Consider the following 72,089-nt stretch of genomic DNA (forward strand, 5'->3'; position numbering starts at 1 on the left):
AGAATTCAGCTGAAACTCCTGGGCACAAACACAATAGGTTCTAAACTGTTCTACATTTATTCTTTCCTACCACCCCCAAAATTCAGTTTCCACACAGCAACAGAACAATGATATTAAAATTCAGATCCAATTATGGTTGCCCCTTGGTTAAAACCCTTCACTGGTTTCACATCGTCCTTCATATAAATGCCACGTTGTGTATTAGAGACGCCAGAATCTGGTTGCACCTGCTTCATCTTCCACCCTCCCCTCTCCCTGGTTCCACCTTCCCAAATGTGTCACGCTCCTTCCTCCGTTGGGGATTTTGCACATGCTAGCTCTTCTTCCTGGGTTTTGTTTCTTTTTCCCTCTCTCCTACTCTCCACTCCCTCCTCACCTGACTGGCACCTTCCCCTCTGCATTCGTTTGCTAGGGCTGCCATGACAAGGTACCACAATGGGAGTGGATAAAAACACAGTTCTGGAATGTGAAAGTCCAAGATCAAGATGTCACGCTCCTTTTGAAGGTGATTTGCTGGCAGTTTTTGGCACTCCTTGGCTTGTGGAAATACCAGCCTCATCTCTGCCTCCTGTTCTCATGTCCTTCTCCCTGTGTGTGTGTGTCTGTCTCTAAATTTCCCCTTTTTATAAAGATACCAGTCATATTATAGCAGGGGCCCATCCTACTCTACTCTAACCTCATCTTAACTAATTGTATCAGCAACAACACTATTTCCAAATAAGGTCACATTCTGAGGTCTAGGGGTTAGGACTTTGACAAATGAATGCTGGGGAGAAGAGGATGGAATTGAAACCATAACAACAGTCTTCCGGTCTGAGATAAAATGTCACTTACAGAGACAGTTTTCCCCTACTTCCCAGACCAAGTGCCACCCCTCCCTCCCCCATCATTATACCTGTGCGTTGCCTTTGTGGCACTTCTCAGAGCTCAAATCAATTATTTGTTTTATGTTTGTCTTCCACCACCAGATTAGGTTTCATGGGGAAGTATCTGGAGGAAGTATCTCCAAGTACTGGCACACAGAGGGGCACAGAGTAGGACTTCTAACCATTTTCCACCAATGGACGGACCAGTCACAAACGAGCCACAAAGTGCCGTGTGATGTTTACCAGCTCAGATCCCAGAGGCAGACAAACTAGGTTCAAATCCCAGCTCTGCAACATCTTAGATGCACGATCTCGGGCACGTCACTGACTTTGTCCATGACTCAGTTTTCTCCTCTGAAAAATACCTCCTCCATCAGGTATCAAGTAAGTGAATACACAGGAAAAGTATAGATATCAGTACCTGGTACAGAGCAAAAACCCAATGAGGTTAGTTAGCACTTCAGACAGGGAATGCCGAAATCAGCATCTTCCGTAACAACGCTCCCTTTCAAGACAATTCTCTCATTTCACAAGGTCATCGTCGTCAGTGTCCTTCCATCCCTGCGTTTTGCATTCTGGTGGGTTTGGCCATGCTTCTCATTGGAATGCAATTTCATGCGGTTTGGGACGAGACGTTGTTCCTTGAAACTTCCGCCCCATGGCTCTCTCGAGATTTCTTGGAGATAGAAAAGTAGATTTGGCTCTGTTCAGAACCTGTTTGAACATTCGTTGCACATACTTCAAAACCAAGACCTTTGGACTTCTCACCCATTTACTCTTGGCAAAAGGCAGCTTCCTGCTTCTGAGAAGTTAAGCTTTCAAGCTTAGGGAAAAAGGCTTTTTGGACAACAAACAGCCCTGTAAAAACAATATTTTGATGAGTTAAGTGTAAATGAATCAGAAACACATGGATTAAGCTTCTCTTGATGTACACATGGGTTTAATAATTATTGGGGGTGGGAGAGAAGGGAAATGGGGCTGGAAAAGCCGTGTCTTGGGTTTTATCAAATCTAAAATGTTTGAGAAGTAATTCAAGACATTCCACAGACCCCCAAGTGTAGCCAAATTTTCCGATTCCACTTCCAAGGAGCCACACAGGATCTTTCTAGTAACAACTGAGTGCTCTACAGTGCCAGGTTTTCATGGCTTCTGATTGGCTGGGTATAGAGCTATGATTTATGAGACCATTCAAAGATTTATATATTGCCATTATAACAAATTCCTTTCAAACGGAACAGTACCCAAATGCAGCTTTAAAAATATCTTTCCTGTTAGAAGCCTCCTTTCTATTCACAAAACTCTCCTTCTTTTCCTTTTCCCCAGCCCCTCCTTAAACCACAGATCCCCCCACGAGGTCTCAGACCAATGAAGACTGAGGGAATTAATTTTACCATGACTGAAACGTGTTTCACTTTGGATTGAGTTTTAAATGACTTGGGTCTATATAAACTGAGGGTCACAAGAAGGTTATAGCTAAAGGGCTTATAAGTTAGGTGAAGGGTGGAAGGGGTGGAATTTTATAAATGCTTATTGCTTTCATAAAAAGAAAAGTTAAGTTGTGTTCGTGCCGAACACAGTCAAACACTTAATATATCAGGGCACACTGTTTCCTAGAGGAAATGTTCCATACTGATTTGGTGGGCTTCCGTCTTCCTCCATTTCAATGACATCATCAGTGTTGGGCATCTGGTTAGGATAAGTAACTTCTTCCACATGTCACCATCCATGTGTCCTTCCCTAAAATAAATTTTGAATCACTCCAAGCTCTGAGGTATTCTAAATCACTTGGCTTAACAGGCAGCAGAATAGTGAGGTGAGAGGTAGTGGGAAGAAGAACTTCCTGATTTTCTGATTCATTGTCCCACAGGTCTTGCTTCAAGTGACATACTCACAAGTTCCACCCAGTATGGAGTACAGAGGTTATCAGAAGAAGAAATGACAGAGTTAAGCCCCCATGAGTTTCACAGCAGGCACATGACTGCAAAATTAGAATCAGAGAGTTGACTGTTTTAGCAAACACACAAGTGGTGGCAATGTAACATATGAAAGCCATTGCCCAAATGACCCAAGCCATCTGTATCAGTCAGCTATGCTACAATAATTCTGTATAACAAACAATCCCAAAATTCATTATAAGGACATTCATTTATTATCGTGTTCACAGATCTGTAAGTTGACTATAACCAGCTGAGCTAGGATGAACTTAATGCTCTAGATTCTGACTCTGGGCTCCAGGCTATAAACTGGGTTTAGAGCTGTTTCAAGTGTCTTTCACCCTACCTGTACCAGCAGTCACCTAGATCATGTAGCTTGTTCTACATGTCACATTCTAGAGCCCAGGTCTACAATTCCTTCTCAGATACAAATATTGCTACTACACTACATTGCTTCTTGCTGTCTATATTACTTAAGTACTAAAATGTCTAATAAGTACATATATTCTCAGGTCTAGCTCTTACCATGATGTCATCAGCTCAAGATTGCATGACTTTTATAAAAATAGCAGCAGCTACTTGGACCTGTTCTTCACATGGTGCATCACCAGAGTACAAGAGGTCAAGGTCAACTACACAAGCACGTTCCAAGTCTCTGCTCATGTTGAAGTCTTGCTCACATCATATCTACTAGCACTCCCTTGGGCAAAACAAGTCCCATGGCAAGTATTAGAGTCAAGGGGCAGGAAAGTACCCCCACCCAATCATGAGGCCATGGCAGGGTTGTGGATGTGTAATATGTCTTCAAGGAACTCAAGAATTGAGACCAATTATTCAATCAAATCACCCCAAGTGTTTCTTGACCCTTTCTCTCCATCCATACCATATATCAAACCACCAACTCCTACTAATTCTACCTGCTTATCATATCTAATCCATCCATTTCTCCATCCCCTTACACTATCTTTTCTAAGCCCCCAACATCTCTCATATGGACCACTCCCATAGCACCCTCCCTGGTGGTGCCACTTCAAGCCATTTCCCACATTGTGACCAATGTGGCTTTCCTAAAAGGCATATCTGATAGTGCCTCTGCTCTACCTTTTGATGGGCTTCCCTTCACACTCAGGATAAAGTCCAGAAATCTTAACTTGATCCACAAGGTCTTATGTGAACCAGTCTGTCTACCTCTTTGTTCCTATTTCTTCCCTGTTCTCCCTCACTCTCTGCCTCAGTCACACTGTCTTCCCCAACAAGCCTCCAAAACACATATTCTCATCGTCCAAATGACCTTCTCTATTGATGGTATAGAAGGCTCTTCCTACCCTCTCCTTCCCTGGATAACTTCCTCCTATTTTTCACGTCTCTGCTGAAGAAATGTGTTTACAAAAAAGCCTCCCTTGATGCCATAAACCAAGGTAGATCCTGAATGGTTTTTAAACATGTCTGAAAAATGTCCATGTAGGAGTCTATTTCCCCTACCCTTAGACCTAAGAGGGACTTTGTGACTGTCCCCATGAGTAGAATACAGCAAAAGTGACATTGCATGCCCTCTGAGGCTGGGTTAGGAAACCATATCACTTCCACTGGTTTCCCTTGGGACACTCACCCTTGAAACCCAGTCTCTATGCTGTGAGGAAGCCCAGAACACATGGAGAGGCCCATGTGGAGGTAACTTAGGCCTCCCAGCCAACAGCCCCAGCTGAGCTCCCAGCTGACAGCAAGCACCATCTTGCCAGTCATATGAATAGGCCACTTTGGAAATAGATCCCCCAGCTCTTAGCCAACCCAACCAATGCCACGTGGAGAAGAGACAAGCCTTCCCCAGTGAGCCCAGCCCAAGCTGCAGATTTGTGAGCAATATTACTGCCATTGTTGTTTTAAGATTGTTGTCGTCCTAAGTCACAGTCTGGGGGCAGTTTGTGACTCAGCCTTAGCTAACAAGAACTGTGCCCCATTTATGGCTTTTAAGTCACTGTGATATCCTGTCACTCTAACCCATAAGCTATAAAGGCACAGACCATGTTGCTGCTGTAGCAATCTGTCCCTGTTACATAGCAGGTCCTCAGTACATATTTTTTGACCAATGACAGGGATCTGGGTTTTGGTAGGAAAAGCCAACCTTCTCTGGGAATGCAGGCTCATAAGCAAACACCCCACCTTCCCTTGCCTCTCTTTTCTCATCACACTCACAAATGACACCTCCAAACCTACTTGTATTTTAAGTAAAGTATCTATAAGAGTTCCAGCAGGATACAGTACGCTCAGATTAGAATAATTTGAAAATAGTGTAGTTTTCTGTGGCTGCTGTAACAAATGACCACAAACCCAGTGTCTTAAGAAACACAGAAATTTATACTTTCAGTCCTGGAGACCAGAAGTCTGAAATCAAGATGTCAACAGGGTCACACTGTCTCTGACGGCTCTAAGGGAAGGTCCTTCCTTGCCTCTCCAGCTTCCAACGGTTCCAGGCATTCCTTGACTGTGACTGCATCGCTCCAACCTCTGCCTCTATCTTCAAATGGCCTTTTCTCCTTTTCCTTATTTGTCTTTCCTTTGTCTCGTGTAAGGACACATGTCATAGGATTTGGGGCCCACCCAGGTATTCCAGGATGATCTTATCTCAAGATCCTTCACTACATCTGCAAGGACCCTGTTTCCACATTCATGGTTTCAGGGAGTAAGATGTGGACATGTATGTCTTTTGGGGTTTTTTTTAAATTTTTTTGTCTTTGTTTTGTTTTGTTTTGTTGAGACAGAGTCTCGCACTGTCACCCAGGCTGGAGTGCAGTGGCACAATCTCGGCTCACTGCAACCTCCACCTCCTGGGTTCAAGCAATTCTCCTGCCTCAGCCTCCCGAGTAGCTAGTATTACAGGCTCCCACCACCATGCCTGGCTAATTTTTTTGTATTTTTAGTAGAGACGGGGTTTCACCATGTTGGCCAGACTGGTCTCGAACTCCTGACCTCATGATCTGCCCGCCTCGGCCTCCCAAAGTGCTGGGATTACAGGTGTGAGCCACTGCTCCTGGCCTGACATGTCTTTTTGATACTATCATTCAACCCACTACCTAGGGCTAATTCAAGGGCTATTTTTAAATGCATGGGAAAGGTTGAGGGAGCCATAGTGAGGTACCCAGTCACAGTAGAACTCTTACCATCTCTAGAGCTGAAAGGAGGAGAATTGGGGGTTGTACCAGAACCAGAGAAAGAGAGGTGTGTGGCAACTCTCCAGGAGACAGTGTCCCTCCAAGAAGAGGGCTTCGTGGAGAAAAGTAGTGACTTTGAGTCCAAGGACACAACCAGACCAAGGTAACCCAAGGAGAGAGTCAAGGAAGCAATCTCTCTTCCTCCTGTCTCCCCTCCACCAGGATGCCCTTGGTCAAGCCAAACCTAGAAGCCAGAGGGCAAGGGAGTCCACAGTACCATCTGCATGGGTCAGCTTCCTAGGCAGAGAGTAAAGGAAGATGGAGAGTGGAGCTGGAGGGGCAAGCAGAAAAGATCTGGAACAAACAATGTGCTCAGAAAAGAAAGGATAAGAGGATCCCACATGGACTTGCAGATATAATACAGAAGCTTCCAACCAGAATGGCATGGGCTCCCTATAAAGAGTCAAGAGACCTGGACCCTTGACCCTGCTGTGCCACACAGAAGCTGGACACCTGAAGTAAGTCACTTTTCTTCTCTCAGCCTTCCTTTCCTCTTTTGCAAAAGAGGGAAATCTAATGTGCCCTACTTGCCTCAGATGGCCTGAAGTTCAAACAAGGGAACAGGTGGGAAATTGTATGCTCTTCACAGAGGTATATTTTTATCTCTGCTGCTTTCCAACCCCTGGAAGAGAACAGAGAACCTAACACATAGTAGATGCTAACACGTATTTGTCTAAATAATTATGACACTGAAACCCAATCAATGTCTTCTAGGATCCCATGGGGGGTGGATTCACGGCCCCTTCCACCCAATAATGGGGTGAACTGTACGGACTAAAACCTTCTTGAGGTTATAGCCTCTTATAACCTGCCTTATAAGCATGCTGCCCATTCAGAATTGGTCATTTCATAAATTAAGTGGGTCCTGATGGTGGTAGTGGAGCTGCCAGTGATAGTCAGAAGCATACCATCTACTAAAAAAGGACAGAAACCCAAGTCAAATAGACTTAACCAAAGAGGAGGATGTATTGGTTCATAAAACAAAAAATTCCATGTCAGATCGAGCGAGTTAGAATAAGGACCCATCAGTTCAAACATGGACCCAGTTCCTCTCTCTCCCTCTCCATTCTGTCTTGGAAACTGTTAGACTTGAACAGTGTTTGTACACATTTGGACGTCTGTACAAGGCCCTCTGATGCTCTAGAAACTTCCTTTCCATTAGCAACACAGTGAACACATGGCTTCCCCGCAGCCTGAGGGGGAAAGAGGGTCTCTTCTGGTCGCTTTCTCAGAGGGGAAAAGAGGCCTGTCTGTCAAAAATCCAAACAAATGTCTTCTTGCATTTCACAGGCCTGGATTGGTTCAGTACTCAACCCTGAGCCAATGCTTGTGGTCTGGGCTGGGGGCGTGGTGGAGGGAGATTTGTACATTGGCTTGCACTAGTTGGGTCTTGAAGCTGGGTGTTGGCGCAGTCCCACCCAAACCACATGGCTAAGAGAGATAAACCTGTCCAGAAAAATGCTAGGTAATGCTGCTAGGGAGAACAGATCGAATGCCGGTGAACATACACAGACCACTGCCTCACATTTGAGTTACAATTTCCGAAGCTCCTTTCTCACACATTGTCTCTGTGGACCCTTACAGAAGCTCTCTAAGGGACAGAATGAAGCCTTTTTGGCTCTAATATTTTCCACCACACTTACTAAGTGCATGCACATCTCTTTCCCTAACAGGAGTGATGCCAGGCAAGCCATTTCATTTTACCTCTGCATTCAGGGACATCGTGTTGGTAGCTTGAAGACAGCCATGCTGGGAATAGTTACACCATGGGAACTGCCAAACAGTACACAACAGGTAAGTTTTGTTCAGAAAGCTGATTTGCTGGCCCACTGAAGAGCTTCTGGTTCTGAGATTCTCCACAAAGTTCACCAAGGGGGTCAGAGAAGGATTTGTTTACCAGCCCCAGTCATCCTCCATTCAACCCCACAGTGGTCTTTCGAGAACAAGACTATGACATTTCATGACATTCTTTCATAGCTACCTATTACCTTCAAATTATCTTTCCAGATTCATTCCCTTACCCATCCTTTGAGCACTGGTTGTCAGTCATTTGCTATTCACAAAGCTCCAGCTGTTTTCTCACCTCTGTGACTGTGCACATGCTGTTTCCTCTGCTTGGAACACCCGTGTTTCCATCCTCCACGTGAGGGACCCTTCCTCCTCCACCAAGACTCAATGCAAAGGCTGCAGGCATTCTCCTCCTCCAGATAGAGCTGGCTGATCTGTCTTCTATGGTCCCACCACCTCTCCACCCCAGAACTGCCAAAATCTTGCTAGAATGTAATTACTCATCTACATATCTGTCACCTCCAGATGACTGCCTGCCTGGTTCACTGTTGTATTCTCAATGTCTAGCACAGAGCCCAGCCTACACTAGATAGTTCAAAACTAATTCTCAGATCAACAATGAATAAAACAAAGAAGTATTTAGCACCCACTATATGCCAGATACTGTACTAAGCATTGAAATTTGTGAGAGGGGTCAAGACATGGTCCTTGACCTCAAAGAGCTCAGATTATGCACATAAATAAGCAAGATTAAGACCTATGCTAAAATAAGCAAGATAGAGACCTAAGTTAATCATCATTGCATCCCTTCTACTTAGCACTTAATATGTGCTAAACAACTGTTTGTGGAAAGAACGATGGTTCAAAACCCCCTTGACTTATTCAGGCCAGCAGAGGGGCATTCTTGACTCAGCTGTCATTTGTAATACACCATCATCACCAGACACTATTAAGCATCCGTGTAGTATAAACACAAAGCGAGTTACAGAGACGCAGCCCCTGATGTCTGGGAGTCTGCATTAAACTAATGACATCAGCTCTCGGCAAACAGGAAAGAACAAACAAGCAGAGAAAGAAGTTGTGTGCTCCATGGTGAAATGGGAATGAGCAACCCAAGCTCGTGACGGGATCAGGGCACAGGGACATTGAGTACCAGGGACTCAGGCCAGCCGCCCTTTTTGGGTGGGATAAAGAGCATGCATCACCACTGCATTCCCACTCTAAGGAGAAATGAAATGATGAAGACTTGAATACGAGGCGTGTAAGACTGAGAAATCATAATAGTAGTCATCATTGACATTTTCTTCACTATTGTCTGTGCACCAGGTACCATGCTGGCCACTGTATCTCTAGCAGGTCATTGAATCCTCACAATAGTCCTGAGGTCAATATTCACTTTATACAAATTAAAAACTGAGGTTCAAAAGAGGTAAGTCACTTGCCTAAAATTGCACAGCCAATAATAGGGAAGGCTGGGTTTCCAACTCAGATCTAATTCCTGAGCCTGATTTTTAGCCATAGCATTATACTACCTCAGAGAAGCTAGAAAAAGTGCAGGCAAGTTTTAACCCTCTTTTCCAAGAGGGAAAGAGTTTGGATGAAATATGCATAAGTGTTTGACAGGTGAGCCTCCCTACGGCCAGGATGCAGAACTGCTCCATCACCACAAAGAAATTCCCTCGTGTTACTCCCTGTAAGTCTCACCCTTCCTCAATAGGCAATTTGTTTTATAGCTGAGAAACCCAGCCAAGCAAACTGGGCTAGCACAGATCTCTCTTACATTTTTTGATCTGCTAATTTACTGTTGTGCTTCCTCCACGCAACTGGCTTGTAAATTGCACATCCTCATGAGGGGGTCATCTTAGCATTTCCCTTCCTCTCTCCTCTTCTCAAGCCTAAAATGCCAACATAAAGCCTTCCAACTGGGACAGGAGATAAGAAATGAGGAGGCAGCTGGGAGCATGAAATGGATCAGGGTGCAGAGGTAGGAACAGCCCATGGACATGCCTAGTGGCTGGACCAGTTGTGTGTGGTGGTGAGGCGGGAAAGGGTGAACCTCAATGCCAAGTCAAGTTTCTTCTTTTTTAATTGGAAAATTGCAAACATATATTTGACACAGACTCAAATTCACACATGAAGAGAAGCCAGAGTCGAGAGCTGCAGGCCCCAGGTTCCAAACTGGTCAAAGAAAGCTCACTGTCATTGTAAATCTTCTACAGGAACACTCCTGGTATTGTGTGACCGTTAAAGGCATGGGCTTTGGAATTGGTCGTGTCTGGTATTAACTCTCTGTTTCAGTACTTGGTAGGGATGTTGCGGTGAGTTTGAGTAGTGCCCTGCCCACCCCCCTACCACCAAAAAAAATACATCCACCCAGAACCTCGGAATGTGACCTTATTGAGCCTAAGAGTCTTTGCAGAGATAATAAAGGTAAAGTTCTCTAGATGAGACCATCCAGGATTAAGTTGTGCCCTATATGCAGTGATAGATGTCCTCATAAGAGACAGAAAAAAGAAGACAGACACACAGGGAGGAAGCCCATGTGAAGACAGAGGCAGAGACGAGTGATGGAGTCACAAGCCGAGGAATGCCTGGAGCCGCCAGATGCTGGAAGATGTTAGGAAGGATCCCCGCTAGGGCCTTCGGAGGGAGCACAGCCCCACCAGCACCTCAATTTCAGACATTTCACCTCTAGCACTGTGGGAGAATACATTTCTGTTGTTTTAGGCCACCAAGTTTGGCAGACCTAAAAACTAATAGGAGTGATGCCAGGCAAGCCATTTCATTTTACTTCTGTAAGACTATTTTCCCATCTTTAACATGTCTAAAATGGGTATGTATTAGGCTGTTCTCACATTGCTATAAAGAAATCTCTGAGACTGGATAATTCATGAAGAAAAGAGGTTTACTTGGCTCACCATTCTGCAGGCTGTACAGACAGCATGATGCTTGCATCTTCTCAGCTTCTGGGGAGGTCTCAGGAAGCTTACGGTCATGGCAGAAGGTGAAGGGGGAGCAGGCACCTCGCATAGCCAGAGCAGGAGCATGAGAGAGTGGGAGGAGGTGCCACACCCTTTTAAATAACCAGATCTCTTGAGAACTCACTCAAACATCAAGGGGATGGTGTTAAACCATTCATGAGAAATCCCCCCCCCGCCCCGCCCCCACCACGATCCAATCATCTCCCACCAGGTCTCACCTTCAACACTGGGGATTACAATTGAACATGACAGTTGGGTGGGGACACACATTCAAACCACATCAGGGTGTCAGAATAATATCTGCCTTTCAGAGATGGCAGGAAGATTCAGGGCAGGCCTCTGTAAACAGTTGCTGCTATCATTGTAAATTTTATGAGCCCATCAATTACAGAAGGATGTCCATGAACAGACTCTCCCCATGCCCTGATAACAAATGTCAAGGGTGAGGAGAGAGAACATGGGGTGCAATGTGTCAATCTTGTGGACTGTAGCCCAGGACATCAGAGGTAGTAGGTAGGAAGGGTAAAAATGGTGAAACGCTGAGAGAGGGCAAAAGAAGAGTTCCTTCAAATGCTTCTGAGAGGGCCTGAGACCCAGCTGCACAGGTCTCTGAGCCTCAGTTTGTTTTACTATAAAGTGGGGATAATAAAACCTCCCTCGTCAGGCTGCTCTGAGGATAAAAGGAAATTCCATGTGGAAAGTGCTTACTACAATTTCTGATATTTATTCACTCACTCCATTGATAATTGTAGAACCCTTCTGTATGCTGGGCACCATGCTAGGCACATGGAAAGCACTCAATGAATGGTCCCCACTGTTTTTATTTTTGTTACTGCTTTTTTTTTTTTTTTTTTTGAGACGGAGTCTGGCTTTATCACACAGGCTGAGGTGCAGTGGCGTGATCTTGGCTCACTGCAACCTCCACCTCCTGGGTTCAAGCAATTCTCCTGCCTCAGCCTCCCAAAGTAGCTGGGATTACAGGCACATGCCACCATGCCCAGCTAATTTTTGTATTTTTAGTAGAGACGGGGTTTTGCCACGTTGGCCACGCTGGTCTCGAACTCCTGGCCTCAAGTGATCTTCCTGCCTTGGCCTCCCAAAGTGCTAGGATTACAGGCATGAGCCACCACGACTGGCTTGTTATTAATATTGGGTGGGCTGAGAACATCTCTACTGACTGGGCTTCCCTGACTGTGAAAGAAGGATGAGAAGAGATCATCCTTTCTCCTCCCCATCAATCCCAGTCAGCTCACAGATGTTCTCTTTGGCATGTCCCTTAGGGGCATCCATCCATCATGGAAATATTTTTCGAGACCACAAGGAGGGGAACACTGTGGCCAACATTCCCCACCCCCAGGACCATGGGAATCTGCCCTGAGGACATGGCTCCGTGGCTTCCCAGAAATACAACAGGAGTTGAAGGCCGCATAAATCTAGCAAAGTGACTTCAAGCTATTCAAGCTGCTCAGCTAAGAAATAGGACACAGGGACGTCACAAGTTCCACTGTGCTTCTGGACCCCAATAAGAAAAATCACTCCATTTGTTCTTTCATTTGTTCATTCTTCCAATAAATATTTTTTGAGCTTCCCTCTGTGTCAGAAGCTGTTCTAGGCTCTGAGAATTCAAAGAGGAGAATAAACAGACGGTATCTCTTCCATCATAGCAATAATAGCTCAGTTGATCATACATATAAATATATTATTGCAAACTATAAATAAGTACCCCGAGGAGAAGTTACCCATTGTGATAAGAGTGTTCACAAAAAGATCTAACCATAGAGTTCAGGAGAGGGGACTGGTCAGGGAACACTTCCTTAAACTGAAGGCTGAAATACAATGAGTAGAAGTTTAAAAAGTCAGAGTGGGCGTGGAGAAGGGTGCCAGGCAGTGGGAACAGCTTGTGCAAAGGCCCTGTGGTTGGAGGCTGAATTGCTGGAGGGCAGAAAGGAGAAAGGGCTTGTGGAGAACAAGGAATGAGATAGAACAAAGAGAGCAAGGGTGAGACTTGCAGGCTCTTCTAAACCTTGGAAAAGACCAATCTTTAATCACAGAGCAAACACTTACTGAGCACATCCTTGATGCCAGGTGCTGTGCCAAGTGTTTTGCATGATCGGCCTCTGTCAGTACTTGTCACAGACTTGTGAGGTTGTCACAGTGTACCTCAGCTCAATTTCACAGGTAAGAACCTGGGTCAAGGAGGTTTATTTACTTGCTCAAGCAGCAAAAGAAGTCCTTGCAAATATTTTAGCTCTGGGTTTTGGGGTTTTGTTTTGTTTGTTTGTTTCCTTAAGCAAAAGAAAGATAAGGAGAATTTTTGGAGTTTAGGGGGTTGGAGTAAGGTGGGGAAGGGGTCAGCATACATGACTTGAACACACTCCCCAGGAAAGTCAGATGGAACAGAATAATATTAACACTGCACATTTGAGTAGCACTTTCTCTTCTTTTGATAGTTCCCTCCAACTCTCAAGGTAATTATTATGATTATCTCATTTTCTTAAAGGGGTAAACTGAGGCAATGAAAAGCTGAATGCTGTGCTCTGAAACATAGAACTCATAAATTCTAAGAGCTAAAGCCAGAACATGAACTGCGTTTTATTTGACTCCTAAATCAGGGCTCCTTCTGCTCCCTCCAACTTCTACTCTGGGGCTATCAGCCTTCCTTGCCTTGAGTGTGTCATCCTGGTCACCATCTCATGCTAAGACTCTTCTCATAAACTCACAGGGATTAATCAGAAGAGGGCATTTTCAAGAAGAGCTTTAATAAACTCTAACCTGGTTTCTGTACCCTTAAATAGCAAAGGATAAAACACAATGGTTTAACATAATTCCTAATAAGGAATTTTATTTTTTTAACAGGAACTTTGTTATAGATCAGGATCCGTATTTTATCCTTGTCAGTCACACTTTTCACACCTGTAATCTTAGCCAAGTTTACCTCAACCTGAGTTTCAACTCCCTCGTTTTGTCAAAGGGGGCATTATTGCACACCTACTCACCAAGACAGCTGTGAGACTTACAGAAAACAATCCGTGTGAAGTCCTTGGTGCATAGGAAATGCTATGTAAAGTGAGCCCTTACTACTCCTATCCCAATGATTATTTCTATTATTAGCAATTACTGTTCATACCTTGTTGGGCAGTGACCCCACAGTTAAGAATGATGAATGAGTTGTCCTCAAGAACTTTCCAACTAAAAAGGAGGGCCAAGTATTTTCACAAGACAAGGCATCAGGCCATGTTGGAAAGACCTTTAACAAACAAGCTTTGAAACAACAGATAATAAATGACCTGATGAACTCTTTGTTAATCAGGGGAGACAAATACATATGAACTTAAACCTGTGCAGTTGGCTGCTCACACGTGTTATAAGCTAACAGACAGACCTCTGCTGGGATATTTTGTATGCCCCACCCCCCCACCCAATAACATCCCAAGAATATAATATCCCCTTTGGTTAGCTCAGGTCCCCCAGCCATAAAAAGAAAAAGCGGGTTTGGCCGGGCACGATGGCTCACGCCTGTAATCCCAGCCCTTTGGGAGGCCAAGGTGGGCGGATCACCTGAGGTCAGGAATTCAAGACCAGCCTGGCCAACACAGCGAAACCCTGTCTCTACTAAAAATACAAAAATTAGTCAGGTGTGGTGGCACATGCCTGTAATCCCAGCTACTCCGGAGGCTGAGGCAGGAGAATTGCTTGAACCCAGGAGGCGGAGGTTGCAGTGAGCCGAGATCGCGCCATTGCACTCCAGCCTGGGCAACAAGAGTGAAACTGTGTCTCAAAAAAAAAAAAAAAAAAAAAAGTGGGTTTACAGCTACATTTTATGGAGCACTGTTTTTTCCCATATATTTACATACATTTGCTTACATTATATCCCAATTAAGCATTCTGTCAACCCTCTATGATATTTATTCCTGTTACTTCCATTTTAGAGATGAGAACATTAAAGTTTGTTAAGTCACTTGTCCAAGTGACAGAACCAGGTTTTAAATTCTGGGCTGTTTGATTCAACACTCTTAGACCACTTTGCTCTACAGCCCCAATTATTGGCCTCCAAGCCCTCTCCAGCTCTAAAGATTGCACAGTTCTTGGGTATAAACCCATCCTTTGCACTGCTTCCGGAAAATCCTCTTGTAAACGTTGTTCTTCCATATGTCAGCCTTGGCAGCCCCAGGCAGGGTCAGGGGACAGCCAGGCCAGAGAAGTTGAGTTTCACTAGCCATAAATCCTCTGTCTCCGACATGCCCCTTAACTGCTTATCTTTGGAAAACATGACCCAGCATAAGCCAGGGGAATGGCAGGCCGAGTCATGAAGCCACTGGCCAGGGAACACGAGGTATCCAGGGTTGTGTTCCCAACATCAGACTGTGCAATGTCAGCCATCCAACCCACTCTCCCTCCCCCCACAAAATGTTCTGGCCCAGAGAGATGTCACGGGAACATCACCATAGGTCTCTCATCTAGTCCCCAAGACATTCATTCTTGCCAGATACCCTCCCGGCCATTACCCTGCAGTTGTCCTTCACCCTCTGATGTGTTTCAGATGTGTAAATATGATATGAAAGCTCCGATTTCAAAGCCCCTGTGGACTGAGTCTTGGGCCTCTTGGGCCTTGGGTTCTGCACTAAGTGGCCTTTCCCATGGATGGATGGCTCCATCAGACATCCCTGCAGTGGGCCATCTTTCCAAAGGCCTTCATCTTCCTGACAGAAAGGGTACCAGAGTCCCCTCACCCCAGAGTGAGACAAGGGGAAGAAAGCTGGGGAAAGATTAAACTCTTGCTAACCTAGGGGGTGCACAATCAGAAAGCTCAAATGACCACACATTGGGTTGGAGGTGTAGGGGGAAGGAGAGTACCCAATAAACCTATAATTGTCAGAGACTGTTTCCTAAGAGCAACATTGGGGGCAGGGCTCCTCAAATCTGGCTGCACATCAACATCACATGGAGAGGGTTTTTAAAATACTGCTGCTTGGCCGGGTGCAATGGCTCACACCTGTAATCCCAGCACTTTGGGAGGCCAAGGAGGGTGGATCACAAGGTCAGGAGATCGAGACCATCCTGGCTAACATGGTGAAACCCTGTCTCTACCAAAAATACAAAAAACTAGCCAGGTGTTGTGGCAGGCACCTGTAGCCCAGCTACTCAGGAGGCTGAGGCAGGAGAATGGAGTGAACCCAGGAGGCAGAGGTTGCAGTGAGTCAAGATCGTGCCACTGCACTCCAGCCTGGGTGACAGAGCAAGACTCCATCGCAAAAAAAAAAAAAAAAAAAAAAAAAATACTGCTGCTTGGACCAACCCCTAGAAATTCATATTTGATGAGCCAGAAGTTGGGCTCATTAAATGATGTTGGTAGTTGTTATTGTGTTTGTTCAAGTTCCTTAGGTGATTCCATTAGTTTTCTATTGTAACATAGCAAAGTACCCCACGTTTAGGGGCTTCAAAGAACACATAGTTATTATCTTATAGTTTCTGTGGGTCAGGAGCCCAGGAATGGCTTAGCTGGGGCTTCTGCTTCACGGTCTCATGAGGCTGTAATGAAGATGTTGGCCAGAGGTGGGATCTCATCTGAAAGCCCAACCGTGGATGGATCATCCACTTCCAAGCTTCTCAGGTTGTTGGCAAGAATCAGTTTCCTGCAGGTTGCAGGACTGACAGCCTCAGCTCCTTGCTGGCTGTTGGTTGGAGACTGCCCCCAGTTATTTTCCATGTGAGCCTCCTCATTGTGGCAACCCTCTTCACCAAAACCAGCAAGGGAGAGAGGCAGCTAACAAGACAGAAGCTACAATCTTATGCAACATAATTATAGAAGAGCCATCTCATGCCCTTTGCCATGTGCTATTGGCTAGGGCAAGCCACAGGTCCAGCCAACACTCATGGTATAAATATCCAGTGGTGAGATCATTTCAGGCCATCTTAGGGCCTGTCTACCACAGGGAAACTAAGATGCAGCCAATGTCAAGAACCATTCATTTTGGGCAGTGGTTTTCAAATCTCTCAAATCAGACTGGCACTTCTCATGCTTTAAAAAGCATACAAATCTCCTGGGAATCTTGTTAAAATGCAGATCCTGGCTGGCACCTGAGACTGCATTTCTGACTAAGTCCTAGGTGATGCCAATCCACTGATTCTCAAATGACACTTTGAGTCGTGAGGATCTAGGGACTGTCATGGGGCCAAATCATTTTTTTTAAGGTTCAATTCCCACACTGTTGTCAGTGTCACTAGGGTTAGAGCATCCTCCTCAGATGTTACCAAGTATAAAGCTCTCTTTATCAGAACATTGGATTAACAAGAATCTCATATTTAATAATGCATCACTGAACACATGCACTACTTCTAGTCAAATGGGGTAGTAATAAAACCCTAATAATTTGTTTTTTGAGATATCTGTGTATCAATCAAGTTTATAAAATGTAAATCGGATCAGATTCCTCCTCTATGAAAAACCCACTTACAGCTCTTGTCTTACACAAAGTAGAATCCTTGCCACAGTTTATGTGGTCAGGCTCCTGGGATCTCTCTAACCTCATCTTCCTGTCATTCACTCTGCTTTGGCCACATGGGCCTCCTTGCTGTTCTCTAAATATGCCAAGCATGGCTAATCCCAGGGCCTTTGCACCTGCAGTCTCTTCTGCCTAGAATACCTTTGCTCCAATATTCACATGTATTGCATTCTCATGTCCCACCTGTCTCTGCTCAAATGTCACTTTATCATTTGATTGATACACACGTATCTCAAAAAAATTATTCAGATTGTAACCGAAATGCTGCTACAAAAACATGGTTATTACTATCTACCTATTATTGGCTTCAAATGAGATTAGGTTTACAAATAAAAGAAACAAACAGTGGGTTTCCAGTATGAGCCTTTTCAATCAAAAACTTTTAAGTCTCATACTTTCTTGATTCTAAAAAGTTTCTGAAATCCAATTATGTCTTAAAACTGATGCATACAGCCAGTGTATCGTATTTTTTGTTTCTCTAAAACATCAATAATAACTTGGTGCCAATTATTATTATTGCAGTAATCTCATAACTGGCCCTGCTTCCTCCACCTGTGCCCTCATAGTTTACTCTCCACACAATTACCAGAGTTGTCTTCATGAAATCGAAGTCAGATTAGATTGCTCCTTTATACAAAACCCACCCATTGATCTTGTCTTATACAGAGTAGAATCCTTACTGTGGTTGACATGATCAGGCTCCTGTGACCTCTGTGACCTCATCTTCCACTTCTCTTCCTGTCATTCACTCTGCTTTGGCCATATGGGGCTCCTTGCTGTTCTCTGAATATGCCAAGCATGACCCGCCCCAGGGCCTTTGCACATTCAGTCTCTTCTGCCTAGAACACCTTTGCTCCAATATGCTCATGTACTGCGTCCTCATGTCCCACATGTCTCTGCTCAAATGTCACTTCATCAGGGAGGCCTTCCATAGCTACCTTATTTATAAAAGCACTCCTGATCCTGCTTTAGTTGCCTTTGTAATACTTATCCTTTCTTTCTTGTCTGACTCCCTAAACCAGAAGGTACACTCCCAAAAGGTGGGGCTTTGTCCACCTTATTCACTGCTGTATCTTTGGCACTTAAATAGCATCCAGCCCATAGGTGTCACTTGAATATTTTTTGAAGGAATGATACATTGATGGTGTCCTTGAATTAAGAACCTATGATCTTTTGGGTTTTTTAAAGCCTTTTATAATGTGATTAGGTAAAAATGGCTGTCAACTGAATTTACAAATAAAGGATCTGAGGGTCAGAAAGATCAGGTCATTCACCCAGCTACCAAGCTGGTAAGTGGCAGAGCTGCCATTTGCATCCTTGTGGCTTGAAAGCCCCCAGGCCTTCCCACTACAACATTGAGGGCCAGATGTAAGGTCAGAAGGGACAACTCAGTCACAACTAAAGGGCAGAGTTGTTGTCCAGAGAACCAAGAGGGTTGGGAATCCCTAGGTCCCTGGCTATCTCCTCAGGAGCCTTAGCCACACTTGGCACCTGGAGGTAGGATACCAAATACCCAAACTAGATCTCAGGTGGAAACCAACACTGTTGCCATAGAAGATCCTCCAGGCCACAACCCAGAGAAGGGAGTGAGGAAGTCATTCACCCAGCTCTTCAGAACCTTGGGCAGAGAACTTTCCTCTGGGTGTGTTACCCACCACCATCACGGTCCCAGAATGGAGACAAATAGCTCCTAAGTTGTTTTGTAAAAGTTCATTTAAATTGACCTAGATGAAACCACCTGCCATTTTAATGCCATATAAAATCCAAAACCAAAAAACCATGCCATGCATTGCCTTCCAAAACCTCTTAACAGTTCCTGCCAAGACACACACCAGCAACTGCCAGGATTTATAGGGAGGCTCTACAGACCTGTGTTTAAATCCTGTCGCTGGCACCTACCAGCTGTGTGACCTTAGGCAACATATTTAGCTTCTCTGTGCCTCATACAAAATGAGGATAGTTCTAGTCCCATAGGATTGTTGAGAAGATACAATGAGATGGTCTATGTAAAGTGCTTGGTGCATACTAAGTACTCCATGAATATTAAGGCTTAATTTATTTTAAATCCATGAGGTGTATTATCCTTTACTGAGTTTCATTTGTGAATACTTACGGTGTGCAGGGCTTCCACTGACATTATTTCATTCCATGCTCACAGCCACTCACAGTCCGGCTCCATGAATAGCCTTCTGTCCCAAAACATCTTCTCCATAGGGGAGAAATAGTATCATTCCAGCATGCAATCAACATGAAAAATGCATTTATGAGATATTTTACATTCTGAGTCATTGGTAGGTCTTTGAAATTCGGTGTGTGTTTCACACTTCAGCACATCTCCATGTGGACTCCCCATGCTGCAAGTGCCCAATAGCCACACATGGCTTGCGGCTATTACACTGTACTGGACAGCATGCAGTTTGTCCTGAATGCAAACTTTCGTAAGTGTTGTCTGAGATCCCAATGCTTCTCTCTCCAACAAGTCCTTCCCTCCACCAGGAAAGCTCCTGTCTGTCTGCAATCAGCCAGCTGCTCCCAATAAATCTGGAGAGCCACAGAAGGGCGGAGAGCTCCTCCTCATTCTACTTATGGAGGGCCCAGCCCAGGCACAGTCTCCACCAGGCAGTAAGAGGAGGGAGATGCTTGCATTGCCTTTTTAAGTGTCTGTCCTCTCCTCCTAGCTCAGCACCAAATGAGAAACACAAGCCTATGAAGCCAGCATCTCAGTATAAATACATAACCTTACACAGTGGCGTGGTGGGGATTGCAGCAAACCATGTTGCCCCATCTAAAAAGGCCAACCCCAATCACCTTCTGTTGATTTGGTGCCAATTAGGACCATGCTATTAATGGAGCCGGACTATGAGTGGCTGTGAGCATGGAATGAGATAATGTCGGTGGAAGCCCTGCACACTGTAGGTATTCACAAACGATTCTCAATAAGGATAACACACCCCACGGATTTAAAATAAATTAAGCCTTAATATTTATGGAGTACCTAGTATGCACCAAGCACTTTACATAGACCATCTCATTGCATCCTCTCAACAATCCTATGGGAGTAGAAGTCCAGTGTGGTAGACCAAATCCCACTTTTTCAGGTTAAGAAATTGAGATTGTTATATGAAATTTTCTGATGTTAGTGTTGGCTCAATAGTTTTTTTTTTTTTAAGTAGACTTTATGTTTTTAGAGAAATTTTAGGTTCACAAAACTGGGAAGAAAGTACAGAGATTTCCCATACACCCTCTTCCCCCACACATGCACAGCATCCCTCATTACTAACATCCCTCACCAGACGGTGCAGGTGCTACCATCAATGAACCTGCATTGACAAATCACTACCAAACAAAGTCCACAGTTTGTTTGCATTAGAGTTCACTCTTGGTGTTGTACATTCTATGGGTTTAGACAAATGTGTAACGACATTGATATTGTTTGGCTGTGTCCCCACCCAAATCTCACCTTGAATTGTAATAATCCCCATGTGTCAAGGGCAGGGGCAGGTGGAGATAATTGAGTTATGGGGGCAGATTGCCCCATACTGTTCTCATGGTAGTAAGTCTCACGAGATCTGAAGGTTTTATAAATGGGAGTTCCCCTGCACCACTTCTCCTGCCTGCCGCCATGTAATACATCCCTTTGCTCTTCCTTCATCTTCTGCCATGATTGTGAGGCCTCCCCAGTGATGTGGAACGGTGACTCCATCAAATATCCTTTATAAATTACCCAGTCTTAGGTATGTCTTTATTAGCAGCATGAGAAACTAATATAGGCAGGTATCTCCCATTTTAGTATCATACAGAATAGTTTCACTGCACTAAAAATCCTCTATACACTACCTATTTATCCCTCCCTCCCCAAGCCCCTGGCAACCACTAATCTTTTCACTGCCTCCATCGTTTTGCCTCTTCCAGAATGTCACATAGTGGGAAGAATACAATACGCAGCCTTTCCAGACTGGCTTCTTTCACTTAATAATATGCATTTAAGTTTCCTCCATGTCTTTCATGTCTTGATAGCTCATTTCTTTCTAGTGCTAAATAATATTTTATTGTCTGGATGTACCAGTTTATTTATCCATTCACCTACTGAAGGACATCATGGTTGCTTCTAAGATTTGGCAATTATGAATAAAGCTGCTATAAACATCCGTGTGCAGGTTTTTGTGTGGACATAAGTTCTCAAGTCCTTTGAGTAAATATCAAGAAGCACAATAGCTGGATTGTATGGTCAAAGTATGTTTAGTTTTGTAAGGAACTGCCACACTGTCTTCCAAAGCAGCTGTACCACTTTGCATCCCTGCCAGCAATGCATGAGTGTTCCTGCTGCTCCACATCCTCACCAGCATTTGGTATTGCCAGTACTCTGGATATTGGCCATTCTAATAGGTGTGTAGCGGTATCTCACTGTCTTTCAAATATATTTTGTTAAATACCCAGTGAGCTCCCCTCAAAGGGAAAAAGAAAAGACTTCTACTTTAACCAACACTTCTGTTCTAGGATGGTGAAACTGACAGTGTTGTTTAGAGTAGATCTGCAAAGTAAGGTGCACAAGCTCCAAGGAAGTGCCAAATGATCCACTGGGAAGCAGGAAAATAATAGCACTTGGATTTGGGATTTGTGGTGTTCAAGTTCTGGTTTTGTGTATCCTGTGTATTTATAATGCAGCAGACACCATGGGGCCATATGTCACAAACCTTTGGCTCACCGCAGTTTTGGCTGCAACCACAGTAGATGTTTGCATTAAGCTGGGTTTGCTTTGACAATGCCCCACCCCAGACTCACTCAACTTTCTGCCTTGTGCCCCAGGGCTTTGGCTTTTTGTAGCGCTTGTTCCACCTGTGCAGCCCCAGAAGTGCAGGGACATGGACAGTCCCGGGAGGCAAAGCTCCACTGGTGGGAGGCAGAAGCAGGTAGATAAACACCTTAGCTTCCTCCTGTTCTCTGGACAGAGAATTCCAGGAGACAAAAAATCAAGCCCAGTGTCCACAGTGACAACCCACTCAGTAACCCATTATTATATTGATTTGACTCTGTCCTGTATCTCTTACCCCAACTGCCTCACTCTTGCTACCTGGGACCACCTTCAATAAACTATCTGTACCTAAGCAATTGTCACAGGCCCTGTTATAAGAGGAATGTGAACCAAGACAGCATGCAATAAATTAATAGTCATTCATGGATATAGTTAAACATAAATAGATGTACATGCATTGGCAGTACATGTGCAAAAACAAATTTACTAATGATGGTATAGAATAAAAAATGTGTAGATCATGCCTCTAGCGCATTCCATATGTGGAGATTAGAATGAGTCCCATGCAGGATGTTGTTGTTGTCGTTGTGTGAGTGTTGTGCTATACTTTGTCACAGGAGCATACGAATTGCCCTACCTGTGGCTGAACATTTTTAGAGGACATGGTTTCTGGCATATTTTTTGATAATAGACTATTTTTTAGAGGAGTTTTAGGTTTATAGAAAAATCACACAGAAAGTACAGAGGGTTCCCACATACTCCCCTCCCTATCTCACCTCCCACACCTCCCTGTTATTAATACCTTGCATTACTGTGGGGCATTTGTTGTGATTGATGAACCAATACTGATATATGTCCATAGTTTACTTTAGGGCCCAGTCTTTGTGTTGTACAGTTCCGTGAGCTATGACAAAGTTTTTTTTGCTATTTTCTTGTTGTTCATTTTTTAAGAAACAGGGTCTCACTCTGTTTCTTACTTACTTACTTCTGTCACCTGGGCTGGAGTGCAGAGGCACAATCATAGCTCACTGCAGCCTCGAACTCCTGGATTCAAGTGATCCTCCCATCTCAGCCTCCCAAGTAGCTGAGACTAAAGGCATGCACCGCCACACCAGGCCAATTTTTTATTTTTTGTAGAGATGGGATCTCCCTATGTTGCCCAGGCTAGTCTCAAATTCCTGGCCTCAAGCCATCCTTCCCCCTTGGCCTCCCAAAGTGCCGGGATTATAGGCGCAAGCCACTGCACCCAGCCAGCTTTGACAAATGTGGAATGACAAGTATTCACCATTATGGTATCATACAGGATAATTTCACAGCCCTGAAAATCCCCTGTATTCTCCCTATTTACCCTTCTCTCCCTCCTCCCAACCCTCTGGCAACCACTATTCTTTCCATTGTCTTTATAGTTTTGCCTTTTCCAGAATGTCACATAGTTGGAACCATCCTATACGTAGGCTTTTCATCTTGATCTTTCCCACTTAGAAACATGCATTTAAATTTTCTCCATGGCTTCTCACGGCTTGCCATGTCACTTTTGATTGATAAATAACATTCCACTGTGTGGATGTCCTGCAGTTTGTTTATCCACTTACCTCTTGAAGGACATCTTGGTTACTTTGCCATTTTTCATTTTAGGCTTGTTGTCTTTGTCATCTTGGGTTGCTATAACAAAATACCATAGACTGGGAGGCTTAAACAATAGACACTTATTTCTCATCTCATAGTTCTGGAGGCTGGGAAGTCCAAGATCAAGGTGCCAGTTGATCCAGTTTCTGGTGCAGAATCTTTTCCTGGCTTGTAGACAGCCATCTTCTTGTGTCCTTGCCTGGTAGAGAAAGGAAGCTCCAGTGTCTCTTTCTCTTCTTATAAAGGTACTAATACCCTCATGAAGGCCTATACTCATGACCTCACCTAAGCCTGATTATCTCCCAAATGCCTCATCTCCTAATCCCAGTACAAAGGGGGCTAGGGCTTCAGCATATGAGTTTTGAAGGTATGCAAACATTCAGTCCACAACACTTGTTTTTCCCAAGTCTCCTGGGGGCCAGGCCAGGCTTCCAGCCCATGGGGTCCCCAGCCAGAATCAGCCATACGCTCCCAGGAGGCATTGTACCCTCCCCATCCGGTCCAAGAAGGCCCCTCTGTCACTCATTCCAACAAACTTCCTGGAAGTCCCTCCTATCATTTTCCAGATAGACCCAAGTGTGTCTGAATGACTGTGGCAAAGCATCTCAAGCCCAACTTTAAAATAGCCACCAACACCACCCAGAAAGGGGAATGGGATGGAGAGATGTTCATGTTTCTGAGCTCCTTCTCCAAAAATCATGTTTTTCAAAGGCTATTGGGCTCTGATAAAATATAGAAAGCCATATGAATACACAATTAAAACATCAATAGTCAATTGAGGATCACATAGAGAAAATCATTAAAGAGTGTGACTTTGGTCACACACACCTCACCTACCAACAGGGCAGGCCCCAGCCTGGGTTCCCTCTGCCGTGTTAAACCCAGCTCGACTGCCTCCACCACCAGCATCATCCCAGCTTCCCAATATATAGGGTGACAGCTCCCTGTCTCCAAACCAAAGGGATCATTCAAACTCCAGACCACCATGACACAGTTACAGCTTTTTCTAGGCCCCATCTGGGGTTTCACATAGACCTTAGGAGGTTCTCTGTTGGTGTGTCAACATGTCCTATGACACCCTTGAGGACTTAGAAGGTCATAAAGTGTTAACTCTATAAGGATCTTTCCAGATCCTCTCTACCCAACTCTCTATTTTAGAGGAGAGTCCTCTGAAAGTCACATAGAAGAAATGACATGCAGTCACACAGTAAGTTAATAGCACAGGTTGAGCAAGAATTGATGCCCCAGACTCCTGGACAAGGATGATTTTCCTTCTTAATTTCCCCAACAATTAAGAAATAGAAAAGAACTGCTACCAACGTGCATTCTGAATCTCAGTTGTCAAGCTGTGTCATTGAGAAATCTTTTGGTTTAAGATAACAGGAAGTAAAATTAAACAATAAAGAGAAAAGGGAAGGATTCAGGTGTGGCTTGATCCAGGCACTTAATGCTGTCGTCAGGATTCTTCTCTGACTGCCTTACATAGTGTCGTCTTCATCCTAAAACTGGATATTCCTGAAGTCAACAAGAAAAATCCTAAACCTTACTCAGACTTGACCCTTTTCGTTACACACCCAATCTAATCCAATCGCCAGGAAGAGGGATGGAATTACTGGCCCAGTGTGATTTGGGCCTGTCAGAGTCCAACCCTGGAGCTAAATATGAGCTGTGTCCTTCCACTCTAGCAGCTGCTGCCCAGCAATGAAAAGAGGGAATCAATGCTAAGGGGGCTACCAAAGAGATCACCCTGCCGCCCTTCCCAAAGACTAAAGAATAGCCTGAAGGTCTACAGGCATTGAGCTCTCTGTATCTTCATAAAATATTGACATGTTCCTGTTTTGTCTGACTCCCTAGGGTGAGTTTGCCTAAATCTGTAGGCAGACCCTTCCATGGAAATAAACACCACTAGCTTTCAGAGAATCAGTCTCCCCAAGCTGCTGATAGGCCTGGAATTAATCACAAAATTCCAGTCCCTTATTTTGCTCTTGTGGGCAAATAATGAGAAATGCCATAGACTTTTTGTTGGTAACTCCAACAAAGGGCTCTTTCCACAACCAGCTTCTGATTCATGATTCCACAACTTTCTCAAGTGGAATGCACATTCCACTAAAATTCCAGGATGGCTAGGTGGATCGCCAGGCTCTCTGATCCACCTGAGAAGGTGAAATTAAAAAAAAAAAAAAAAGTGAGTCCCTCTCTCTTCTCTGTCTTGTTGCTCCTATAAAGGATTACTAAAATTTTTAAATAAATGCATCCTTTAAGCAAGTACATGGTTGTTGTGAAAACCTTAAGCAATAATATAGAAGCATAAAGAGTAAAGTAGTTCAAGTCCCCTTTTATCTCCCCTAGTCCCACCTCCTCTCCAGATTTGGACGCTGTCCACATTTTAGTATGTGTTCTTCCAGACATTCTCTTGTGCATTTATCTACAGCTGTATAGACACACATAAATATGCTCTTTTGGGTTTGGAGGTTTTTTTACTCACACAGTATTTTTAATATATATGTGCTTCTAAAAATATTTAAGAATGTGGTGGCTCATGCCTGTAATCCCAGCACTTTGGGAGGCTGAGGTGGGCAGATCACTTGAGGTCAGGAGATCGAGACCAGCCTGGCCAAAATGGTGAAACCCCGTCTCTAATAAAAATACAAAAAAAAAAAAAAAATGGCTGGACGTGGTGGCACATGCCTATAATCCCAGCTACTCGGGAGGCTGAGGCAGGAGAATTACTGGAACCCAGGAGGCAGAGGTTGCAGTGAGCCAAGATGGCGCCACTACACTCCAGCCTGGGGGACAGAGTGAGACTCAGTCTCAAAAAATAAAAAATAAAAAATAAAATTATACCTTGAAGATCTGCCCGCTGGAGATATACCTGTATCAGCCCATACACATCTACCTCATTCCTTTTAACAGTTGTATAGAACTCTCTTGTATGAATGGACGATGGTTCAGTTAATTCCAGTGCTGGGAATTCATATATATTAACTGATTTTAATCTCAGATAGTCTCTGTCTTTCATCCCTCCTTCTTTCCTCATCACTCCCTCTACATCCCACTAGCTTCTTGGCTCTTCCTCAAACACACCAGGCAGGGTCCTGCCTCAGGCCTTTGCGCTGGCGGTTCTCTGCCTGGAATGCCCAGATAGTCACACGTCTCTCTCCCTCACTTCCTAGTCTTTACTGGAGGACATTATGTTAAATGTCAGGACATTATGAAATAAGCCAGACACAGAAAAACAAATATTGCATGTTCTCACTCATATGTGGGAGCCAAAAAAAAAAAATGAAAATTGAACTCATGGCAATAGAGAGTAGAATGATGGTTACCAGAGGCTGGGAAGGGTAGTGGGAGGGGGGTATTAAAAAGAGACGGTTAATGGGTAAAAAATAGATAGAAAGAATAAGATCTAGGCTGGGCGCGGTGGCTCATGCCTGTAATCCCAGTACTTTCGGAGGCCCAGGTAGGTGGATCGTCTGAGGTTATGAGTTCGAGACCAGCCTGGCCAACCTGGGGAAACCCTATCTCTACTAAAAATACAAAAATTGGCTGGACAAAAAAAAAAAAAAAAAATTGGCTGGGTGTGGAGGCACATGCCTGTAATCCCAGCTACTCAGGAGGCTGAGGCAGGAAAATCGCTTGAATCCAGGAGGCAGAGGTTGCAGTGAGCCGAGATCATGCCACTGCACTCCAGCCTGGCGACAGAGTGAGATTCCATCAGAGAGAGAGAGAAAGAGAGCAAGAGAGAAAGAGAGAGAGAGAGAGAGAGATCTGGTATTTAGTAGCATAATATGGTGACTATAGCTAATAATTTATTGGATATTTTTAAATAACTAAAAGAATAGAATGTTCTTAACACAAAGAAACTACTGATCACCACACATTGTATGCCTGTATCAAGACATTACATGTACCCCATAAATATGTACAACTATTATGTATCCATAATTAAAATTTTAAAAAATTAAATATTAAGATCCATAACAATAAAAACAAACAAAAATAACAAAAGCTACTACCTTTCCCTAGCCAGCTATCTAAAATCCCAAACTCTCCACCTAAATCTTCATTCCCCAATTCTGTTTTTTGTTGTTGTTCTTCTTCTTCCTCACCACTTAACACTAGCTCATATATTTTCTGTCACCCCTCAACCAGAATGTTATTGTCCACCAGGACAAGGGTTTTGTCTGTTTTGTTTATTGCTCTGTCCCCATTCTGGATCAGCACCTACACATACGAAGTGCTCAATAAACACCTGTGGAATAACTGAACAAATGATGGTGGTGTGTAATTAGTACTACTCTTAGTCCTGTCTTACTAAAGAGGAAACTGAGGCTCAGAGGGAGGATGAGGATATGTATGGTCATAAGTCTTAACACACCAAATGCAAGTATTTTATCCCTCAAAGCCATCAACTGGGCTGGGCACAGTGGCTCATACCTGTAATCCCAGCACTTTGGGAAGCCAACGCAGGAGGATTGCTTGAGTCCAGGAATTCAAGACCAGCCTGGGCAACATAGCAAGACCCCATTTCTACAAATAAATTTTAAAAATTAGCCAGGCCTGACGGTGAATGTTTGTACTCCCAGCTGCTTGAGGGTGGTAGGATTGCTTGACCGTGTGAGGTCGAGGCTGCAGTGAGCTGTGATAGAGCCACTGCACTCCAGCCTGGGCAGCAGAGCGAGACCCTGTCTCAAAAAAAAAAAAATCAACTGTAGTCTTAGTTGTTGCTTGAATTCTTTTGATTCACTCGTATAATAAATATTGGTTGAGTTTTTACAATGAGTTTGGCTCTCTAGGAGGTTTAGGTGACAACTCAGTTCCTGCCCTCAGAAGTTTAATTTGGTGGATGAATAAGACTAGAAAAATGAGTGACAATTCTGAGGCTATTCAGGGTCAAGTGAGCAGCATTAACAAGGCATAGGGGCTAGGAAGGCTCCCTGGAGGAGGTGGCATTTAAGGTGCAACCTGACTATGCACAAAGCAAAGTGTACTCCAGGAAGAAATTGATGTGCAGAGTCCTGGAGGCTAGGAAGAGAGAGGAATTAAGTACATACAGGCCTGGACTAGAGAAGGAAACTGATTGCATTTACCAAAAGGTCCTTTCCTCTACGATCCTTCTGTGTGTTGCCTGCTTGAAAAACCCAACCATTCCCAGCCACCATTAATAGGGAGAGCTGGGACATTTTGCTAGCGCTTAAACTGTCCCTGACACTTCCAAATGCTGGGGGCTCCTTCTGCTTTAATCCATGGAATTAGCTTCTGGCCTCACTGGCACCGTCCCTTGAATTGCTGGAGGGCAGAGGTCAAGGCATTAAGCAGGGTAGATTAATACCCGGCCCTAAATCCCAGAAGCTGCATTTAAGCGGCAGTCATATTTCACACGGGATCACCCCAGCCATTGATTGGCCTATCTTTTGGAGTGTGTGTGTGTGTGTGTGTGTGTGTGTGTGTGTGTGTGTGTCCCGGGCCATGTTTACGAGCCTTGCTGAGCCCTCCTGGGCAGCGCCCCCCACATGTCGCCCTTTGATCAGGGAAATCCAATACCTGAGGTCTGGGCTTTATGGGCACGTAAGTCTAGATTAAGAGAATTAACCACAGTGGATCACAACTAATAAAATGGTGCCTGGGCCCCACCACAGCGTGGCCCTGGTGGACAGGTAGGGGGCGGAAGGGACGGGGGAGAATGGCTGCCCAGCATCCCGCCCAGGGCCACCACTCCCCTGTCCAGCCCACAGCTGCGCTTGGCAAGGGTGTGTGTGTGGGTGTGTGTGTGTGTGTGTGTGTGTGTGTGTGAATGCGTGCTTTAATCTAAATTCTCTTGTACATTTCTTTTTCCTGTTCTACATTCTTTCTTTTATGTGACAACACAGATTCAACATTTCCTCAAAAAAGAGGGACTCCTAGGCAACCTGTTTGTTTCTTTCTGCATTCAGTCATTCATTCATCAAATATTTACAATGAACAGATGAAGTAGACAGTGTTGTGAGTTAAATATTATCCCCTGAAAAGATATGTTCAAGTCCTAACCCTCAGCACCTATGAATGTGAAATTATTTGGAAATAGTGTCTTTGCAGATATAATCCAGTTAATATAAAGTCATATTGGATTAGGGTGGGCTCTAAGTCCAATGATTGTTGTCCTTAAAAGAAGACAGAGAGAGGCACACAGGGCAGGGACCATGGGAAAACAGAGGCAGAGACTGGAGTGATGCTGTTGCAAGCAAAAAAAAAAAACACCAAGAACTTCCCAAGAAGCTGAGGATGAGGACGAGGCATGGAGCAAATTTTCCCTCTGAGCTCCACAAAACAAACTAATGCTGTTGACATCTTGGTTTTGGACTTCTGGCTTCCTGAACTGTAAGAGAATAAATTTATGTGGTTTTAAGCTACCCAGTTTTTGATATTTAATTACTGCAGCTCTGGGAAACTAATACAGGCACTGCAGATGCAACCGAGAGCAAATCAGACTCTGCTTCAACCTTCAGGAGACTCCAGTCTTCCTGGAAGACAGACAGGGATGAGGCAGGTATAATTCAAAGTGATGAGTTCTGGAAAAGACAGAGCTCAGGGCCATCTGGAGGGCACAGGAGGACGACCTAGCATGGAGGTATCATGGAAGGCTTCCAGGAGGAAGTGAGATTTATGCTGAAGCCTAAAGATGATTGGAGTTGGCTAGGCAAAGGATGGGAGGGAACAGTGCTCAAGGCAGAGGGACTAGCCAAGGAGAGGGTTAAGAGGAGAGAGAAAATGCAGCCTTTGAGGAGATTAGAGAAACTCTAGCTGCTAGGAGTGGAAAAGAGGGATGAAGCTAAGAGAGATTTTCCAACTAGTCCATTTGAGCTGCTATAACAAAATACCTCAGACTGAGTGGCTTATAAAGAAAAAGAATTTATTTATTTTTGAGATTGAGTCTCACTCTGTTGCCCAGGCTGGAGTGCAGTGGCATGATCTCAGCTCACTGCAACCTCTGCCTCCCAGGTTCAGGCAATTCTCCTGCCTCAGCCTCCCAAGTAGGTGGGACCACAGGCATGAGCCATAACGCCTGGCTAATTTTTGTATTTTTAGTAGAGACGGGGTTTTACCATGTTGGCCAGGCTGGTCTTGAACTCTTGACCTCAGCTGATCCACCCACCTTGGCCTCCCAAAGTGCAAGGATTACAGGCATGAGCCGCCATACCTGGCTAAAAGAATTTACTTCTCACAGTTCTGGAGTCTGGGAAGTCCAAGATGAGGGCAGATTTGGTGTCTGGTGAGGACCACTTTCTGGCTTGTGGATGGCGCCTTCTCACTGTGTCCTCACGTGGTGGAAGGAACAAGGCACCTCCTGGGAATCCATTTTTCATAGGCACTTATCCCTTTCAAGAAGGCTCTACCTCCATAACTGAATCACCTCCCAAAAGCTTCACCTCCTAATACCATCACCTTGAGGGTAAGGATTTCAACATAGAAATTAGGGATGGGGCGCAAACATTCAGAGCATAGCAGTGAGGGTGGGTGGGTGCCCAGCTGCGGAGGACCCTGTAAGGAGTCCTCAGGGCTAAGGAGCTTGGGTTTATCCTACGAGTAGAGAGAAGCCACCAAGGAGGTGAGCGATGTAGCCGGGGCTGTGGTTAGAGGTTATTCTGACAGTGGTATTGTGTTAATTGCAGCACTGCTAAGTGAGGCTGGGATGCCTGAGGGTGAAGTCAACACCATGTAGGATTCTGCCTATTAAGGGCTCAGGGCTTCAAAGCCCCATTCCTATCATCCTTCACTCCTAAAATGTGGAAAGTTCTGTAAAAGGACTTCCTGTGCTCCCAAGCTGTGCATATGGCCTATGAGTTATCTCCCAGGCAGCACAGCCACCCAGGCGGAATGATGTCATCTCCACCACCGAGCCCGCGTGCCCGGCGCCGAGTTGGTGTTCAGCAAACACTCCTTGAGTAAATACTCTGTATGTGAGTCCGATGGGAGCATCTTTAGTTAGGACTTACTGGGACGTGATCCGGTTTGGTGATCTGCCCTCAAGCTGGACCAAGGGTGTCTGTAGCTCCACTAAGGCTACTGCCGAGTGTTTGCCAAATTTGCCTGCCTGGTACAAGTGCTGGACCTGCATCAAAGTTCAGTCGCTGCTTCTTAGAACATATTGTAGTCTTGCACACTGGTTTTTTGTTTTTTTGTTTTTTTTTTTTTTAAGACGGAGTCTCACCCTGTCACCCAGACTGGAGTGCGGTGGCATGATCTCGGCTCACTGCAACCTCCACCTCCCAGGGTCCAAATGATTCTCCTGCCTCAGCCTCCCGCGTAGCTGGGATTACAGGCGCCTGCCATCATACCCATACTGAATATGTATGAATCAATGGCTGGGATTTGGCCATCATACCCAGCTAATTTTTATATTTTTAGTAGAGATGGGGTTTCACCATGTTGGCCAGGCTGGTCCCAAACTCCTGACCTCATGATCCACCTGCCTCAGCCTCCCAAAGTGCTGGGATTACAGGCGTGAGCCACCACAACTGGCCTGCACACTCTTTAATGAGCTTGAAGACAAGTTCAAAATGGCATTCTGTCTGTAATAGCAGAGCTGAGACTGGTATGGAGTAATGCAAAGTAGAGTCATGGCCGTAATAGGGCAAGGGCACAAGAGCAAGCATTTATTGAGCACCTACTGTATGCACAGTATATCAAAGTGCTTTGCAGATGCCTTCCTTGTCTAATCCACCCAACAGGCCTGCAATGCAGGTGTTCTCATCATGCCCAATTTACAGAAAAGCAGGGTGGCTGCAAGGAGGCGACATGCTGAAGGTCCAACAGCTTGTGAGCAGTAGAGCTGTGCTGAAAGTTCAGGCTCTTCTTTCTCCCTTCTGAGTTTCAAACCCGAGGGTAGGCAAGGGAGGATCAAGGAGAAGAGATAAATCAGGCAGAGGTTTGGCCTCCATTTACTTTGGGAGGTTAGTGGAGGGAAGGGCGCCTTCACTCCCACATATCACTGGGACATGAGCACCATCCCGCTATCTACCCTGGCAGGGGTACAGGCTCCACACTCAGTGGGAAAACAAATCCCAGCCATTGATTCATACATATTCAGTCCTCTTTAAGGGATAGCCATGTCTGGGTTGGCAAAGCAGGAAACAGATCGACTCTTGAAGCTGAGTCTAATGCTTTAGACAATGACCCCACATTCAAGTGTGATCTACTGACAAAGGTCCTCCCTATACATGGTGAGCCCTTCCCCTTCCCCCTTCTCTCTTCCCACTGCACACACCATGACTGCAGGCTTTATTCAAACAATAAGAAAATTAAAGAGGTGTGACAGGCAGAATAACAACCCTCCAAAGACGTCCACTTCCTAATCCCCAGAACCTGTAAATATGCTGGGTGACAGGGCAAGGGGTTATTAAGGGAGCAGGTGAAACTGAGGTTGCTCATCAGTTGACCTCAACATATGGAGATGACTCTGGATTATCTGGATGGGACCGATGTAATCACAAGAGTCCATGCAGGCTGGGCATGGTGGCTCATGCCTGTAATCCCAGCACTTAGAGAAGGCCAGGTGGGAGGATCGCTTGAGCCCAGGAGTTCCAGACCAGCCTGGGCAAAATAGTGCAACTCTATCTCTTAAAAAATAAAATAAAAAATTAATTAGCCAGGCATGGTGGCACATGCCTGTAGTCCCAGCTACTCCAGACTATAATTGAGAGGATGAGGTGGGAGAATGGCTGAGGTGGGAGGATCACTTGAGCCAGAAAGGTTGAGGCTGCAGTGAGCTACGAAGCAAAATGCTGTCTCAAAAAAAAAAAAGAGTAAAGGGTGAGGCAAGAGAGTCAGTGGCAGAGTGAGATGATATCAGAAAGACTCGACCAGCCATTGCTGGCTTTGAAAATGAAAGAGGCCATGAATCAAGGAATGCGGGTAGCCTCCAGAAGCTGGAAAAGGCAAGGAAATTGATTCTTCCCTAGAGCTTCCAGAAGGAACAGAGCCCTGCTCACACCTTGACTTTAGCCCAGGGAGGCCCATTTCTGACCTGCAGAGCTGCAAGATAATAATATTTGGGGTCATTTTTACAGCAGGAGTAGGAAACGAATACTAGAGGGGAGGCTGGGATAGACATGGAGCCTATGAGTGATGAGTGTGGGCAAAAATGCATGTTGTCGGCCTAGATTTGGGCATGGTTCATTCATTCATTCATCCATTTACCCATCCTCATCAATAATGTCCCGTGTGCCCCTGGCATCATGCTGGGGATAATAATGGTGAACAGAGGACCTTGTGACATTTACATTCTATCCAGGGAAATGGTCGTTGAACAAATAATTGGATAACTAATAATGCAATTATTAGTTGATTGTGTACTAAGTCCATAAACTGAGAAAACATCGTCAAAAATACTGCACTAATCAGTCTGCAACAATGATGCCCATTCATGGGGCTGAGAGTCAGTGAGAATACTATCAAGTACGGGATGCTCACTCATTCATTCAAGCATTTACTGAGCACCTACTGTGTGCCAGGCAAGGTGCTGGGCTCTGGGGATACCTGGATAAACAAGACAGAGTCCCTGGTCTCATAGAGTTTAAAGTCCAGTGGGGGATACACATCAAACAGATATTCACACGGTTAAGTATCTCATTGTAATGTTGATACGTAAAGAAAGGGGACATGACCTAAATTGGGAAAAGCCAGGGAGGGCTTCACAGAGGACGTGGTTGGACTGGGATGGAGGAAGAAGGGGACTGTACCTCAGCATGCACCTGGTGAGTCCACAGAGGGCCAATCACACAAGGCTCTGAAGATTAAAGGAAGGTTTTGGGGCTTTCTTCTCTGAGCAATGGGGATGCACAGAAAGGTTTCAAGCAAGAGGACACGATCAGATGTTCACCCTAAAACGATCGCTTTTCTGCTGGATTGGGAAAAGATGGGCAGGGAGGCCAGCATGGAGGACAGGAGATGAACAGGAGGCTATTGCCCTGGCCCAGGCAGCAGCACTTGGGGCTGGCTGGTGTGAGCAGTGCAGGGGAAGAAGGATGGTTCCAGGATGGGTCGCAAGACTCTGGCTTGGGCAATGTCATGGATTGAATTCTTTTCCTCAAAAAGATGTGTCCAAATCCTAACATCCAGGACCTCTGATTTTGACTTTATTTGGAGAAAAGGTCTTTGCTGATGTAATTGGTCAAGCTAGAATGAAGTCATGATGGGTTAAGGTGAACCCTCACCCAATGACTGTGTTCTTTTAGAAGAGGAGAGGACACAGCGACACACACAGTGGAGAAGAAGTCTATGTGAAGATGAAGGCAGAGATTAGAGAGATGCAATCACAAGTGGAGGGATGCCAAGCATTGCCGGGAGCCACAGAAGCTGCGAGAGGCAAGGAGGCATTCTTCCCTAGGGTTTTTGATGGGGGCACGCCCTGACAACACCTTCATTTTAAACTTCCAGCCTCCAAAACTGTGAGGGTACATTTCTATTGTTTTAAGCCACCCAGTTTGTAGTGATGTGTTACAGCAGCCCAGGTTACCAAGACGGGCAACGACAGCTATCACCCACCTGCCCTGTCAAAGCCACCTCTCCCTGCACTGTTGCAGAAGCCTCCTGCATGGCCTCCCTGTGTCCAGCCTGGTCCCTCCACCATCTATTCTCCACCCAAAGCCAGTGGCATCCCGTGAAACCCGAGATCCCATTCCTCCTCTGCTCAACCTTCCATTTGTTCCCCATCTTTCTCAGGATCAAGGCCCAAGTTCTACCATGACATACAAGGCCCTCCATAAACTCTCTGGCTTCTTTTCCCTATGTTTTCCCTCCCCGAGTGATGCCTTGGAGTCTTTGCACTGGCCACTTCTACTCCCTGGAACCACCTCCGCAGGTATCCTCATGGCTCACTCCCTTCTTCCCACAAGGCCTCAAGTGTCTCTTTATCCAAGACACTTTCCCTGGCCTCCCACCATAAATCAGCAATGCCCATCCCCACAAATGGGTGTGACAGGCAGAATAACCACCCTCCAAAGATGTCCACAACTCAATCCTACTTTATCTTTCTCCATAACTCTCGTTTCCACGGAGCATGTTACCTGTTTACTTGTTCACTTAGTCACTGCCTGTCTCCCTCATTGTCCTATATATCCATTAGAGCAGGGACCACTGGCTTTGTTTGCCACTGCATTCTCAGCACCTGGAACAGGGCCTGGCACATAAGTATTTGTAAAATACATAAATAGCTTATTTACTGAGATGGGGAGCACTGAAAGAGGATCTTTTGGCAGGGGGACTAGTATGAGTTCATTTCAGTTAAATGGCACCATTGACTGAGGCACCAGTTAAGTGCATTCTCATTTTTGGTAATAAAATCCAACTTTTGGCCAGGTGCAGTGGCTCACGCCTATAATTCCAGCACTTTAGGAAGCCGAGGTGGGCAGATCGCCTGAGCCCGGGAGTTTGAGACTAGCCTGGGCATCATGGCAAAACCCCATCTCTACAAGAACATACAAAAAATTCGCTGGCCATGGTGGTGCATGCCTGTAGTCTCAGCTACTTGGGAGGCTGAGGTGGGAGGATTTCTTGGGCCCGGGAGGGCAAGTGTGCAGTGAATTGTAATCATGCCACTGCACTCCAACCTGCACAGAGTGAGACCCTGTCTCAAAAAATAAAAATAAAAAATATAGGTATGAGCTGAGAGGAGAAAACATTTTTAATAATAAATAAAATATAAAATCCAACTCACTGAGGCTACAAGGCCTGCTATGTGTGGCTATGGCTACTTTTTGGTCATCTCCAGCCATGTTCCTCTTCATTCATTTTTCTTGATACAATATGCCCCTTCCCTGTTCTCCAGCAGGCTAACTATATGCTGCCTCAGGGCCTTTGCACTTGCCATTCCTTCCACCTGGCATTCTCCCAGCTCTTTGGATGGCTAAGTCTCTGTGATCACTCAGTCTCTGCTCCATGCTGCTTCTCAGATTGGCCCTATCTGATACTCTCCACCAATACAAACACACACACACACACACACACACAGAGTCTTCTCACATCATCCTGTTTGTTATCTTTACACAATCTCCCTTTATCACAATCTGCACTTGTCCTGCTTGTACATCTGCTGCCACTTGTCTGTCTCTTACCTCTGGCCCAATTAGTTCCTTTAAGGCAGAATCTTGTCTCTCTTATTCCCCATTAAATCCCCAGCACCTGAAACAGAGTCTGCCTGGAGCCAATGTTTAACAAATACAGAAATATTGGTGTTTGAGGAATTACCTGAGAACATCATGTATTTTTTTCCTATTGCACATCACCCAAACCCATAGAATCATAACAATCCTAGAACTAGAAGTGATCTTGTCCAATATCCAAATTTTTCTGACACAAAAAATCAGCATCCAGAGAGGCTAAGTAACTTGTTCAAGACCACACAGGCAGGGCGTGGTGGCTCACGCCTGTAATCCCAGCACTTTGGGAGGCCAAGGCAGGTGGATCACTTGAGGTCAGGAGTTCAAGACCAGTCTGGCCAACATGGCAAAACCCCATCTCTACTAAAAATACAAAAATTAGCCAGGCATGGTGGTGGGTGCCTGTAATCCCAGCTACTTGGGAGGCTAAGGCAGGAGAATTGCTTGAACCTGGGAGGCAGAGGTTGCAGTGAGCCGGGATCGCGCCACTGCACTCCAACCTGGGCGACAGCGAGACTCCGTCTCAAAAATAAATAAATAAATAAATAAATAAATAAATAAATAATAATAATAATAATAATAAATCACACAGCCAGGAAGCAGCAGAGTGGGGACTAGAACCTTGATCTCCTTCCAGCTGAACTCTCTTTCTACCCTCCCAATCAATTATCCCTGTATACACTTAGGGTTCAGTTACTGATTTGTAAGCTTGTCAGTCTGTTAGTAAAGTTGTAGAAGATCCTGAATTTCAACCTTACAGGATAACTTTTCTTAATAACCTGAAGAAGGCCTGTACGACATGGCCTGCTTTTCAATACACAAACCTAACTTGCTTTAGGTCAGGTCAATATAGGCACATGCCATTTGCACACAAGGGAAAAGAAGAAGAATGATTATTTTCTTCTCAAAGCAAATATCCTATACAAAATAAGAGCTGTCAGTTCTCTATGTTCTTTCCAGACTCTGAACTTTTGCTCACTGTTCTTCCCTCTAATTGGAATGCTGTTTCCCCTCCTCATGGCCAAACTCCTGCTTATTCCTCTAAGCTCAGCTTACCAGTCACTTCCTGGGGAGAGACGTTCCTGAGCCTCTTGACCTGGTTCATTTTGTCGATGATACCTTCGCCCCCAGCATTCATTCTTCCTATAGCCCTCAGCTCACTGATAACGGCTGTTCAACGTCTGCCTCTCCTGCAGGATCACATGCTCCAGGGAAGCAGATGCCTTGTCCATCTTACTCTCTCTCATATCCCAAGAACCAGCTCCGTGCCAGGAACACAGTAGCTGCTCAGTCATCACCTGGGAATAACCTAGATTCCTCTTTCTTCTCATATTGCTAAATGTTACCCCAGCATCCGTACTGAAAACTTGGTCTACTCATTGACCCACATCCAGTGCTGTGAACTCTAACACCTCAAAAGCACTCACATCTATCCCCTCTTTTTTATTTATTTATTTATTTATTTACTTATTTATTTTTTGGACAGAATCTCACTCTGTTGCCCAGGCTGGAGTGCAGTGGCACAATCTCAGCTCACTGCAACCTCCGCCTCCCAGGTTCAAGTGATTGCTTCTCCTGCCTCAGCCTCCCAAGTAGCTGGAACTACAGGCCTGTGCCACCACATCTGGCTAATTTTTGTATTTTTAGTAGAGACGGTGTTTCACCATGTTGGCCAGGCTGGTCTCAAACTCCTGACCTCAGGAGATCCACCTGCCTTGGTCTCTCAAAGTGCTGGAATTATAGATGTGAGCCACCACTATCTCCTCTTAACTGTCACTGCCAATATACTGGTTTAAACTCTTATTACATCTTCTCTGGAGTACTACAATGGCCCCTGGGGACTGCTAATTTTATATGTCAACTCGGCTAAGCTGCAGTACCCAGATATTTGGTCTAATACCAGATCAGATGTTGCTGTGAAAGTATTTTCTTAGATGAGATTAACATTTACATTAGTAGACTTACAGTAAAGCAGATTGACCTCTATAATATGGGTGGGCCTTGTCCAATCAGTTGAAGGAATTAAGAGAAAAAAACACTGAAGTTCCCAGAGGAAGAGGGAAATCTGCCTGCAGACTGCATTCAGTCTCAAGCTGCAACATCAACTCCTCTCAGCCTCTAGCCTGCCTACCTTGCAGATTTTCAACTTGCCATCTTCCATAATTGCATAAGCCAATTTCTTAAAACAAATATCAGTTTCTCGCTCTCTCTGGATATATATATATATACACACACACACACACACATATATATACACATATATATACACAACTCACATATATGTGTGTGTATATATATGTATATACACAAACTCAAACTATTTTGTATACATATTATACAATATATATAAATAACCATACTAGTTATATTTATAACTATGTAAATACACATACACACATGCATGCTATTAGTTCAATTTCTCTGGAGAGCCCAGAGTGATATAGCCTTGCAGCCCCAAATCAATCTCCCAGCCTGAAGCTTTGTTCTTCCTGTCTGTTTTTGCTTCCATATCTTTAGTCATGAAGCTTCCTTTGTTTGGAATTATCTCCTTCCCAGAGACTCTCCTCCATCCCCCACTTTCCAGTCCCCTGGATTGTCCCAACCCCACACACAACTGACCATCCAAGATAAACCAGGATCAGACTGGAATACAGGTTGATCTGATCTCAAAGTCCACCCCAAAACCCAAAGAGCAGTCAAAACTACTCTTGCTCAATGGTGCGCACACAGCCTGATTCAAAGGCAGAGTGTTTAGATAAGTGGGCATTTCTACACTTTTTATTGTGGAAATGTCTAACATATATAAAAGTAGGACAAATAGTGTCATAAACCTCTTCTACTCATCTCCCAATTTCAAAAATTATCAGCTCATGGCTATTCTTTCATCTACACTCTCTCTTCCTTTAACTCTTGCATTATTTTGAAGCAAATCCTAAACCTTGTATCAATTATCAATGTATTTATGAATATTTCAGAATGTATCTCTGAAAGATAAAGACTATTTGTTTTAACATAACCACAATAGCATTATCCCACTTGAAAATTTGACAATCACCTCTTTTATTGGTGGCAGCAGTGGGATACAATCATCTTTTTTTTTTTTTTTTTTGAGACACAGTCTTGCCCCGGCTGGAGTGCAGTGGTGTGATCTCAGCTCACTGCAACCTCCACCTCCCAGGGTCAAGTAATCCTCCTACTCCAGCCTCCCAATTAGCAGGGATTATAGGTGCCCACCACCATCTCCAGCTAATTTTTGTATTTTTAGTAGAGACGGGGTTTCACCATGTTGGCCAGGCTGGTCTTGAACTCCTGACCTCAAGTGATCCACCCGCCTCGGCATCCCAAAGTGTTAGGATTATGAGTATGAGCCGCCATGCCTGGCCTACAATCATCTCTTAATATTATCAAATGTCTGGTCCAGTTATCTTATCAATGTCATTAACGCTTTTCAGGTATTTTGTTTGCTTATTTGTTTGTTTAAATCAGTATCCAAATAAGGTCCAAAGATTGTGACAGACTGTTGTGTCTCTTAAGTCTCTATAAAACCATAGGTTCCCCTCTGTCTTAGTTTGGGCTCCACCAAAAGCATATCTGCAGACAAGAATTTGGGTGCAAACAGTTGATTTTGGAAGCAGTCCCAGAAAACATGGTAAGGAAGTAGAGAAAGGACCCAGAGAGAAGGAATATGAGCCGATAAAGTGCACCTTCAGAAACAGTAGCCACTTGGGGCAGATGGTGTGAAATCCTCGGAGACTTAGGACCTTGCAGACAATGTCCAGCATGGGAATCGGAGCCTCTATTTACCAACTCCCATCCCGCCTTGGCAGAAGGTTGCTCCTGGGGCATGAACTCTCAGCACTTACCACCTGCCCTGTGGACAGAGCCAGCACAGTTCAGCAGCCAGAGTGACCCTCAGGCAGACACACAGGAAGCCTTGGTGTGTGCAAAAGCAGTGTGCAGCTGACCTCCAGTACCGACTATGGGGAGGCACCGACAGCATCAACTACCATCTCCATTTTAGATATGCGTTTTCTTTGTTGAAATAAACAGGTCATATTTTAGTTTCCTATTTCTGCTGCAACAAGTGACCACAAGTTTAACGGCTTAAGCAATGCAAATGTATTATCTTACAGCTCTGGAGAGCAGAAATTTGACACAGATGTCAAGGGGCTAAAATCAAGATGTCAGCAGAGCTGTGTTCTTTTCTGGAGGCTACAGAGGAGGATCCATTTTCTTGCTTTTCCAACTTCTAGAGGCCACTTAATTCACGGCCCCCTTCCTCCACCTTCAAAGCCAGCAATGCAGTTGAGTCTTTCTCACATGACATCACTCTGATATTGACTCTACTACCTCCCTCTTTCATCTACAAGCATCCTTGTGACTATGCCGAACTCATCCAGATAATCCAAGAGAAATCTCACCCTTCTCAGGGTCAGCTGATTAGCAATCTTAATTGCACCTACAACCTTAATTCTCCCTTGCCACATAACCTAATATAGTCACAGATTACAGGGATTAGGACATGGACATCTTTGAGGAATCATTATTCTAATCACCAAAGACAGTCTGGAATTTGCTAATGCATCCTCGTGGTGCTATTGTTACATGTTCCTCTGTCCTCTGTAGTTTCTGTACATTGCAGTTGAAATTAGAGACTTAATTGATTCAGGGTCAATTTATTTTTGGCAAGACTGTGTCATAGGTGGTATCGTGAGTGTCCACATTGTAAAAATTACCTTGCAGGATAAGGCACACTTATGCACACTAAGTAGACTGAGAATTTACAGCTGCTTATAATCAATCCTCCTGTTACAATTCACAAGGTGTCAAAAAATATTGGACTAGGAGAAATTTTCAAAGAAAGATATATATTCCTTTTATTCTTTATGCAGAAAAAATCTTTTTTGTTCCCATTTGTAGGCAAAAAAAATCATCATCATCATCAAGAATGAGAAAAGTTTTTGAAAAAACATTTGCATGGTTTAGAGGAAAAAGAACTTTCAAAACAAAGCAAGAAACTTGTATTCCCAGCATTCTCTAATCAGGAGTTCTAAAAGCACATTCTATCTGAAACTCAATTTTTTCAGCACCAGGGGCTCCCAGGTTTTCCATAAGATGCCCGAAACTCATGACCCACTGCAAGAAAGGTACCCAAGTACATACAAAACTGAAACAAAATACAGTTGCATCTCATTTCCTCACCATTTCAGCCACTGGAGAACACCTAGTCTCCAAATTAGGTCAGAAGGATAACAGTTTGCCAAGGGACATGTGAAGAAGAAATCTTTCCGGCCCAGACATAGTGAGGAAGAATAACCACTCGACCCAAGGAATGAACTTAGTTTTGTTTTCTTTTGTTCTTGTCATTCATGTTTTCAATTTTCTAAAATTGCTTACTTCTCTGGGTTTTCAAATGTCAGAGGCAGAAAGTTTCTCACCTTACAGAATCTCCCAGAACTCTGTCATCAAATTACAGAGTGGCCAACAATGACGTTAACATTTATCTATGTCGCACATGAACATCATATTTCATAGTAACTGGTCTTAACAAAAAACAGTATGTGCAACTTTAGACCACAGGACATACACTTGGCCAGGAGAGTGGAAAAAGTAGCAAGCAGGAAGGGAAAAAAAATTATTTTCAAAGAGCTTTTAAAATGGGGAGGAAAAGTCATTGGTGATAAAATATGGCTCTGTGAAATGAAAGCAACATAATTTAAAAGACAGTGTGGATTTACCCATACTCATGGATGGAAGACAAATTAGTTGAAGATGTACTTTGCAAACTCTAACAGAGTAGCTATACAAAGTAACAATAACAACACAATAACTATATAAGAACTTACAGAACTATATCTACTGAATACATAATTTTTTATTATTCATTTTTATTGGATTTTCTGACTAAAAATATTTAACCCATATAGATATGCATAACTTAGAAAATAGAAGCTTTTCAGTCAGGTGTAGTGGCTCACACCTATAATCCCAGCACTTTGGGAGGCTGAGGTGGGTGGATCACCCGAGGTCAGGAGTTCAAGACCAGCCTGATCAACATGGTGAAATCCTGTCTCTACTAAAAATACAAAAAAATTAGCTGGGTGTGGTGGCATGCAGCCTGTAGTCCCAGCTACTTGGGAGGCTGAGGCAGGAGAATCACTTGAACCCGGGAGGCAGTTTGCAATAAGCCAAGATCCCACCACTGTACTCTAGCCTGGGTGACAGAGCAAGACTCTGTCTCCAAAAAAAGAAAAGAAAAAAGAAACTTTTCATAATTCTATCACATAGAAAAACATTGTTAACAATACTGGGTAAGTTATTTCCAATATATAATTATATATGCTCATATACATATATAAATGGTTACACATATATACAACATATATAATAAATTACTTATCACATTTTATATGACAAAAAAATTGTCTTCAAAGATAGGATCATATAAAACATATCTTCAACTTCTTTACCTTATCAATGAAGCATGGATATCTCTGTATATTGACACATCTATCTAATCTGATCTTTTGAATGACTGCATCATAGGCCATGAAGAACAGTGCTCATTAATATAACTTCTCCCTATTAATGGGCTTTTAGGTTATGACCTTTTGAATGATCTTCTAGGGAAGATAAAGGAAAAGTGTATTAAATCCCTTCTCAAGTAAAAGCAACATAAAATACACTTTTTAAAACTCTTTCTTCAGCCTACCACATGGGACTTGGAAAATTTAAATACTGTCCTCTTTTTATTTGAATTCCATTGATGTCAGTTTTGCTTATTTGCACAGATTGGGCTCATTATAATATTTGGTATGACACATTCTTATCTCTGATCTATGCTTTTAATAATTTTATTAGTCATTTTTTAAATATCATTAGCTTATAGAAACTCATCATCAACAACAAAACCTAGGACCCTGTCGACAACTCACATCCAACCCTGTGGTCTCCTAAGCCCATCTTCCTACTCCTCTTACCTCATGTTGCCACCTTCCTGAATCTCAGTCATTAATGCCTTGCTTGCATTTTTATTTTCACTCATACCCTAAATACCGAAACTCACTAGGTTAATTTCTGTTGATGAAAAATATTGTCATCATTGTAGTTGCTTGCATTTTTACACTCTTTTTACATCTGATGTGTATACCTAAAAGTATGTTTTTATTTTAGTTTTTAACTTAAAAAATGAGTATCTACTTGCATGTAACTTCTTGGAATTTTTTTTTCCTCTTACCTAATATGACATTCCCAAGCACCTTCATTTGGGTTCTCCCAAAAGCTGACTTAGGACAAGGATTCAAGTGCAAATTGTTTGGGATGGAGGTAGAGAAATGAGACAGGGAAGGAAAGACAGTCAACAAAAGCACAGCATATGAGAAGCAACAGCTTCATGAATATGGATTTCCTTTTAGGATAATGAAAATGTTTTGGAACTAGAAAGTGGTGGTTGCACAACATTGCCACTGAACTGTTCCTTTTTAAATGATTAATTTGTGTCATGTGTGTTTCATTTTTTTTAATAAAAGTGCAAAGGCATAAGAATTATATAACGGACTTTGGGGACTCGCGGTGGGGAGGTTGGGAGGGGGTGGTACACTGCTCAGGTGACAGGTACACTAAAATCTCAGAAATCACCACTAAAGAACTTATCCACGTAACCAAAAAACCACCTTACCCCAAAAACTATTGAAATGAATTTTTTTAAGTGCATTATCAAACCAACCACCACTGACGGCAACTGGAGCTTAACCTCTCTGGGGAAGCTCAGGGTGTACATATACATACTTCAGAGTTATCTCACCCAGGCAGTGAGGCAGCTGGGGTTCACCAACTCCTGTCATTCAAAGATTGAGAACTCTTCCCAAGGAATGTCAATTCCCGGGGCTTCCAGCCTGCAATGGAGATGGCAAAGTGCACTCCAGCTTGTGGACACTGAAGATATGAGCATGAGGGCTAGAGGCAGGACAGGTGCAAGCACTGCCAGCTGTATCGAAGTTCACCATATTGTTGCCTTTTCCACCCTTTGTTTGTGTTTTAATTTTTGTTTTTTTTATTTTTCTGATTTACTTTTTTTTCTTAACTTTCATTTTAGGTTCAGAGGTACATGTGCAGGTTTGTTATATAGGTAAATTGGGGGTTTGTGTACAGATTATTTTGTCACCCAGGTAATAAGCATAATACCTGATAGGTAGTTTTTTGGTCCTCTCCCTCCACCCTTAATAGGCCTCAGCGTCTATTGTTTCCTTCTTTGTGTGCATGTATACTCAAAGGTTAGTTCCCAACTTATAAGTGAGAGCATACAGTGTTTGGTTTTCTGTTCCTGTATTAGTTTGCTTACGATAATGGTTTCCAGCTCCATCCATGTTGCTGCAAAGAACATGATCTCATTCTATTCTATGGCTGCATAGTATTCCATAGTGTATATGTACATTTTTTAAATCCAGTCTACCACTGATGGGCATTTAGGTTGATTCTGTGTCTTTGCCATTGTGAATAGCGCTGCGATGAACATACACGTGCATGTCTTTATGGTAGAAAGATTTATATTCCTTTGGGTATATACCCAATAGTGGGATTGCTGAGAAATACAAATCAAAACCACAATGAGATACCATCTCACATCAGTCAGAATGGCCATTATTAAAATGTCAAAAAAAAAAAAAAACAGATACTGGCAAGGTTGTGGAGGAAAGGGAACACTCATACACTGCTGATGGGAATGTAAATTAGTTCCGCCACTGTGGAAAGCAGTTTGGTGATGTCTCAAGGAATTTAAAACACCCTTTGTGTTTTTTTGCTGCTGTGTTACATTCCATTATTGGAAAATACCACACTTTTTCATGCACATTCTGTTATTTGATTTGTTTCCAATTGATATTAGAAAATATGGCATTAGGGGGAAAACTGTGTAAATTCAAGGGGTACAAGTGCAATTTTGTTACATGGATATATTGCCTAGGGTGAAGTCTGAGCTTTTAGTGTAACCATCACCAGAATAATGCACATTGTACCCATTAAGTAATTTCTCATCCCCCATCCCCTCCCGCCTCCCACCCTTCCAAATCTCCAGTGTCTGTTATTCCATGCTGTGTGTCCACATGTACACACTATTCAGCTTCCATTTGTAGTTGAGAACATACAGTATTTAACTTTCTGTTTCTGAGTTATTTCACTTAATGGCTTACAGCTCCATCCATGTTGCTGCACAAAACATAATTTCATCCTTTTTCTGGCTGAATAGTATTCCATAGTGTGTATATATATATATATACCACATTTTCTTTATCCATTCATCCATTGATGGACACTTTGGTTGATTCCATAACTTTACTATTTTGAATAGTGCTGCATTAAACCTCATAGTGCATATGTCTTTTTATATAACAATTTCTTTTCCTTTGGGTAGATACCCAGTAGTGGGATTGCCAATCAAATGATCGTTTGATTTTTAGTGCTTTAAGAAATCTCCATACTATCCTCCATAGAATTTGTACTAATTTACATTCCCCCGATGGGTGTATAAAGCATCCCCTTTTCTATGCATCCTCCCCAGCATCTGTTATTTGGTGATTTTTTGTTAATAGACATTCGGGGCCAAGTGCAGTGGCTCAAGCCTGTAATCCCAGCACTTTGGGAGGCCGAGGTGGGAGGATCACTTGAGCCCAGAAGTTTGAGACAAGCCTAGGCAACATAGCAAGACCTCGTCCCTACTAAAAATCAAAAAAATCAAAAAAATTAGCAGGGCGTAGTGGCTCACACCTGTAGTCCTAGCTACTCAGGAGGCTGAAGTGAGAGGATCACTTGAGCCCAAGATATCAAGGCTGCAGTGAGCTATGATCACACCACTGCACTCCAGCCTGGGTGAAGAGCGAGACCCTGTCTCAACAATAATAATTAATAATAGCAATTTGGACTGCTGTAAGATGATATCTCACTGTGATTTTAATTTGCTTTCTCTGATATCAGTAATGTTGAGCATTTTTTTCACATGCTTGTTGGCCTTTTAGGTTATATCCAGAAGAAAAATTACTAGGTCACAGGATTATAATTTTTCCTATTGAGTTTATAAGACTAAACTGTTTTTCCAAAATGGATGCACCAATTTGCATTCGCTCTGCAACTCCACATCCCTTGTAACCCTTAGTTTGTCAGATTTTTTTATTTATTTATTATTTATTTATTTATTTATTTTGAGACGGAGTCTCACTCTGTCACCCAGGCTGGAGAGCAGTAGCGCAGTGGCATGATCTCGGCTCACTGCAACCTCCGCCTCCCAGGCTCAAGCCATTCCCCTGCCTCAGCCTCCTGAGTAGCTGGGATTACAGGCGCCTGCCACCATGCCTGGCTAATTTGTATTTTTAGTAGAGACGGGACTTCACCATATTAGCCAGGATGGTCTCAATCTCCTGACCTCGTGGTCCGCCCACCTCGGCCTCCCAAAGTGCTGGGATTACAAGCATGAGCCACTGCGCCTGGCCTTTTTAAAATTTTTACCAAACAAATTAGTGCAAAATAATATCTCATTCTGGTCTTGCTTTGCCTCATTATTAATGATGTTCCACATCTCCTTATACATTTATTAGTAGTCATATATGTTTCTACATTTGAAATATCTGTTATTCTCATTTGCCCATGTTTCTATTAGGTTGTTGAGCTTTGCTTATTTATTTCTAGAAATTCTTTACATATGGCTCATTAATACTCTCCCTTGTTAGCTGCATGTGTTGTGAATATTTTCTTCTAGTTTGGAATGTCTTCCACCTTTTCACGAGTCTGTTCATAACCAATATTCTTCGTTTTAACAGTCAAATTTATCAAACATATTAGTTTTAAAAATACCATCTCACCACAGAAAGCTAGTCAAATAAACTATGGTACATCTATACAACGAAATAGTTGATAACTATTAAAAATTTTGTTGAAAAATATTTCTTGAAACTGAACATTTTTTTGCAACTTAATGTTAAGCTAAAAAAAGCACACCAAAAAACAGTATGTATATCAAGATCCCACAGTATGAATTTTTTTAAGTTTAATAATATACTATGTTACCAAGTTTCTGGACAAATAAGCAGTCTTATTCACTCTTGGTGAAGGGTGTAAATTTCTACAATCTCTGTAACTTGCAATTTGGCAATGTCTATCAAAAATTTAAATTTATGTATAACTTGACCCAGCAATTCTCCTTGAGGATATTTACTCAACCAATATCCTCATATGTGTGCCAGGATACATACAATTATATTCATTGCAGCACTGGTTAATAGCAAAAGACAAAATTATAAAACAGCCATACAATGGAATACTATGTAGCTGTTAAAAAAAGAACAATGTTGTCTATATGTATTATAATGCAATTATCTCCAAGGCACATTGTTAAGTGAAAAGGGCAAGATAGTATTGTATATCATTTGCATTAAAAATATTTAGTGCTATGTAAATCCTTTGCATGTATTATTTGCATAGAATGTTTCTGAAAGCAAAAAAAGAAAAAAAAAGCTAATTGATTAATTGCTTCCTAGGAAGGGACTTGGTCTACAGGATATCCTCACAACCTCTTTAGGAAGTAAATATTACTATTTTGTTCATTAGACACGAGGAACCTAGAACAAGGGAACTCCAGAAGTCTCAGTGGAACGAAAAGAAAAGAATCCAATGAGATCATCGCTATTAATTCACTCCAAGTTTCTTGACTGTTGTCTCTGTGCCAGGCTCTCTGGAATCGCAATAGCACCTACAGCACAGAGTGGTTTGGTAATTAAATAAGACCCAATAAGCAGGAATTTGCTCCCCACAGATGCTTGATAAATAGGAGCTGGGTTTTATAACAATTTAATTATTAATATATAGTCATTCATTTTGCAGCTTATCTCATTTGGTTTTGCCAACAGCACTGTGTATAAAGTAAGGCAAGAGTGGTTGCTATCATATCCATTTTACAGAAAACTGAGGCTCAAGAAGGTGAAGTTCATAGGGGCTCCTCATGCAACCAATTCTGGAGCACATAGAAGAGGCTTCCTGGAGCTGATGGTGCCCAACCACCAGAGGGCTCAGACAGAATCCTGGCTCTGCCCCTCACTTGCTGTATGGCATCCTGAGCAAGTTACTTAGGTTTTCTGTGCCTCGAGTTTTGGCATCTATAAAATGGAAACAAACGAAAGCACTGCATCTTAAAATGCTGAAGATGAGATGAATGAATATGTATCAATGACTACAACTAGTGATTCCTTTAAAACGTTAAGTCAGATCCTGTCACTCTTCACTTCAGACCTTTCCATTGGCTCCCATCTGCTTTGCAATAAAATCCAAAATCCTCACTGCGAATGGCCCATGGAACTTCACATGGCCTGGCTGTCCAGCAACTTTCTCCCTGTTCTCAGCCTTTGGCTCACTCCTCCTACACCAGCTGGCTTCCTAGCTGCCTGGGGACACACAGAGCTCAGCCCTGCCTCCAGGCCTTAGGACATTTTGTTCCCTCTCTTAGGAACACACTTCCTTGCTCCTCTGTCACCTCTCAAGCCACCCTTCCCTGACCACTTTCCCCATCACCCTCCTTGTCCTGCTGGATTTCTTTCTCATCAGCACTTATGGCTGCCCAACAGACCACACATAGTGTTTATCTGCGTATTCATTTCTTGTCCATCGGCCCTGCTCTGAAATGCAAGCTTGATGAGGGCAGGAATAGGCTGTTTTGTGCATCACTGCATCCCCAAGACTTGGAACAATGTCCGGCACCTTGCTGGCCCTCTATAAATGTTAGGTCTCCCAAAAGGCAGGAGACAGGGTCACTACAGGCAATGAACACAGCATAAGCAAAGGCCTGGTGGTGGGGACAGAGCATAATCCAAACAGGGACCCACACGGAGTTCCTTTGACCTGGTGCTGCCACCCCGGTTAGGGCAAATGGGCTCTGCTTACCACCAAGACACCTTGGACGCATGGATTTCTTAGAAGCCCAGTGAAAATGCTTTGGGCTGACTCCTTCTCCGATACTTCCTCATCCCCTGTTCTGTTTGACCCCTCATCCTTTCCTGGGGTCATTGCTGCCTTCATCTGCAGCCCAAAGATAGGGGTACAGGCAGCCAGGGCTGGGGGCCCCTCAGTCCCAACTAGCAGCTTTGGGGGTCTTTGGAAGGCTGGTATCTAACAGAATGAGGGGAAGACTTTGGGAAGGAAGAAACCTCCCCAGGGAAAAGCTACCTTGTACAGAACTCACAGCTCACAGCCATAAAAAGAATAAAAACTAGAAAAGGCTCCATCTCCTTGGCCCCTTTAAGAAAGACACCTTGGGATTCTGCTGGAGGTCACAGCAGGAAACTGGACATGTACGGAAGGGGCTGCCCGATAAAATAAATAATCATTTATTAAGGTACTTGTCTACACAGCAGGAAATCAGCACAGGGAGTGTGGGTCGGGGAACAGAGCCTCCCTGAAGAAGGCAGCTATCTTTAAAAGGGGGGATCTTGATTTGAAACACTTGTCTCTAGATGGGACCAGTAATCCTCAGCCCTTAGCCTCATTCCAAACCTCCCAGGAAAAGGAATAGCAGTGCACAGCTTTCTAGAACCTTCCAGGGCAGGAAGAAAAACGAAGAATGAAGAGACCTTCTTCAGGCCACCACACTGGCTTCCCCCCAACTTGTGCCCATGAGTTTTGGGCTGGAGCTGAGATGATAGCCTAGCAACATGTTTTATTTCTGCAAAAGGAAGTGATCTTTGAAACGGAGCCACAAGAAGATCTGAAAAGGGATTTCCTGATCACAGCCCTGGGTGAAGCAACTAGGATGGAGCTTCCTCCAAAGCCAGACTGGCTAGGGCACCACTGCTCCCCTTTCTTGAAAGCTTCGTACTTTCTCCTTCCACAGAGGCTGTGCAGGATTTTCTCTCTTTGCCCGGAATGTTCTCTCCCTACCACATGCTCCACCACCTCCACCATCCCTTGCATCCCTTGGCCTGGGCAACTTCTTCTCCATCTTTTAGATTTCAGCTGAACCAGGGAAGCCTTCTCTGATCACTTTTTTTTTTTTTCCTGAGACGGAGTCTCACTCTGTCGCCCAGGCTGGAGTGCAGTGGTGCAATCTCAGCTCACTGCAAGCTCCGCCTCCCGGGTTCACGCCATTCTCCTGCCTCAGCCTCCCGAGTAGCTGGGAATACAGGCACCGCCACCACGCCCGGCTAATTTTTTTGTATTTTTTTAGTAGAGACGGGGTTTCACCGTGTTAGCCAGGATGGTCTCGATCTCCTGACCTCGTGATCCGCCCACCTTGGCCTCCCAAAGTGCTGGGATTACAGGGGTGAGCCACAGCGCCCAGCCTCTGATCACTCATAAGCAACCAGCTGAGCTGCTACATATGGGCTCTCGCATACCCACCACCCCCACAGCGCCAAATTGTGTATTGCTCAGTGCTTATCATGGCTGGCACTGCACACTTTATATGGATGCAATAGTTTATTGCATCTCTTCTCCACTGCTTCACTTGTACCTAACACTATAGCCACAATGCATGACACATGGTAGTCCCTCAATGAAGATGTGTTGAATTAATGAACAAATTGACCTTTGGGAAAAATATATCAGTATACTTCAGTCTCCTAGTTAAGTGTCCAAACACTTGAATGTATGCATGAATGAGGGATGAATAAATGAGCAAGTGAATGAATGAGCAAATGAATAAATGAGCGGGTGAGTGAATGAGTGAGTTATTGAATGAATGAGTGAATGAGTAACATAGTGACTGCATGAGTGAAGGGGGAAGTAAAAGAGCGAATGAATGAGTGAATGACAATGGCTTCCTTGAGGGTGGTCCTATTAGTTAATGCCTTTTTTCTGTCTCTCCTTTTCTCTCTATGCAGAGAAACAGATAGAAGAGGCTGGCATGAATGTGACTCTAACCAAAACATGTGGCAAGGGAAGGAGGGCATTTCCCAAAGGGGCACCTGGTCGTGGGGGGCAGGGGGATGCTTCCAGGCAGAAGCTGACCCCCAAGGGGCAGCTCTGTCCCTGACCCCTTTCACCTTCCCTTGTTCTGATCTTTATGGGGCCGTCTGCCTTTTAGCATCAAAGGAGACAGCAGGTCCGTGACTTGTCCCACAGCAGCTCTATAAAAATGTAATTACCCAATAACCTGCTGTCTGCAAAACAAACCATCTTCCTGTTTCTTCTCCCATAAAAAGCATTTGACAGCCCTGTTCTATCAGCTTATAAAACCTGGAAAGAGTTGGCTTAGCCCCCTCTGAAATGAAAACCCTTAGCGGGGAAGAGTCCCAAGTTGGGAGAAACACACCTCTGACCCTCCAGGCAGTTGCTTCAAAGTCACTGGAGGTTTTCAGAGAAGGCAAAGACAGCAACCTATCTTGGAAAAATGGAGGACTGGATAATGCAAATCACACCTAAAAAGGGCAAAAGCCTTGGAAACTCTAAGAGCCCAGGCCTGCTGTGGGCACAGGCAGCATCATTGTATCTCACCAGAAAGTCATTCCTTCATTTATTCACTCAATAAACATTTATCGGGCACCTGTGACATGCTAGGCATTAGGCTAGGCCCTGAGGGTAAGACTCTAGTGTAATAAGTGCTGGTCCTTTAAGAAACTCACATCTAAAATATACATTTATTTTAAATAATGGAGCACTTTGATCTGAATTTATTGACATGTAAAAAGTGCATATAATCCATGATTACATGGGTGAGGCAGGTTATAAAACAGTAAGTGGTGATGGATACATAACATCAAAAATGTACTTAATGCCACTGAATTGTACACTTAAAATGGTAAGTTTTATGTTACATATATTTTACCAATATCTACATTGGTAGATTTTGATTGATATGGCTACATTGACAGATATGGCTTCATTTTGACTTTTTTTCATTGAAAGGGAAACAGAATGGAACTGGGAGGTGGTGATAAAATTATTCTATATCTTGACTGTGAAGCTATCTAGTGGGTTCATGTGTTCCCCACAAAGATATGTCCAAGTCCTACCCTCTAGTGTCTGTGAATATGACCTGATTTGGAAATAGGGACTTTGCAAGTGTAACTAAGGCAAGGATCAAGATGAGATTATACTGGATCGAAGATGGTCCTAAACCCAGTGAGACTGTCCTTGCAGAGAAAGGAGAGGGGGATTTGACACACATAGGAAAAGAGGTCCTGTGAACAGGAAGGTGGAGATTGGCCTGATGTGGCCACAAACCGGGGAATGCCTGAAGCCATCAGAAGCTGGAAGACACAAGGAACAGCAACTGCGGGAAACTAACCCAGACTGTCTACCAGACAGCATGCTTTCATCACAGAACTGTTCACTAACAAGGGTAGCTTTGCTGTATTCAAATTATACTTTGATTTTTTAAATATCTTTTAAATAGAAACAGAGGGATTGAATAGACATTTCTGGTGTTTCTAATACTTGTTTTACTGTGAATATACATTGTATAAGGAGTTCATGGTCTGACGAGTGAAACAGGTAAGAAAATTGACAATTGTAGGATATGAGAGCTGGAGCATCTAAATCAGACTGGGGAGGGGGTTCCATGAAAGCGTTCCCAGAGAGAGGACAATGATCAGAAGGAAGCTGAGCAAAGAAGTGAGGGTGGAGGAGAGAGGGCATTCCAGGTACAATGGGCATTGAAAGTGCCTGCATCTTACTAACCAAGCGACCGGGTCAGCAAAGTCACACAGCTTCAAGTTCCTCAGCCCTAAAAATGGTGACCATAATCCTTAATATCTCATAAGGTTATGGGATGATTAAGGGAGGCAATATGTATATAAGACTCCACAGAGTCTGATATGGATTAAGTACTGGAAAATGCCAGTTATCCTTACTATCAGTATTAGCATAATCAGCTGCAGCCAGATTGGTGGGTTAGAATCTTGGCCTGGCCACTTGCCGTGTGTCCTCGGATCAGCTATTTAACCTTTCTGTGCCTCAGTTTCCTATTCTGTAAAATAAGGATAAATAATGGTATTTGTGCCTTAGGGTATTGTGAGGATTATACGAGTTAATACCTATAAATCAATTACAACAGCACCTGGCATATGGCAAAGACTATATAAGAATTAGCTATTATATTTTGTCATGACTATAAAGGAAAGGAAACGTCTGGAAACAGTACAAAAGAGAAGTGGAATGGCCAAACGTGCTTGGGGAAAGAGCAGTGTAAGAATCATCTTCATGGAAAAAAAAAAGCAAATAAAGCCTTTGAAAAAAAAAACAAAGGGAAATCACAAATCTGAAAATAAAGTGTCTTATGATGATGGGGTTACATTTTGGACCAAGATATTTTTAGCTAACAAAATCGAGTTAAAATGGATTTTGACAGAGTGAAAAGATGTGGGAAATGCATAAAGGAGTCACGCTTGAAAGGCTGAAGGTAAATCAGCCTCTTTGTTAGAGAAAGTTTCACTGCGTTCAACATTTGGAATTGATGACTTTGGTGGTTTCCTTTGGGGAAGAAAATATCCTGACATTTCCTGGTAAGTCTTCCTTCCTACCTTCTCGCCCTTAATGATATTCTCTATCAGCCTAATGTCCCTGCTTGAGCATTGATGGCTGTGTGGACACAGATAATATCCAGAATATTAGCAGTTTGGAAGGCTCAGAGCAGCATCCGCCACCTTCATAAAGACGCAGGCAACATTACCGCATAAGCACCTCTTAACGTGCAGTCACAAATCACTGCTCAACAAATTCCAGAATTTCAAAGCTGTGGCATAAATTTCCAAGCCAGAAGAACAGCATGCAAGCCTTAAGTGCTGGGTTTCAACCCTCTAGACTCCCTGGAACCACTGTCTGAGGTTCTGGCAGCATCAATATGGCCCTTTCAGCCTTCTAAGGAATATGAATGGTGTGTTAAGCCAATGAGAGACAGCATGTAGTCTTTGAATGGAAGCCACAGTGTGTACACCAAGGCTCTTGGCTCTGCTTTGAAATTTTGAATAGCAAATCCCTGCTCAATCCTCTGCATTATCGTCTTTTAAATGGGTGTAGCAATTTTTATCCTGGCATAGAATAGAAGGTCTTAAACTCCTTGGGGGTAAAGGGGATGGGGTGAGTAAAAAAAAAAACAAACAAACTATGAATATTGGGATTTTATTTTGCCTTTGAGGGAAATCTTTAGAAACATCATTTTACCCATTAGTAATACATTCAGCTCCAAGTAATAAGAATGCCTCACTATATGCCTTAATTTAATAGTCCTTTCTTACATAATAAGAATTCCAGAAGTGGTCAGCTTCATGTTCTGGTTCGGCAGCTCAGCCACATCTTGACCAATATTTTGACAAAACAGTTGCTGCAGTTCTAGCCATCACATCCAAATTCAAGACAGGAAAAAAATGGAAAGGGAAAGTGCTGCATCTGTCCCTTTTTCCAGGACAATAAATTTTTTTTTTCCAGAACATTTTGCAACAGACCTTTTGGACAGAGCTGGGTCATATACCATCTCAGATGCAAGGAAAGCTTGGAAATTAGATAACAGAACTTTGACCGATTATAATCCATAGCCTGGGTCTGGGCTCAGTGCTGCTCTGAACAAAACCTGGATCCTCTTACAAAGGGGAAAGGGCAATGGATATAAGGCAGGCAATGAACAGTCTGCCCAACTCTTCAATCCCAACATGCGCACAACTTCAGTGATCAAAAAAGGTAATCAAAAAAAAAGAAAAAAAGAAAAACAGAAGAAAAGAACCTGAGGCAAAAATAATAACAACACAACACTATTCATTTCTTGAAGGGAAACTGATAAACCTTATATGTGTTGGCCTGATACCAGGATACATTTTTAAAACTTGTGAAAGTGAAAGCAGTATCTGTAGAGATGTTCTGAAATAATTCCAACGGGTGAACAGTCAGATTCCAAGCTTCTCATCTAATTGGCATGAATAAGTCTCACTGAATTACTCTGATGGGAAAGGATATTTTCCCAATTCAAAGCACCCACAGTGAGACATGAGAGCAACTTGGCATAATCTTTCCAGTCAGTGGATATGTACTGGGCAAAGCAGACACGGTTCCTACACTCACAGAGCAAACAGTCTAGCAAGGCAGATGAAGAATCACGTAGACAAACACAATGCTATAAACTAGCACTCTACTAAGTGCTATGAAACTTAACAGGGTGCTCGGAGGCAGAAGAGCCTAACTGAAGCTGGATAGGATCAGGACAATGATTAGAAGCACAAGCTTCAGAACCAGGTCTGGGTCAACTTCCCAATATGCCACCACGCCCAAGACCAGTGAACTTGGACCGTAATAAAAATAAGAACAGACTAAGCACGGATCATGTATTAAACACCACACTCAGCTGTTCAATCACCATGACAAAAGTTTGAGGTTACTTAGTCCCATTTTAACAAGAGGATGATCGGGGATAGAAATTTACCTACCTGAGGTCACAGAATTGGTAACTGGAGTAAGTTGGTATGACCCTGTGTTACTCCTTCTGCGAAAGCTAAAGCCGTGCAAACTCCCTATGTCTCAGGTTCTCACATGTGCAGATATCAGGCTGGTAGATGAAATTAGGTGAAATGATCCATGGGCAGCAGTGAGCACCATGCCTGGCACACAGCAAGTGTGCAATAACCAACAACTATTATTCAAACTCTGAGTTTCTGAGATTCATTTGATCATTTCTTCAAGTCCTCTTGGCCTGGGAAGTCTGAATCCAGCCATGCCAACTGATCGATCTTCACAGGGGCTTTGAGATCTCAGGGGTCAAAGAGACTGGAAAATCCATTTTTTTTCTTTCTATGCAAATCAGGAAACACCTGGGTTAATAGCTAACAAAGATAAATCAGAATAATGAGAGCTTTAGTTCAAAATTTTTAAAAACACAAAACAATTACCAGATCTCTTAAAATGAATAGTAGTCAGGTAAGTTCTCAAAATTAGACCCAAAGACTTTTGCTTGTTTTGAACCATGAAGAAATTTTTCAAGAGATGAAATTGAGGACATATATCTTGAATCATTTGGGGATCGAGGGACTCATTAAGCCATGTCAATAAGAGGAGTTATTTAAGCAAATGGATAAAAGCCATTTATTATTTAGCACTTTATATTTGTAAAGGGCTGATCCATTTTCTCTAGCCCTACCTGCTCCTGACCCCACATTACTTATGAATTTTTTCAGAGCTTCTCACTGATGAACAGGCATCCTTCAGTGCCTGAAATGAACAGGTATTACCATTTTACAGATAAAAAGGGTGAGGCAAAGAACAAAGCCCTCAAATGAGAAGACTGGAGCAAAGCATGGTTTACCCCTGTTTATCAGCTAAGGAAATGAAAGCAGAGACCGATTGGGAGATTAAGCTGAACCTAGGTAAACTTGCCCGAGATCAGCCAAGATGGCAACCCACACATTCTGCTCTCGGGGTCCACAGACTCAGATAGCCCTGCTCAGGAAATCAGAGTTTCATCAAGTTCAGAGGATAATGAATACCAACGACAATACCAGCAATAAGAATTTTTTTTTATTATACTTTAAGTTTTAGAGTACATGTGCACAACGTGCAGGTTTGTTACATACGTATACATGTGCCATGTTGGTGTGCTGCACCCATTAACTCATCGTTTAACATTAGGTGTATCTCCTAATGCTATCCCTCCCCGCTCCCCCCACCCCACAACAGGCCCTGGTGTATGATGTTCCCCTTCCTGTGTCCATGTGTTCTCATTGTTCAATTCCCACCACCTATGAGTGAGAACATGTGGTGTTTGGTTTTTTGTCCTTGCAATAATTTGCTGAGAATGATGGTTTCCAGCTTCATCCATGTCCCTACAAAGGACATGAACTCATCATTTTTTATGGCTGCATAGTATTCCATGGTGTATATGTGCCACATTTTCTTAATCCAGTCTATCATTGTTGGACCAGCAATAAGAATTCTAAAAGCTACTGTTCCTTATTGAGCCCTTACTATGCCAGGCACTGGGCTAAGCCCTTTGTATTCACTGCCTCTTGGATACTCCAACAACCTTATGAGTTAAATACTATATATTATCATAAACCCCAACTTTACAGATGAATAAGATGATGCACGAGATAATATGTAACTTGCTCAGCATTCCATGAAGCAGCAGCTGCAGAATGAGCATTTGAACCCAAGCGCTCTCAAACCTGTGACTACATTTCAGGGGGGTTGAAAGGGTTGCAGGAATTCCAGAAGCTTTTGCCATCCAGCCAAGCCCTTATTAACTTCAGGAAAAAAAAATAACTGTGAGATCTACAGATGTTTTAGGAAGGTGAGCAAAGGAGTCAGGGCTCCAAGTTGTCACCGTGTGTTGGGAGCTTCCTATTTACCACCAATACGCACAGCACACCAAACACTTGCTCTTATTCAGTGCTCCTGGCAGCCCTATGAGGAAGGAGGAGGGTTCCCCATTCCACCGGACAGATGAGGAATTTGAAGGTCAGAAAGGTTGCCTTAACCAGCAGATGGCAGTGCCACATTCAACATCATGCCATCTTGCTTCTGCAAAGAAAATTTAGGTAGCTTTGCAATACCCTTTCAAACCACTCCTGCCATGCAGAGAAATCTGGAGGGAACTCATATCTCTATAAAAATAATGAGTAGGAACTTGGAAAGACTCAAATTTCCCATCAGAGTCCCAAGCCTGTTCCTCTGGCTCCCAGCCTAGCTGCTGCCAGTCTCCCAGGAGTCCTGAAAACCCCGGTGGTTCTGGGACACTGTGTTAGTGTGTGTGTTAGTTCAGGTCCTCTGAGAAACAGATGCCAGGCAGGACCACACTTACAAGGATTGTACAGAGGGAAATGCTTGTGTGAGGGAAAATGAAAAGGGAGCTGGAAGAAGCTGGCAGAGCCGTCAGACTGAGATAGATGCATGTCCAACCTGGAGTGAAGGGGAGGTTGGACAGAGGCCTCCAAGACTGATGTGCAGTCCAGAGATAGATCTGCAAGGCCCTTGGGGAGTCCCAGAGCAAACTCACTGCTGGAGGAGTCCCGTGTCTCCCAGAAACAGGGCCTGCCTTCACATCCCTCCTCACTCAGTCTTTGGCTTGGAGCAGACAGTGGGAGGCCAGGCCTGGCAACAAAAAGCCATGGGTGTCAGAGTAGCAGCTGGTGCCCTTGTAAAAAAAAAAAACCTCCCTGTAGTAGGAGGTTGGTGAGGCACAGACATTTTCAAGGCTCACAGGAACTCAAGGCAGGTGAGTGTCCCCAGGGCTGCTCCAACCCAACCTCCATGCTGGGGTGACACTGTCGTCCAGCTACCTCGGGGACTGGCAAAGTCCCACTGAGGTAGAAGTCAAGACTCAACTCCAGAGGCAGGGCTCAGACACGGAACCAAATTGAGGACTAGCTAAAACAGAGACAGGGTGGAAGCCCTTTTCCATAAGACATGCCCACTAGTGTGCCATGTCAGTTTACCATTGCCATAACAACACTCAGAAGTTACCACCCCTTTCCGTGAAGTAACTGACCTGACAATCCAGAAGTGACCACTCTTTCTAGAAATTTCTGCATAATCTGCCCCTTAATTTGCATATAATATAATTGCATATAATTAAAAACGGGCATAAACATGACTGCAGAACTGCCCCTGAGCTGCTACTGTGGGCATACTGCCTGTGAGGTAGCCCTCTTCTGCAAGGACCTCTGCTGCTGCTGTACACTGCTGCTTCAATAAAAGTTGCTGACACCACGGGCTCATCCTTGAATTCTTTCCTGGGTGAAGCCAAGAACTACCCTGAGCTAAGCCCCAGTTTGGGGGCTTGCCTGCCCTGCATCACCACCTGTGACCTCCCAGCTGCCAGTGGAGGAGGATGAGTGCCTGCATCTGGAAGATGACATGTAGACCACCCCTACAATGGGCAGTTCATGCTGGAAGCAGCTGGACCCAGTCCCTGGTCCTGGAGGTGGGAGGAGGAAAGGGAAGTTAAAGAATAGAGAAAGCCTTGCAGGGTCCTATGTCCAAGGCAACCTGGATACATGAGTCTCCCTGTCAACAGGTTGCTTCTCTCATGCCGAGCATGTCGATGCACATGGTAGAGAGCCAGCCTGCATCTCCATGGAGTTCATCCTGAAGTGAGGTCTGATACTCCAGTGGTTAAGAACTTAGGCACTGAGTCAGACCAACACGGATTTGAATTCTCACCTCCACTACTTACTCCATGGGTGGCCTTGGGGAAGATAAAGTCACCTTGCTGGGCCTTAGTTTATTCATCTGTAAAATGGGTTCAACACCACCTCCCACGGTTGTTGTGGAAAATAAAAGAGAGAAAGTTTGTAAAGTGGTTAGCCCTTCCCCTGCCCCACTGTCCTCATCCAATAAATGCTAGTCTAAGTTCCAGTCTCACATTAAGAAATGAAAAAATAACCACCTTATAGAATTGTAAAAATGGAGGGAGGTAATGTATATTAAACAATTAGCACAGAAACTGGCACATGGACGCTACTATAATCATTTTGGTATCATAAATAATAACCAAGATAATTATCTCCTGACAGAGCTATCGGCTGGGGCCAGATGGACCCTCTAAGTGTGTCAAAGTTCGATCAGGTCAGCATCCCAACTGGAAGCAGATAACAGACTCAAACCGGATAATGTCAAGGAGGCACTGTTTACAAAGCTGTGGGTGGAGTGTGGGGAAAACACTGAGGATAGTGAAGCACCACAGAGCTGCTGCCAGTGTGAACTGTTACCATCCCAAAGGCCTGAGGGGTAAGGGCAGGGAGCAGTTCCCTCCGGAGGAGGCTGTCTGCAGAGAGGCTGCTTACCAGGGACTGTGACCTTAAGCTGAGGGACACAGCAACCCCAACAGCAAGGGAGCTAGGGGGTCCATGCCTAACCCTACTCTCCCGCCAAGGCTCCCATTGGCTAAGGCCACCAGAAAGCCAGGGGCTCAGGGACTGGTCTGTGAAGTGACAGAGGTCAGCACCCCACGGCAGGGAGCTGGATGGAGAAGGGTGGACAGTGAATCTGGAGGGGAAAATGGGAGACACTCAGCTCATTATCGGAATCAGCTGGGTAATGCTGGCTGCTTGGGGACCCCAAAACCTGAAACTCCCATGCCCCCCCACCATTCTCAAGTTTGTGACCAATAGTAGTAATCTAGTGATAGTTTTGGCAATGGCAAATGCTCAGCATGTAAAAGTACAAGGGCTTGCGCAAGAACATACAAGCAACATGCACTGAGCACCTACAACATAACAGTCCCAGTGAACAAGCCACACAAAGTTCCTGCCCTTCCAGATCACAGAGTGGCGTGGAGCACACAGACAAGTAGACAGGCAATGGCAGAGTCATGGGACAGAGAAAGCCCAGAGACAGTTGTGGGGACTCACAGCAAAGAAAACCAGGAACACCTCCTGGAGAAAGGGGAGCCTACACAGGATGGGAAGGAAGAGAGGAGAAGAGGTCAAGTGAAGAGGGTCAAGGTCCTGGGGGCAAGAGGGAGTGGGGCTTAAAGTAGCTTTAAATAGCTCATCTGGCTGGAGTGCAGCATTTGAGGCAAAAGTGGTGAGAGATGAGCCTGGACAGGAAGGCTGGGGCCAGGTCACACAGGGCCTCGGAGAGAGAGAGAGAGAGAGAGGGAAGGGACACACATGTGTTGGAAGGGATCAAGTGAACAGGAATGGAGCTCTGCTTGGAACCCAGAGATGGGGTGGGAGTGTGTCTAGTATCTAATTTCTGCTGGCATGAGCAGCCGGGAGAAGCACATGTATGACCTGACCTGGGAGGTCAAAGTGACCCACAAACAGCTGAACACCCCGATCCTTCTATTTCCAATCAGGAGGTTGTTTTCAGAGCTCAGCAGCTTCCTCCCCTCTACCAAATCCACCCACAGTCATAATCTCCCAAATATCTTCCCCCCCTTACCTCCCCTTGCAGAACCGAGAGCTCACCCAGCTGCCGAAAGGCAGCAGATGGAGACAAGTTGGAGGCGGTGGTGGGGGGAGGGGTGGGGCGGGGCGGGAAGAATACTTCAGGACTCTGAAGATGACACAACACAGCTTACTCAGGAGACAGAAATGTGATCTGTCCTCCTGGGGGCTGGCACTACTAGGGGGGCAATGAGCTGCCAGGTATAATTAGACTAAGCCCCAGCAACAGGCTCTCTGCCCCATTCATGTCAGCACCTTCTTTCTGGCGTCTGCTTCTGTTCCCTGTGCAGCACAGCTTTATCCAGTGACTGAACTGGAAGAGCCTCACAGCACAGAAGAGTCCTGTGGTTTGTTCCCCTTACTATCATTACACTAGGAAAATTAATAATTATTAATAATGATTAATGACAACAGAAATAATAATAATGCAATCATAGCAATTGCTTTTTGAGTATATACTTTGTGGCAGATACTTGGCAAGGTATTTAACATACATAACCTCATCTAATCCACCCAACAAGCCTAGGGGGAAGGTAATATATCCTCATTTTCCAGATGATGATAATGAGATTCAGAGAACATTAAGTGATAAAAGCAGAAATTAGGCCAGATACAGTGGCTCACACTCATAATCCCAGCACTTTGGGAGGCCGAAGTGGGCAGATCACCTGAGGTTGGGAGTTCAAGACCACCATGGTCAACACAGTGAAACCCCGTCTCTACTAAAAACTCAAAAATTAGCCTGGCATGGTGGCAAGTGCTGGTAATCCAAGCTACTTGGGAGGCTGACGCATGAGAATCACTTGAATCTGGGAGGCAGAGATTGCAGCGAGTCAAGATTGTGACACTGCACTCCAGCCTGGGTGACAGAGCAAGACTGTCTAAAAGAAAAAAAAAAAAAAAGCAGAAATGGAACTTAGGTTGTCTGGACTTCTAAGCACAGGTTCTTAACTGCTCTGTCCTGTGGATCTCCCCTCCCACCGGACACCAGCAACTTGATCTGCTTCTGAAATGTGTTGTCATTGTTCCAGGTTGGGAGTCAGTTCCAAGCTCTAGTCTAGGATTCTGAGAGCTGGATTCATAGGATTCTAACCCACAACTAATGAGTCTTTATCATCCAGGTTGATGCAGCCTTGCATAAATGGTGGATATAGTAGGAGAAATGTGAAAAGGAAAATTGGCCCCTGACCTTAGAAGGCATTAAAGGTGTTTGATGGAGACAGTGAAACAAACTGAGCTGGCCTCTGTTTTGATGTCTGTAGGTCTGAACACCCTTCTCCAAGCCTAACATTTGTAACAGGCTCCACGCATATGTACTCAGATCCAGCAAGCATTTATTGGGCCCCTGCTGGACAAAGTAGGCTACTACAGACACTATGCAAAATGAGGAAGAGTCCAAGTGATCACTTTCCAGGAGGGTCTAATCCCTGAGGCAAGAAGCAGTTTCCCCAAGTAATGCAACAATGCTAGTCACTGCCTGCACTTCTAATGGCTGCAAACTGCTGCTTTGTGGCTTCTAAAGCAGGCAGGTGAGTTCGAGAGAGCAGGTGTCCTGATATCCCAACATTCAGCATCCACTATTTTCCCACATCTTCACATACAAAAAAAAAAAATAATCCCTACATCTTTCTCCAGCTCCATCTATCCTTGAGGTAGGAACTAATTACCCCCTGTAACTTCAGGATGATCAGCATGATTTGGGGCAGACACGCACACAGAGGCTGATAAAGTCTTTTCTGATGTAAATCAGACAATTCCTTCCTAGATCAGAATGCCTTGTTTACTCATTAGTGGAGCTTTGGACACTAGCAGCAGACAGACTGGCTCCAGGGCATTTAAAAGGTCAAGAATCAGGAGCCCAGGAAGTCAGATCAACTGGGATTCAGACCAACAGAGCATCCAGGGGTAAGGGCGGTTTTCTAAATGCACCAACAGTGCACTTTGTCCTGGAAAAGAATGTGACCCAGCAGTCAGAGACAAGCCTCTCTAGGAAATGGCCTTTCTCTCCAGCCCAAGGTGGCTAATAACCCTTGGGTTCCTGTCTTCAACTGGAAGCCTTGCCTGAAATCACTTTGACCTTGAGGAAACCAAGACTGCCTTGGGGAAACTGAGCTAATAAAAAAAAGGAATCCTGTATAGTCTGGAACCCACTACAATCCACAAGAATGATCTCTTATTCCAACCAAATAGGATAGTAATGACTTAAACTAACAAGCAGGGACAATTTAGCTCACTTTCGTGTACCAGACATTCCTACTAAACACTCAGCACGAATTCTTATTTAACACAACAGTCCTAAGAGGTACGTATGTTTGTCCTCATGTAATGGATGAGGCTCAGAGAGGTTAAATCATTCACTCAAAGTTATCCAGCTAGTTCAATGGTGGAGCTGAATTTGAACCCGGGTTTTTGCAAATCCAGGTTGGCCTAATCCACTCTGGCGGGAAGAAATAGCTGTTACCCAGCATTGGGGAGTTATAAAGGTGTTGGGGCAGTGAGCTTGGTGAAGCCCAGATTTGAGGGAAAGGATATATTTGTTTGTTGTTTGTTTTTCCCAGCACCATTCAGAAGAAAGAGTGCCCCGACAGGCTGAACCGGTTACATTGTGATGGACTTAGAGGATGGATGGATGACTCACCACCTGAAGGTTTTAAAGCTGGTAGAAAACACAAATAGAAACTTGTTGGCTAGCATCTTAGAAAAAAAAAATCTCCCTGTTCTATAGACATAGAAACCACGCCACAGATGGAAAGTGTCCTGCCCGAATATGGACTTAGATTGCTGGGGTTTTTCCTGGTTTCCAGAACAATGCTTTTTCAAATAACAACAACAGCAATAGTAGTAGTCCACATTTTACTCAGTGCTATGTGTCAGGCTCTGTCCTAGGTATTTTATGTACATTACGTTGTTCAATTTTCACAAAAGCCTCATGGGTAAGTTCCAAAGCTCCAAGAAGTTGAGTCAATTGCCTAAATCACACAATTAGAAAAAGGCAAGGATAAGATTTTAAAACAGAGCCTGACTCCAAAATCTGAACTCGTAACTCCTAACCTGTACTTCCTCTTTAGAGTGACATTCACTCAAGTGTTCAGCCAGAACACTAAGCAGAATGTTCCAGGTGAATGAGAGACTGCCTTCCTTTCATGAGCTAAACAGCTCATCAAAGAGACAGACACATACATAGGTAATTTAATACAATGTAAACATGCTTTAATGGGGGAGGAAGCAAATAACAGTTTCAGTGAGTTGGACAAAGACCACCAAGACATGTTCTATGAGCTGAGTTTCAAGGGATAAGTAGGTGGTGTTTGCTTAATGAAGAAGGGAAAAGCATTCCAACAGAGGGAACAGCAACGCATGAGGAGAGAGCTAGGAAGCATGATGTGTCTCTAGAGAAAAAGAAATTCTAATTGGCTAGGGTATTAAGTAGGAAACAGAAACAGATGAGGCTATGGAAAAAACCCAAATGTTTATCAATAAGTAAATGGATTTTTTAAAGTTTTGTGATATAACTATACAATCGAAGACTACCTTACAGAAAAAATAATACAAGCCACAATACTGATGAATCTCAAAAACATTATATTGTGTCAAAGAAACCAGACACAAAATAATATATACTGTATGATTCCATTTCAATGAAATTCTAGACAAAACACAACTACATGATGGAAAGATGGGCGTGGTGGCTCACACCTGTAATCCCAGCACCTTGGGAGGCTGAGGCAGGCAGATCACCTGAGGTCAGGAGTTCAAGACCAGCCTGGCCAATATGGTGAAACATCTCTACTAAAAATACAAAAATTAGCTGGGCATGGTGGTACACACCTGTAATCCTAGCTACTCAGAAGACTGAGGCAGGAGAATTGCTTGAACCTGAGAGGCGGAGGTTGCAGTGAGCCGATATCATGCCACTGCACTCTAGCGTGGGCAACAGAGTGAGACTCCACCAGAAAGAAAGAGAGAAAGAGAGAGAGAGAGAAAGAAAAGAGAGAGAGAGGAGTGATGGTGATAGTAATCAAAAACAGTGGTTTCCTCTGTGGGGCAGTGGTTGGCCAGAAGGGAGAAGGAGGTGATGATACTTCGGGGTCATGGAAATGTTCCATATCTTGATTACAGTCATGGTTACATGGGGGTGTAAATTTGTCAAAACTCATAAAGTCAAACTTTTAGAATCTGTGCATTTTATTAAGTGTAAATTATGCCACAATTTCAAAAGAGAGAGAAGGAGAGAGGAGAGGAGACAGAGAAAAGAGAGGATAAAAAGTCTGATTTGGATCTAAGTCTGAAGGACTATGTAGCCTGGCTAAGGAAATCAGACTCTAGAGGGCAGGAGAGAAGCTGTTGAGATGTTTAAGCAGAGGGGTGATCTGACACAGCTTGATCTGAGGAAGATCACTCTGGACTCTAAAGGAAGATGGAGAACTAGGTAAAGACAAGGAGGACAATTAGAAGCATAGTACCCAGGAGCTGGGTACTATTCCATTAGAGCAGTTGCCACAGAAAAATTTTTATAAAAGGGGTAGGAACATTTCAGCTTGTAGAATTTGGAATGTCTGGATGTCAACTATGATGTGGAAGGTAGGGGCAAGGGAAGGGTGTGGACAACTCTGAGGTTTCTGGGTGACCATGTAAATGCCCGTATCCTTAGTAAAGATGGTAACTTTTATTTTAAGGGGGGCATGTTTAGGGACACAGGAGGAAGTTAGAGCAATTAGTTTAAGTTTATATATGGTGAGCTTGAAGTACTTTTGAGACATCCAGGAGTGAGGGGCAGATGAATGAGGACAGAAAAGAAATTGGGGACAGAGAGAAATGCAAGAAACAAGAGTAGTTATACAAGTTATAATTTGTATACAATGGCCAATTACACAAGTTGCCATTGATAACGTGCTTCCTATGTACTTCCTATCTCTTGATCCTCACAATGCCCCCTGAGGGAGATGTTCTTATAGAGGGCCACATAAGTTGCTCAAATCATCCAACTGGTAAGGGAGGAACCAAGATTCAAACTCAGGCCAACTAACCACAATGCTGAGAAAAAGATTCCTGACTACCATCCCACGAAGTGGATAGGAGCCCTCCAGGTGAGAGTGTGCACTGAGCCTAGCCAAAGCTTCCATTGGCCCATAGCCCCAGAGTCAGGGTCTCCTGCCTCCTAGTGCAATTCAAATTAATAAAACCGGATTGAGAACCACAGACTTCAGGAAGCACCCAGTTTTAAAGAACAGGGACTACCCCTCCAGAGCTCACACACAAATTCCAGGCCATCTTTGGACTCACTGATTTGAAGAATCCTACATGCCATGAAGGGATTCCTCAAGGCTAAGTTTGGACTTGGTACCAAAATAGACTCACCTCTCACTATAAACCAATTCTGGGCCTATTGTGTATAATATAGTAGTCTCGTATAGGTAGCAGCAACCTGAATCTGTCCTGAAGACACAATTCCTCAACAACTCACTCAACAAGCATGTGTTAATTGCTAGCTACGTGCTAGGCATTGTGATAGGCACTGGCAAATACAAATGTTTAAACACATAGTGCTTAAAGTATCAACAAAGCAAGGGTACCATAAAACTGAGGGAAAAAATATCTTTTAAAAATTTCATATTTTATGGCTGCATAGTATTCCATGGTGTTGAAGCTGGAAACCACCATTCTCAGCAAACTAACACAGGAACAGAAAACCAAACATCGCATGTTCTCACTCATAGGTGGGAGTTGAACAATGGGAACACATGGACACAGGGAGGGGAACATCACACACCAGGGCCTGTTGGGGGGATGGGTGGCAAGCGGAGGGATAGCATTAGGAGAAATACCTAATGTAGATGACGGGTTGATGGGTGCAGCAAACCACCATGGCACACATATACCTATGTAACAAGCCTGCACGTTCTGCACATGTATCCCAGAATTTAAAGTATAATTAAAAAAGAATTTTATATTTTATATCTACTGTAGTTATTAACAATGTATTGTATACTTAAAAATTGGTAAAAGTAGATTTTAAGATTTTAAGCATTCTCAGCACAAAAAAAAATGGTAAGTATGTGAGGTAATGCATACATTAATTAGCTTGATTTAGCCATTTCACAATGTATACATATTTCAAAGCATATTATATACCATAAATATTTTTTGTCAATTAAAAAATAGAATATATTTATAAATGAGTTGTAATAGCAAAAAAAAAAGAAAGAAACTTAAAAAACAAGTAATTATCACAGTAAAAATCAGAATTTAAATGGCACCATACTATTCTCAGTAATATGAGTCTCTAAGGAAAGACATTGGTCTCTGCCTTTCTGGAACTGGGTGAAACATATGTTAGGGGAGATTTGAATATGGTAGAATTTTTGAGTTATACGTGTCTTGGTTCAAATCCCAGTTCTGCCACCTTCCGACTATGTGATCCTTAAATTATGAGTCTTGGTTTATTCATTTGTAAAATGTAGATAGAATCAACTTAGAGTTGTTATAGGGACTCATAAAGTAGTGTCAGGAAAGTGTATGGTGTAAGTCAATATAAATCAAATCTTACTATGAGACTTTCCTTCTCCTAGGCTGTATTAGTTATCTATCACTACATTAAAAAATCACCATGAACTTAGAACCTTAAAACAACACACATGTATTATCTCACAGTTTCAGCATTAGGAATCAGGCATCATTTGCCTGGGTTCCCTTTCTTAGATCTCTCATAAACCTGAAATCAAGACACTGGCCAGGGTTAGGGTCTCATCTGAAAGCTCAGTGGAGAAGATTGCACTTCCAAGCTCACTTATGTTGTTGGCAGGATTAATTTCCTTTGGGATATTAGACTGTGAGACTCAGTTCAAGCTGGCTGGTAGCCAGAAGCCACCCTCAGTTTCTTGTCACATGGGCATCCCCAACATGGCAACTAGCTTTACTAAAGCCAGCAAAGGAGAGAGTTTGCTAGCAAGACAGCAGTTCCAAGCTTATATGATGTAATCATGGAGGTAACATTCCATCTCCTTTTCCATATTCCACTGGCTAGAAGCAAGTCGCAGGTCCTGCCTACACTCAAGAGCAGAGGATTTCACAAAAGTGTGAAGAGTGGGGTTGGGGGCCAATGGGGCCATCTTATATAGCCTGTCTACCACACTGGCTGACATTTCTCACTCCTTCAGCACAATCCTCTACTATTGGCACATCAAAAAGGATGCACCTGCTTTTCAGCCCAAAAGATCTGTGGCATTAAGGCCCCCACCAACATGGCAGTATAGGTTGGCCACCTGCTGAAAGGCATCTGCAAATCCAATGTCCTTGTCTTTGAACAAGACTGAATATAGGCGTATATCTGCCTTCTGAGATACACATAAGCTTCATGATCTAACTTGATGTGTGTCATCTCATCTAAAGGCAGATTAAACTTTGCTTACAGATACTTTCATAAAATGAAAGTGTCCTATTTGAGATTAGGCAGAATCACATAAAACTTAACACTTTTGAGACCAAGTTACATTTATTCATTCAGCAAATATTTAATGAATATTTACTTAGTGCCAGCACCACTCTGGAGATTGAGCATACTGTTGTAAACAGAACAGAGAAAGCCTTCATCCTGGAGCTCACATTCTATTGGAGGAGGGGTTAGGGAGAGACAGTAAAATAATTACACAACATGTTTGGCAATGTTAATAATGTATCAAATGTGACTCCATTATAAAGTTTAAACATGAAATTTTAAATCCATGGTTTATTACCAAATATGAGAATTACTTTTAAAAGTTCATTGACAATCCCAGTAACTACTGCCTCAACAGAACGAAGTTTCTCCAAACTGAAATTGTTTTAAACTACGAATATCTTAGTTGAGGTAGCAAGTACATGAGTATACACATTTGTCACAATGCACTAAAACGTTACATTTAGAATGTGTGCTTTTTATGGAATATATAATTTATACATCTAATAAGTTTATGAATTATACATCTAATAAAGCAAATAAAAATAGAAAAACAAATAAAAATTAATTTCGGAAAGAAACTACCTAAGAAGTACCATCCCTGAAGACAGATTTTCCCAGTTTGACATCATCATTGATAGATCACAAATTATCTGAAAATACTGATTATAACCATATAGTTAGCCATTGTGCTGTCATGAGAACAAGAAAATAGGTATTGCATTATGAATATACAGCAGTTTGTGAAATACATATGCCTTGAGTTTACTGCTTATGCAAACATCATTGGCCTGTAAACTGAACACCAAGTCTTGTACAATAATTAAATTCAGTCATCTTTGATATTTTGCTAAACTTCAGTTATATAGAAACCATATTATTACACAGAAAAATTGTATTTTGTTGTTTTCAGATGTTTATGTACACATTGGAGCTCAGGACATATTTTATTCAACAGTTTGTTAGTTTGCATTATAACATTTACATTTTAGACAGTTAGTGTGTGGACTGCCCTGTATTCTCTTGCCTGGAGTCTCACCAGTGTCAAAGATGGACCTGCCCAGTAGCTCTTCTTTCACCTTGAAGGTAACACAGGGCACCGGTTGAAAGCAAAGCCACAAGAATCACTAAGTTAAGTCCAGTTCTGTCCTGCACAGCTGTGTGTCCTGGGGCAAGGCACTCTCTGCTCAGAGCCTCAGTTTCCCCACCTGTAAAATGGAGCTGATAGAAGATACTTTGTCGGGATACAGGGACATTGGTGGACGGTAAGTGAGAAAACAGCCTGTAACTAAGTTAGCCCTGATCCTGACAGACCATAAATCCTAAAAATAAATTATCTATCACTAGTGTTATGGTGGAAACAAAAAAACCTCTGGCCCTTCTTTGTGCAGAATTCCTTTCGGGTGTTTATGGGAGGGCACGTCTGGGAGGCAAGGAATTTAGAGAGCTGGGAATGGCTATGGAATAAAAGGTGAGGCTGGAATACAAGGCAGAAGCAGCAGAGAGATCAGAGCTGAGGCTCTGGGAACTGGAGAGATGACCGTTAGTGGGTTAACCAGGGCTCAGCCCCACCATCCGTCAGAAGAGGCTGACTCCATTTGTGATTCATGGGGCCTGGGCCTGCCTGGGGGCTGAAGACGGCTGCATCACAGATGCTAGGGGCCACCAGTACTGCCCAGGGAGCTTGTAAAAATGCAGGTTCCCAGGACCCACCCCCAGAAATTCTGATTCAGCAGATCCCAGGATGGGGCCTAGGACCCTGATATTTTACAAGCATCTGTTTTCAGGGCAATTCCAAGGGTTCCTGCTCTTCTAGTATTATAAGTAAGCCATATTTATCTCATACTTTCTTTTTTTCTTTTTTCTTTCCTAAGACATAGGATCTTCCTCTGTCACCTGGGCTGGCATGCAGTGGCATGATCATAGCTCACTGTAACCTCAAACTTCTGGGCTCAAGCAATCCTCTGGCCTCAGCCTCTTGAGTAGCTGGGACTACAGGTGTGCACCACCATGTTGGCTAATTTTTATGTATTCATTTTTTTATGGATGGGGTCTTGCTATGTTGTCCAGGCTGGTCTCAAATTCCTGATCTCAAGGGATCCTCCTGCTTTGGCCTCTTGAGTAGCTGTGACTACAAGCGTGAGCCACCACATGAGGCTCATTTCACACTTTCAAATATGTACACCCTGTGATCAGTTAGAGCCCTCGGAATCGCTGCATCCACCCGGAAGGGGCAGGGATTCATAGGAGAGCCCCTTTTCACTGCTGGGTAGGATGAGGCTGTGCCCCAATATTGAAGGAGCACATTGAAACCCATCAGACCTAGAAATCAAGGTGCATCAGACAGCAGGAGATGGAAGTAGCTGAAACCACTAGGTCTGGGGCAGGGGTTGGCAATCTTTTCTGTAAAGAAGCAAATAGTAAATATCTTAGTCACTTCAGGCCAGCAATCTCTGTGGCAACCATTCAACTGTGTCATTGTGGCAAAACGCAGTCAAGGGCATGGTTGCGTTCCAGTAAAACTTCATTTGCAAAAAACAGACAATAGGCCAGGTTTGGCCCCTGGGCCATAGGTTTGCCAATCCCTGATCTGGATTCAGATGGAAGGGTGGCGAAATCCCAGCTATGTGTCCTTTCCTAAGTTACCTCACTTCTCTGAGCCTCAGTCTCCTTACATGCAAATTCAGAAAAATAATGGCACCAGCTTCACAGTGCTGCTGTAAGGACTGTTAAAGAGCTCAGCACCATTTCTGGAACTCAGCAAACCATGATAAAAGTCAGCAATTACTCATGTCTGATCCAGACTGCGGAGATTTCAACCATGATGCCATGGTCTGAACGTTTTTATCCCCCCAAAATTCATGTGTTGAAATCTTAACCCCTAAAGTGATGGTATTAGGAGGTGAGGCCTTTGGAACATGATTAGGTCATGAAGGTGGAACACTCACGAATGAGATTAGTGCCTTTGTAAAAGAGGCCCCAGAGAGCTGCCTTGGCCCTTCTACCATGAGAA

At 43.6% G+C, this 72,089-nt stretch overlaps 1 non-coding gene across 1 annotated transcript; it reads right to left on the reverse strand.

Moving 5' to 3' along the window:
* Positions 1–43,833: 43,833 nt before the first annotated feature.
* Positions 43,834–43,904, reverse strand: LOC112436796 (small nucleolar RNA SNORD56). The gene has a single exon (XR_003025487.3). It is a non-coding gene; the product is annotated as a small nucleolar RNA SNORD56 (small nucleolar RNA).
* Between the last annotated feature and the right edge of the window lie 28,185 nt (positions 43,905–72,089).

The sequence above is a fragment of the Pan paniscus genome, chromosome 10, assembly GCF_029289425.2.
Source record: "Pan paniscus chromosome 10, NHGRI_mPanPan1-v2.0_pri, whole genome shotgun sequence".
Taxonomy (NCBI): domain Eukaryota; kingdom Metazoa; phylum Chordata; class Mammalia; order Primates; family Hominidae; genus Pan; species Pan paniscus.